Below are 72,089 nucleotides of genomic sequence, written 5' to 3'. Positions count from 1 at the left end.
GAAATATTCTTCTTTCGCTCTCTGTCCCTGAGTCACTCTGTTTCTGTGTGTGTGTTTCTGTGTCTGTGTGTGTGTGTTTCTGTGTGTGTGTGTGTGTGTTTCTGTGTGTGTGTGTTTCTGTGTGTGTGTTTCTGTGTGTGTGTGTTTCTGTGTGTGTGTGTGTGTGTTTCTGTGTGTGTGTGTGTTTCTGTGTGTGTGTGTGTTTCTTTGTGAGTGTGTTTCTGTGTGTGTGTGTGTGTCTGTGTGTTTCTATGTCTGTGTGTGTGTGTTTCTGTGTGTCTGTGTGTGTTTCTGTGTGTGTGTCTGTGTGTGTGTTTCTGTGTTTCTGTGTGTGTGTTTCTGTGTGTGTGTTTCTGTGTGTGTGTTTCTGTGTGTGTGTGTTTCTGTGTCTGTGTGTCTATGTCTGTTTCTCTCTCCTCAGTCAGACCCTTTGTAAAGCTCCACATACATCAGTTTACCATTTGAAGTCAGCTGCTTTTGGTTTCACCGCATCTGCAGAGGTTGCACTTCCTTATGCAGTCTGGTAAGAAACATGTATTCCGCAGTTGGCTCCAATGTTGCCGTGAAAATTTAGATGTTGTGCGTGCCCAGTTTTTTTAACGTGAGCTGTCCTTTGAAATCTTTGATGAACCTTTGAAGACGTGTGCTATTTATTGTGGAACAGGATCTGCGTGGGACCTTTGAGGCTGCTGCACGCAGATTTGCAGGAACATTGACTAACACTCTCCATCCCAATCTCTTCCTCTTTCTCTCTGGTACTCTCCCCCCATTGCAATCCTTCCCTCTCTCTCTTATTCTCCATATCTATCCCTGTTCTTTCTCACTGTTACTCTCTCCATCTGGATGGAGGAGGAGAAAGAGAGGCATATACAGAGGCAGCTTTACTCTGTATCAAACCCCACAGTGTACCTGCCCCCTAGTTCTAGACATCCCCACAAGGGGAACATCCTCCCAGCATCCGCCCTGTAAAGTCCCCTCAGAATCTTGTATGTTTCAATAAGATCACATCTCATTCTTCTGAACTCCAATGAGTATAGGCCCAACCTGTTCCACCATTCCTCAAAGATAACCCCTTCATCCCAGGAATCAGCCGAGTGAACCTTCTCTGAACTGATTCCAATGCATCCAGGCCTGACCATTTATCCACTTTCAAAGCTGCCAAACACCTTCATATTTCCCCTCTCACTCTGTTTATCCCATCCAATATTTCACACTCCTCCTCTTTAACTACAATCTCTGTATCGTTCCCACTCTTTTATAAAGACGGACACAGAGAATTCATTAAGAACCATGCCCACATCTCCCACCTCCCCAGGTAGGAAGAAGGAGGAGAGGCAATCTAAACTAAAGGATATAGTTATAAAGGGGCTAACATTCTCTGCCTCTTCCTTTGCTCTAATATAATCCTTGATTTCTATCATTAACAATGGTTGGAACAATTTACTGAGGTTCTGTCAAGGCTTACTCACATTCTTTATCTGTGTCTCTCTGTCCCAGAGAGATGGTGAAGAAACTATTGATGTGTTTCGTTCAGTTAAGTTTGATGTCAATGTTTCCCCAGGATGTTGACGCTGGGGGATTCAGCGATGGGATACTGCTTTGAATGCCAAGGGGAGGTGGTTGGATTCTCTCTTGTTGCAGATGGTCATTGTCTGGCACTTGTGTGACGTGAATGTTACTTGTCACTGGTCGGCCCAAAACTGAATGATGTCTGGGTCTTGGTGCATGTGGCTCTGGATTGCTTCATTATCTGAGGCAAAATATTCTGGATGCTTGAAATCTGGAAAGCTTCGAGCTGAATCATTAACTCTGTTTCTCTCTCCACAGATGCTGCCTGACCTGCTCAGTATTTCCAGCACATCCTGCTGGGATTTCATTATCTGAGGAGATGTGAATGGAACTGAACACTGTGCAATCAACAGTGAACATCCCTACTTCTGACCTTACGATGGAGGGCAGGTCATTGAGGAAGCAGCTGAAGATGGATGGGCCGAGGATACTAACCTGAGGACCTCCTGCAGTGATGTCCTGAGACTACGATGATTGACTTCCAACAACCACAACCATCTTCCTTTGTGCTCGGTATGAGTCCAACCAGCAGATTCCCACTGACTTCAGTTTTACTCGGGCTCCTCGATGTCACACTCGGTCAAACGCTGCCTTGATGTTAAGGTTAGTCTCTCTTCCCAGTAGCAGACAGGAGTGAATCGTTCCCTTTGACCCGTTGTACACTGAGCAAGCTGTGCTTCTTCACAGCATGATACAGGACTGTGCACGGCCGATTAATGTAGCCCATCAAACACTCCCAGAGCAGGTTCAGCACAGCTTAGGAATAGAGTATAGTTCCTTCAACATTCTCTCTCTGTCTTCCTCTCTCTGTCTCTCCCTCCTGCTATCTCTGACACTGGGAGAGAGACAGAGGGAGAGAGGGTTAGATATGCAGACAGAGAGAGTGCTGTGGAGAGGGACAAGGTTGGAGAGACAGAGAATGCAGGGTCGATTGAAAGAGAGAATGTAAGAGAAATTAATTTGATGTAATCCTTCACTGCTGTGTGCACAAACATTTAAGAAATAGGTATGGAGACAGAAACATCAGCAGAGATCTCTGTCTCTCTTCCTGTCTCTCCATCTGTCTTTCCCTCCCTGTCACTCCCTCTCTCTGCTTCTATCTCTGTCTCTGCCACTCTCTCTGTCTCTCACTCTCTGTCTCTCCATCTGTCTTTCCCTCCCTGTCACTCCCTCTCTCTCCTTCTATCTCTGTCTCTCTCCCTCTGTCCTCCATCTGTCTTTCCCTCTCTGTCACTACCTCTCTCTCCTTCTATCTCTGTCTCTTTATCTCTCTGTCCCTCCATCTGTCTTTCCCTCCCTGACACTCCCTCTCTCTCCTTCTATCTGTATCTCTGCCTCTATCTCTCACTTTCCTCCATCTGTCTTTCCCTCTCTGTCACTCCCTCTCTCTCCTTCCAACTCTGCCTCTCTCTCTCTGTCTCCCCATCAGTCTTTCCCTCTCTGTCCTTCTCTCTCTCTCTGTCTCTCCATCTGTCTTCACCCACCCCTCACTCCCTCTCTCATCTTCTATCTCTGTCTCTGCCTCTCACTCTGTCTTTCTCTCTGTCCCTCCATCTGTATTTCCCTCGCTGTCACTCACTCTCTCATTCTGTCCCTGTCTCTCTCTCTCTCTATTCCTCCATCCATCCTTCTATCCCTGTAAACCCATCTCTCTCCTAATATCTCTGTCTCTCTCTCTGTCTTTCCATCTGTTTTTCCCTCCCTGTCACGCCCCGTCTCTCCTTCTATCTCTGTCTCTCTCTCTCAGTCTTTCCATCTGTCTTTCCCTCCCTGTCAGTCCCTCTCTCTCCTTCTATCTCTCTCTCTCCCACTGTCTCTCCATCTGTCTTTCCCTCCCTATCACTCCCTCTCTCTCCTTCTTTCTCTGTCTCTCTCTCTATCCCTCCATCTGTCCTTCCCTCCCTGTCACTCCATCGCGCTCCTCTCTCTGTCTCTCACTCTGTCCCTCCATCTGTCTTTCCCTCCCTGTCATTCCCTCTGTCTCCTTCTCTCTCTATCTCTGTCTCTCCATCTGTCTTTCCCTCCCTGTCACTCCCTCTATCCTTCCATCTCTGCCTCTCTCTCTCTTGATCCCTCCATCTGTCCTTCCCTCTATGTCACTCCACTCTCTCCTTCTATCTCTCTCTCTGCCTCTCTGTCTGTCTCTCTCTCTGTCCCTCCGTCTGTCTTTCCCTCCCTGTCACTCCCTCTCTCTCCTTCTCTCTCTCTGTCTCTCTCTCTCTCTCTGTCCCTCCATCTGTCTTTCCCTCCCTGACACTCCCTCTCTCTCCTTCTATCTCTTTCTCTCTCGCTGTCTCTCCATTTGTCATTCCCTCCCTGTCACTCCATCTCTCTTCTTCTCTCTCTGCCCTCCATCTGTCTTTCCATCCCTGACACTCCCTCTCTCCCCTTCTCTCTTAGTCTGTCTCCCTGTCCCTCCATCTGTCTTTCCCTCTCTGTCTCTCCTTCTCTCTCCTTCTATCTCTGTCTCTCTCTCTCTATCCCTCCATCTGTCCTTCCATCTATGTCACTCCATCTCTCTCCTTCTCTCTCTGTCTCTCGCTCTGTCCCTCCATCTGTCTTTCCCTCCCAGACACTCCCTCTCTCAACTTCTATCTCTATCTCTCTCTCTCTGTCTCTCCATCTGTCTTTCGTTGTCTTTCTCTGTCTCTCCTTCTATCTCTGTCTCTCTCTCTCAGTCTTTCCATCTGTCTTTCCCTCCCTGTCTCCCCCTCTCTCTTCTTCTATCTCTGTCTCTCTCTCTCTCTATCTCTCCATCTGTCTTTCCCTCCCTGTCACTCCCCCTCTCTCTCCTACTCTCTCTGCCTCTCTCTCTGTCCCTCCATCAGTCTTTCCCTCCCAGACACTCCCTCTCTCAACTTCTATCTCTATCTCTCTCTCTCTGTCTCTCCATCTGTCTTTCCCTCTCTGTCTCTGTGTCTCTCCTTCTATCTCTGTCTCTCTCTCTCTGTCTCTCCATCTGTCTTTCCCTCCCTGGCACTCCCTCTTTCTCCTTCTATCTCTGTCTCTCTCTCTCTGTCCCTCCATCTGTCTTTCCCTCCCTGTAACTCCCTCTTTCTCCTTCTATCTCTGTCTCTCTCTCCCTGCCCCTCCATCTGTCTTTCCCTCTCTGTCACTCCCTCTCTGACCTTGTATCTGTTTCCCTCTCTCTCTCCCTCCATCTGTCCTTCCATCTATGTCACTCCTTCTCTCTCTGTCTCTCACTCTGTCCCCCATCTGTCTTTCCCTCCCTGTCACTCTCCCTCTCTCTCCTTCCCGCTCTTTCTCTCTCTCTGTCCCTCCATCAGTCTTTCCCTCCCAGACGCTCCCTCTCTCTCCTTCTATCTCTGTCTGTCTCTCTCTGTCTCTCCATCTGTCTTTCCCTCCCTGTCACTCCCTCTCTCTCCTTCTATCTCTGTCTCTCTCTCTCAGTCTTTCCATCTCTCTTTCCCTCACTGTCACTCCCTCTCTCTCCTTCCATCTCTGCCTTTCTCTCTCTCAGTCTTTCCATCTGTCTTTCCCTCCCTGTCACTCCCTCTCTCTCCTTCTATCTCTGTCTCTCTCTCTATGACTCTCAATCGGTCTTTTTCTCCCTGTCACTCCCTCTCTCTCCTTCTGTCTCTGTCTCTCTCTCTCTCAGTCTTTCCATCTGTCTTTCCCTCCCTGTCTCCCCCTCTCTCTCCTTCTATCTCTGTCTCTCCCTCTCTATCTCTCCATCTGTCTTTCCCTCCGTGTCACTCCCTATCTCTCCTTCTATTTCTGTCTCTCGCTCTCTATCTCTCCATCTGTCTTTCCCGCCCTGTCACTCCCTCTCTCTCCTTCTATCTCTGTCTCTCTCTCTCTGTCTGTCCATCTGTCTTTCCCTCCCTGTCACTCCCTCTTTCTCCTTCTATCTCTGACTCTCTCTCTCATTCTTTCCATCAGTCTTTCCCTCCCTGTCACCCCCTTTCTCTCCTTCCATCTCTGTCTCTCTCTCTCTCAGTCTCTCCATCTGTATTTCCCTACCTGCCACCCCCTTTCTCTCCTTCCATCTCTGCCTCTCTCTCTGTCTTTCCATCTGTCTTTCCCTCCCTTTCACTCCCTCTCTCTCCTTCTATCTCTGTCTCTCTCACTCTGTCTCGCCATTTGTCTTTCCCTCCCTGTCACTCCCTCTCTCTACTTCTATCTCTGTCTCTCTCTCTCTATCTCGCCATCTGTTTTTCCCTCCCTGTCACTCCCTCTCTCTCCTTCTATCTCTGTCTCTCTCCATTTGTCTTTCCCTCCCTGACACTCCCTCTCTCTCCTTCTATCTCTGTCTCTCTCTCTGTCTTTCCATCTGTCTTTCCCTCCCTGACACTCCCTCTCTCTCCTTCCATCTCTGCCTTTCTCTCTCTCAGTCTTTCCATCTGTCTTTCCCTCCCTGTCACTCCCTTTCTCTCCTTCTATCTCTGTCTCTCTCTCACTGTCTCTCCATCTGTCTTTCCCTCCCTGTCACTCCCTCTCTCTCCTTCTATCTCTGTCTCTCTCTCTCAGTCTTTCCATCTGTCTTTCCCTCCCTGTCAGTCCCTCTCTCTCCTTCTATCTGTCTCTCTCAGTCTTTCCATCTGTCTTTCCCTCCCTGACACTCCCTCTCTCTCCTTCCATCTCTGCCTTTCTCTCTCTCAGTCTTTCCATCTGTCTTTCCCTCCCTGTCACTCCCTCTCTCTCCTTCTATCTCTGTCTCTCTCTCTCTGTCTCTCCATCTGTCTTTCCCTCCCTGTCACTCCCTCTCTCTCCTTCCATCTCTGCCTCTCTCTCTCAGTCTTTCCATCTGTCTTTCCCTCCCTGTCACTCCCTCTCTCTCCTTCTATCTCTGTCTCTCGCTCTCTGTCTCTCCATCTGTCTTTCCCTCCCTGTGACTCCCTCTCTGTCCTTCCATCTCTGCCTCTCTCTCTCTCTGTCTCTCCATCTGTCTTTCCCTCTCTGTCTCTCCCTCTCTCTCCTTCTATCTCCGTCTCTCTCTCTCTGTCTCTCCATCTGTCTTTCCCTCCGTGTCACTCCCTCTCTCTCCTTCCATCTCTGTCTTTCCGACTGTTCCTCCATCTGTCTTTCCCTCTCTCTCCTATCGTTGTCTCTCTCTCTGTCTCCATTTTAAATATTCAGCAAGCTATTCCACTGTGGGAGCCATCACACCCTCATGATATTGTTTGTGGAAATTTCATGCTGGCTTATTGGTTAATTTTTAAACCTGTGATTGATAGATTCTTGTTAACCAAAGGTATTAAGAGATAAGGGGCAAAGGCAGGATATATGGTGTAAGATGGATCACAGATCAGCCATGATCTCATTGAATGCAGGAACAGAGTTGTGGGGATAAATTGCATCCTCCTCTTCCAATATCCCCTGTTAAATATCCTTCTTTCTCTGTCAGTCACCCTGTTAGTCTATGTCTCTCTGTTTCTCTCTTTCTGTCTCTCTCTCTGTCTCTATCGGACAGTGTAGAGTGAGACTCACTCTGTATCCACCCCATGATGTTCCTGCCCTCGGAGTGTGTGATGTGACAGTGTAGAGGGAAATTTACTCTGTCAAACCCAACATTGTGCTTGGCTTGGAAATGTTTAATGGGACAGTGTGGCTGGAGATTTACTGTGTATCCCTGGAATTTAGAAGGTTATGGGGTGATTTGATGAAAGTTTATAAAATAATAAGGGAAACTGATAGGGTGGACTGAGAGTAAATATTCCCACTGGCTGCGGAGTCAGGAACTTGGGGGATAGTCTGAAAATATAAAGAGTGGCCACTTTGACTTCATCCCATCATGTCGCATGTACATTCTCACATATAGCAGGTATAGCAGCACATATATAACAGGATAGCAGGTATAACTGTAGTCATAGTCTTCAGCTGAAAATCGATCAGTTACATTGTTATTTCAGTCCATATTTACAGTACACACGGTACCTTACTGTTGTAATCAAGTCATATAGTATCTAATCATCCCACTGGGGCAAAATGTCACTGGCTCAACATTCTCACCAAATACTAAAGCATTCCACAATGCAAGACTCACAAATTCAACACAAGTTTCCTTTTCTGAGTCTCGCTGGTCTGTTCTGATTCTCTGAGGGATTACTGATGCTTATCCTCCACATGAGCAGTCGTCCTAATCCCGTGTGCCTGTCCCACTACCAAACCCGGCAACCACTTACATTAAGGCAAGTGATACAGGAGCGTCTCAGCGACTGAGGCAGGTGAGTCTTGAGGCTGAGCCGGGCACAGTGAGTGACCCGGGTTAATCCTACACTCCAGGGAATGTTTAATCTGAACTGTACTCTGTATCTAACCCGTGCTGTACCTTCTCTGAGATTGTTCGATGGGGCAGTGCATACAAGGAGACTCTGATAGGGTAGACAGAGAATAACTATTCCCACTGGTTACGGAGTCAGGAATTTGTGGGCATCGTCTAAAAATCTAAACGTAGTCTCAAAACCTTTCAGGAGTGAAATGAAGAAACACTTCAACACACCAGGTGTGGTATCAGTTTGGAACTCTCTTCCACAATCAGCAATTGATGATGAGAAACTTGTAAATTTTTAAATCTGAGATTGATAGATTTTTGTTAACCAAAGGTATTAAGAGATAAGGGGCAAAGGTGGGATATGTGGTGTTAGTTAGATCACAGATCAGCCCTGTTCTCACTGAATGAAGGAACAGGATCGAGGGGTAAAATTGCCTCCTCATCTTCCTATGTCTGATGTCAAATATCCTTCTTTCTCTCTCAATCACTCTGTCAGTCTGTTTCTCTCTTTCTGTCTCTCACTGTGTCTACTTCGGACAGTGTAGAGTGAGATTCACTCTGTATCCACCCCATGATGTTCCTGTCCTGGGAGTGTTGGATGGGACAGTGTAGAAGGAGCATTACTCTGTATCTAATCCATGCTGTACCTGTCTGGGGAATGTTGATGGGAGAGTGGAAACAGAGAGGTCTGGGACCAGTGTCCTCATGGGGAGGACTTAATGGTGCCTCCTAATTGACCAGTTAGCAATATTGGTGCTCCAGGGATGAAAGGGACATTGGCTGAGTGGATACGACATTGGCTGAGTGGATACGACATTGGCTGAGAGAGTGGACAATGGTTGTTTCAGACTGGAGGGAGGTATACAGTGGAGGTTTATATTAGGACCACTGATCTTTTTGATATATACTAATGACTTGGACTTGAGTTTAAAGGGCATAACTTCAATGTTTGCCAATGTTTGTGACATCTGCAATGTAATAAACAGGGAAGGGACTAGTAGCAGACTTCAGGAGGAGAGAGGCAGTCTGGTGAAATGGAACACACAAGAACAAATGAACTAGGAGCAGGAGTAGGCCATTCGGCCCCTCGAGCCTGCTCTGCCATTCAATGGCTGATCTGATTGTGACCTCAACTCCACTTTCCTGTCTGCGTCCCATAACCCTTGACTCCCTAACTGATAAAAAAATCTATCGGACTCAGCCTTGAATATATTCAATGATCCAGCCTCCACTGGTCTCTGCGGAAGAGAATTCCACAGACTGACCCCCCTCTGAGAGAAACACATTTCTCCTCATCTCAGTTTTAAATGGGACGTCCCTAATTTTTAAACTGTGTCCCCTAGTTCTAGTCTCCCCAACAAGGGGAAACATCCTCTCAGCATCCACCCTGTCCAGTCCCCTCGGGACCTGAGATGTTTCACTCAGATCACCTCTCATTCCTCTAAACTCCAGTGGGTATAGACCCAACCTGTTGAACCTTTCCTCACAAGATAACCCCTTCATCCCAGGAATCAGCCCAGTGAACCTTCTCTGAACTACTTCGAATGCAATTATATAATTTCTTCAGTAAGGAGACCAAAAGTGTCCACAATCCTGCAGACGTCGTCTAACTTATGCCGTGTGCAGCTGTAACAACACTTCCCTACTTTGATATTCTATTCACCTTGCAATAAACAACAACATTCCATTTGCCTTCCTAATCAATCGCTGTAGCTACACGGTAACATTTTGTGATTCATGTACCAGGACACCCAGATCCCTCTGTACCGTACAGTTCTGCAGTCTCTCTCCATTTCAATAATATACTGATTTTTATTCTTCCTGCTAAAGTGGACAAGCTCACATTTTCCCATATTATACTCCATCTGCCAATTTTTTGCTCACTCACTCAACCAATGGAAATCTCTTTGCAGACAGTTTATGGCCTCTTGACAGCTTACTATCCAACCTATCATTGGACAGACACAGGTCTGGTTAACTTCAATGCTGAGAAATGTGAAGTGATGCATTTTGGAAGGAAGACTGAATTATATAAACTAAATGGTACAATGTTAGAATGGGTGACAAGACAGAGAGATCTGGGATTTCATCAATGTTACCTGTTCTACCCAAAAGCTCAATTTGGGGCTTGGAATCTGTGAGTTGAATTTAGCTTCATCCTGAAAAGTGTTGGCAAACGTGTTGGGAAATGTGTCAAAAGCTGTTTCCATTCAGACATTCCTGCATTGTGAAAGTGCGAGCTATCTTTGCAGAAACAGGAAATAGAGTTGTTTGAATGGACCTGCACGTTTTGGTTGATGCAATAAGGTGAGAATTTGAATTGTGTCCCTTCCAGATACACAGAATTGAAGGTATTTACAGAACACCACATGAAGTAGTTTACCAATGTCTGACAAACTTCAAAGACTTCAAACACATGGAAGAAGAGGAGAAGGGAACAATATACAAAACCTCAGTCAGTCAGACAACAGCAGTAGGAAAATGAATCTCATTTTTTGGGTTTTAATTTGAAGGCCTGAGCTGATGATTGAAAAAGTAGGAGTTCAAATCCCACACTGGGCTGTTGTGAATTTGAATTTTGTTTTTTCTAAAAATAAACATAAATCTGGAATTAAAAAACCTCAAGGATGGAATGATTCACTCCTGTCTACTCGTGCAAAGCCCGTGTGTGTCTCAGTTTTGCTGTATTTATTAACGATTTAAGATGATGTGGTAGAATGCAACATACCCAAGTTTACCAATGACACAAAAATAGGCAGCATTGTAAGCAGTGTAGCTGGAAGTAGAACATTGCAAAGAGATATCTGACGTGAATGGGCAAAACTGTGGCAGATAGATTTCCATGTCAGTAAAAAAGACTAGAACAGAGTACTTTATAAATGGTGAAAAGATAGAAACACTGGAGGTTCAAAGCGACTTGAGGGGTTTGTGTCCATTTGAGTGCAGTGTAGATTTACCAGAATAATAACTGGACTCCAAGGGTTAAATTACGAGGTGATATTACACAAACTAGGGATTTATTCCCTGGAATTTAGGAGGATCATGGTGATTTGATCAAAGTTGTTGAGATATTAAGGGGAACTGAAGGGGTAGCTTCTGAGAAACTATTTCGGCAGCTTTAGAATATAGGGACAGGAGTAGGCCATTCAGCCCATCGAGCCTGCTCTGCCATTCAATACGATCATGGCTGATCACCGACTTCAATGTGTTTTTCCCAGACTATCCTCATATCCCTTTATGTCATTGGTATTCAGCAATCTGTCAATCTCTGCTTCAAACATACTCAATGACTGAGCTTCCACAGCCCTCTGGGATAGAGAATTCCTAAGATTCACAACCCTCTGAGTAATGACATTTCTCCTCATCTCTGTCCCAAGTGGCTTCGCCCTTATTTTGTAATTGTGTCCCCTGGTTCTCGACTCCTCTACCAGGAGAAACATCTTACCTGCATCTACCCTGTCTATCTATAACGTTCCCCCAGGGTCCCCACACAGCCTGTCTCCCCGTCCCCCTGCTTCCAAAGTGTCTCAGGGTCTCCTGGCACTTTCTATCTCTCTGCTTCTGTCTCTATCCCTCACGATCTCTCTGTTCTCTCTCCATTTCTATCTCTCCCTATATCTCTGTTACTCTACCTCTGTTCCTCTCTCTCTGTCAATCGCTCTCTCCCACCATGTTGGTTATCGTTGGGGGTCGAGTTAAATCACAGACAAAATAAACACTTCACCAGTCTGCCCCGAAATAAATAGCAAAATCTGTGGATATTTTATGTCTGTATTCAGACAATATAGACAGGAGTGTATATTATATGATGGGATGCTGCTAATCGATTTACACTCGTACTGTCGGAAAAACAACTTAAAAAGAATTATTCACAAGTCTAGTCCAACTTAACGACAGATATGACCTGATAAGGTTATAAATGCCAAAAGTCTGGAGTTTTTTGGAGTACGTTAAGCTTTACTCTGTCTAGCTTTCAGAAATTAAACATTACACATGCACTGCAAGATTAAAGATTATACATAGGTTAGGTTACATAGAATTTTGGAAGGACTAACAAGGCTAGGGAATATCCAATGAATGGTCGGACCATAGGAAGTACAGAGTGTCAGAGGGATCTTGGTGTACTTGTCCAGAGATCACTGAAGGCTGCAGCGCAGGTAGACAAGGTGGTTAGGAAGGTATATGGGATACGTGCCTTTATTAGTTGAGGCATAGAATATAAGAGCAGGGAAGTTATGATGGATCTGTATAAAACACTGGTTAGGCCACAGCTGGAGTACTATGTCCAGTTCTGGGCACCACACTATAGGAAGGATGTGATTGCAATGGAGAGGATGCAAAGGAGATTGACCAGGATGTTGCCTGGGCTGGAGCATTTCAGCTATGAAGAGAGACTGAAAAGGCTGGAGTTGTTTTCCTTAGAGCAGAGAAGGCTGAGGGGAGACCTGATTGAGATATACAAAATTATGAGGGGCATTGTTAGGTTAGATAGGAAGAAACTTTTTCCCTTAGCGGAGGGGCCAATCAAGGATAGTAGTGGGAAGTTGTGTGTGGAATCGGAGGAGATAGGGGAAGTGTTAAATGAATATTTTGCGTCAGTATTTACAGTAGAGAAAGAAAATGTTGTTGAGAATACTGAGATTCAGGCTACGAGGCTAGTTGGGATTGAGGTTCACAAGGAGGAGGTGTTAGCAATTTTGCAAAGTGTGAAAATAGATAAGTCCCCTGGGCCAGATGGGATTTATCCTAGGATTCTCTGGGAAGCTAGGGAGGAGATTGCAGAGCCTTTGTCCTTGATCTTTATGTCGTCATTGTCGACAGGAATAGTGCCGGAACACTGGAGGATCGCAAATGTTGTCCCCTTGTTCAAGAAGGGGAGTAGAGACAGCCCTGGTAATTATAGACCTGTGAGCCTTACTTCGGTTGTGGGTAAAATGTTGGAAAAGGTTATAAGAGACAGGATTTATAATCATCTTGAAAAGAATAAGTTCATTAGAGATAGTCAGCACGGTTTTGTGACGGGTAGGTCGTGCCTCACAAACCTTATTGAGTTTTTGGAGAAGGTGACCAAACAGGTGGATGAGGGTAAAGCAGTGGATGTCGTGTATATGGATTACAGTAAGGCGTTTGATAAGGTTCCCCACGGTAGGCTATTGCAGAAAATACGGAAGTATGGGGTTGAAGGTGATTTAGAGCTTTGGATCAGAAATTGGCTAGCTGAAAGAAGACAGAGGGTGGTGGTTGATGGCAAATGTTCATCCTGGAGTTTAGTTACTAGTGGTGTACCGCAAGGATCTGTTTTGGGGCCACTGCTGTTTGTCATTTTTATAAATGACCTGGAAGAGGGTGTAGAAGGGTGGGTTAGTAAATTTGCAGATGACACTAAGGTCGGTGGAGTTGTGGATAGTGCCGAAGGATGTTGTAGGGTACAGAGAGACATAGATAGGCTGCAGAGCTGTGCTGAGAGATGGCAAATGGAGTTTAATGCGGAAAAGCGTGAGGTGATTCACTTTGGAAGGAGTAACAGGAATGCAGAGTACTGGGCTAATGGGAAGACTCTTGGTAGTGTAGATGAACAGAGAGATCTTGGTGTCCAGGTGCATAAATCCCTGAAGGTTGCTAACCAGGTTAATAGGGCTGTTAAGAAGGCATATGGTGTGTTAGCTTTTATTAGTAGGGGGGTCGAGTTTCGGAGGCACGAGGTCATGCTGCAGCTGTACAAAATTCTGGTGAGACCGCACCTGGATTATTGCATGCAGTTCTGGTCACCGCATTATAGGAAGGATGTGGAAGCTATGGAAAGGGTGCAGAGGAGATTTACTAGGATGTTGCCTGGTATGGAGGGAAGGTCTTACGAGGAAAGGCTGAGGGACTTGAGGTTGTTTTCGTTGGAGAGAAGGAGGAGGAGAGGTGACTTAATAGAGACATATAAGATAATCAGAGGGTTAGATAGGGTGGATAGTGAGCGTCTTTTTCCTCGGATGGTGATGGCAAACACGAGGGGACATAGCTTCAAGTTGAGGGGTGATAGATATAGGAAAGATGTGAGAGGTAGTTTCTTTACTCAGAGAGTAGTAGGGGCGTGGAACGCACTGCCTGCAACAGTAGTAGATTCGCCAACATTAAGGGCATTTAAGTGGTCATTGGATCGACATATGGATGAAAATGGAATAGTGTAGGTCAGATGGTTTCACAGGTTGGCGCAACATCGAGGGCCGAAGGGCCTGTACTGCGCTGTAATGTTCTAATTCTAATTCTAATTCTAATAACCAGGGGGCATAGATTGAAGGTAAGGGGCAGGAGATTTAGAGGGGATTTGAGGAAATGATTTTTCACCCAGAGGGTGTTTGGAATCTGGAACGCTCTGCCTGAATGGGTGGTAGAGGCAGGGACCCTCACAACATTTAAGAAGTATTCAGATGAGCACTTGAAATGCCGTAGCAGACAAGGCTACGGGCCAAGTTCTGGAAAATGGGACGAGAATAGGGAGGTGCTTGATGATGGGCACAGACACGATGAGCCGAACGGCCTGTTTCTGTGCTGTATAACTCTATGACTCTAACTGTCGTCATAGAATTCAGCTGAAAATTGATCAGTTACATTGTTATTTCAGTCCATATTTACAGTACACACGGTACCTTACTGTTGTAATAAAGTCATATCGTATCTGTTCATCCCACTGGGGCAAAATGTCACTGGCTCAACATTCTAACCAAATACTAAAGCATTCCACAATGCAAGACTCACAAATTCAACACAAGTTTCCTTTTCTGAGTCTCGCTGGTCTGTTCTGATTCTCTGAGGGATTACTGATGCTTATCCTCCACATGAGCAGTCGTCCTAGTCCCGTGTGCCTGTCCTGCTCCCAAACCCGGCATCCACTTACATTAACGCAAGTGATACAGGAGCGTCTCAGTGACTGAGGCAGGTGAGTCTTGAGGCTGAGCCGGGGACAGTGAGTGACCCAGGTTAATCTGACACTCCAGGGACAGTTTAAACGGAGCTTTACTCTGGATCTAACCCGTGCTGAACCTTCTCTGAGAGTGTTTGATGGGGCAGTGCAGATGAGGAGAGTTATTCCTTACCCATTTTAAATATAGAGAAGTGAATGTCCAAGAGATTGTTTTAAATGTGATGAGGGTTTCTGCCTCTACCATCCTTCAGAGTCATAGAGAGATGCAGCACTTGTACAGGCCCTTCGGCCCGCACAGTCTGTGCCGGCCATCAACCACTCATTTTATAATAATCCTTTCAGGCAGTGAGTTCCAGACACCCAATGAAACTATTGATGTGTTTCGTTCAGTTAAGTTTGATGTCAATGTTACCCCAATATGTTGACGCTGGGGGATTCAGCGATGGGATAATGCTTTGAATGCCAGGGGGAGGTGGTTGGATTCTCTCTTGTTGCAGATGGTCATTGCCTGGCACTTGTGTGACGTAAATGTTACTTGCCACTGGTCGGCCCAAGCCTGAATGTTGTCTGGGTCTTGGTGCATGTGGCTATGGATTGCTTCATTATCTGAGGCAAAATACTGTGGGTGCTGGAAATCTGTAAAGCATCGAGCTGAATCACTAACTCTGTTTCTCTCTCCATAGATGCAGCTTGACCTGCTCAGTGTTTCCAGTATTTTCTCACGGGATCTCAGCTGAAGATGGTTGAGCCTCGGACACTACCCTGAGGAACTCCTGCAGTGATGTCCTGGGACTGAGATGATTGACCTCCAACAGCCACTACCATCTTCCTTTGTGCTCGGTATGACTCCAACCAGCGGATTCCCACTGACTTCAGTTTTACTCGGGCTCCTCGATGCCACACTCGGTCAAACGCTTCCTTGATGTTAAGGTCAGTCTCTCTTCCCAGTAGCAGACAGGAGTGAATCATTCCCTTTGACTCGTTGTATACTGAACAAGCTGTGCTTCTTCACAGCCTGATACCGGACTGTTCACAGCCGATTAATGTAGCCCATCAAACAGTCCCAGAGCAGGTTCAGCACAGCTTAGGAACAGAGTACAGTTCCTTCAAAATTCTCACTCTGTCATCATCTCTCAGTCTCTCCCTCCTGCTATCTCTGACACGAGGAGAGAGACAGAGGGAGAGAGGGTTAGATATGCAGAAAGAGGGAGTGCTGTGGAGAGGGACAAGGTTGGAGAGAGAAAGATTGCGGGGTCGATTGAAAGGGAGAATGTAAGCGAAATTAATTTGATGTAATCCTTCACTGCTGTGTGCACAAATATTTAAGAGATAGGTATGGAGACAGAAACATTGGGAGATATCTCTGTCTCTCTCACTTTCTCTCCATTTATCTATCTCTCTCTGTCTCTCTCTCTTTCTGTCCCTCCATCTGTCTTTCCCTCCCTGACACTCCCTCTCTCTCCTTCTATCTCTGTCTCTCTCTCTATCCCTACATATGTCTTTCCTTCTCTGTCTCTCCCTGTCTCTCCTTCTATCTCTGTCTCTCTCTCTGTCCCTCCATCTTTCTTTCCCTCGCTGTCACTCCCTCTCTCTCCTTCCATATCTGCCTCTCTCTCTCTTTGTCCCCCCATCTTTCTTTCCCTCGCTTCACTCCCTCTCTCTCCTTCCATATCTGCCTCTCTCTCTCTCTGTCGCTCCATCTGTCTTTCCCTCCCTGACACTCCCTCTCTCTCCTTCCATCTCTGCCTCTCTCTCTCTCTCTCTCTCCATCTGTCTTTCCCTCCCTGTCACTCCCTGTCTCTCCTTCTATCTCTGTCTCTCTGTCTCTGTCTCTCCATCTGTCTTTCCATCCCTGACACTCCCTCTCTGTCCTTCAATCTCTGTCTCTCTCTCTATCCCTCCATCTGTCTTTCCTTCTCTGTCTCTCCCGCTCTCTCCTTCTATCTCTGTCTCTCTCTCTGTCCCTGCATCTTTCTTTCTCTCCCTGACACTCCCTGTCTCTCCTTCTATCTCTGTCTCTCTGTCTCTGCATCTGTCTTTCCCTCCCTGACACTCATTCTCTGTCTTTCCCTCTCTGTTTCTCCCTCTCTCTCCTTCTATCTCTGTCTCTCTCTCTGTCCCTCCATCTGTCTTTCCCTCCCTGACACTCCCTCTCTCTCCTTCTATATCTGTCTCTCTCTCTATCCCTACATATGTCTTTCCTTCTCTGTCTCTCCCTGTCTCTCCTTCTATCTCTGTCTCTCTCTCTGTCCCTCCATCTTTCTTTCCCTCGCTGTCACTCCCTCTCTCTCCTTCCATATCTGCCTCTCTCTCTCTCTGTCCCCCCATCTTTCTTTCCCTCGCTGTCACTCCCTCTCTCTCCTTCAATATCTGCCTCTCTCTCTCTCTGTCGCTCCATCTGTCTTTCCCTCCCTGACACTCCCTCTCTCTCCTTCCATCTCTGCCTCTCGCTCTCTCTCTCTCTCCATCTGTCTTTCCCTCCCTGTCACACCCTGTCTCTCCTTCTATCTCTGTCTCTCTGTCTCTGTCTCTCCATCTGTCTTTCCCTCCCAGACACTCCCTCTCTGTCCTTCAATCTCTGTCTCTCTCTCTATCCCTCCATCTGTCTTTCCTTCTCTGTCTCTCCCGCTCTCTCCCTCTATCTCTGTCTCTCTCTCTGTCCCTCCATATTTCTTTCTGTCCCTGACACTCCCTGTCTCTCTTTCTATCTATGTCTCTCTGTCTCTGCATCTGTCTTTCCCTCCCTGACACTCATTCTCTGTCTTTCCTTCTCTGTTTCTCCCTCTCTCTCCTTCTATCTCTGTCTCTCTCTCTGTCCCTCCATCTTTCTTTCCCTCGCTGTCACTCCATCCCTCTCCTTCCATATCTGCCTCTCTCTCTCACTCTCTGTCCCTCCATCTGTCTTTCCCTCCCTGACACTCCCTGTCTCTCCTTCTATCTCTGTCTCTCTCTCTGTCCCTCCATCTGTCTTTCCCTCTCTGTTTCTCCCTCTCTCTCCTTCCATATCTGCCTCTCTCTCTCTCTCTCTGTCCCTCCATCTGTCTTTCCCTCCCTGTCACTCACTGTCTCTCCTTCTATCTCTGTCTCTCTCTCAGTCCTTCCATCTGTCTTTCCCTCCCTGTCACTCCCTCTCTCTCCTTCTCTCTCTGTCTTTCTCTCTGTCCTTCCATCTGTCTTTCCCTCTCTGTCTCTCCCTCTCTCTCCTTCTATCTCTGTGTCTCTCACTGTCTCTCTCTCTATCTCTCCATCTGTCTTTCCCTCCCTGTCTCTCCCTCTCTCTTCTTCTCTCTCTGTCTATGCCTCTCTCTCTGTCTCTCTCTCTGTCTCTCTCTCTGTCTCTCTCTCTGTCCCTCCATCTGTCTTTCCCTCTCTGTCACTCCCTCTCTGTCCTTCTCTCTCTGTTTCTCTCACTATCCCTCCATCTCTCCTTCCCTCCGTCACTCCATCTCTCTCCTTCTCTCACTGTCTCTCACTCTGTCCCTCGATCTGTCTTTCCCTCCCTGTCACTCCCTCTCTCTCCTTCTCTCTCTGTCTCTCACTCTGTCCCTCCATCTGTCTTTTCCTCCCTGACACTCCCTCTCTCTCCTTCCATCTCTGCTTCTCTCTCTCTCTGTCTCTCCAACTGCCTTTGCCTCTGTTTCACTCCCTCTCTCTCCTTCTCTCTCTGTCTCTGCCTCTCTCTCTGTCTCTCTGTCACTCCCTCTCTCTCCTTCTATCTCTGTCTCTCTCTCTCTATCCCTCTACCCCTCCATCTGTCCTTCCCTCCCTGTCACTCCATCTCTCTCCTTCTATCTCTGTCTCTCTCTCTGTCCCTCCATATGTCTTTCCCGCTCTGTCTCTGCCTCTCTCTCCTTTTATCTCTGTCTCTCTGTCTCTGTCTCTCCATCTCTCTTTCCCTCCCTGACACTCCCTCTCTCTCCTTCCATCTCTGCTTCTCTCTCTCTCTGTCTCTCCAACTGCCTTTGCCTCTGTTTCTCTCCCACTCTCTCCTTCTCTCTCTGTCTCTGCCTCTTTCTCTGTCTCTCTGTCACTCCCTCTCTCTCCTTCTATCTCTGTCTCTCCATCTGTCTTTCCCTCTCTGTCTCTCCCTCTCAATCCTATCTCTGTGTCTCTCTCTGTCTCTCCATCTGTCTTTCCCTCCCTGTCTCTCCCTCTCAATCCTATCTCAGTGTTTCTCTCTGTCTCTCACTCTGTCCCACCATCTGTCTTTCCCTCTCTGTCTCTCCCTCTCAATCCTATCTCTGTGTCTCTCTCCGTCTCTCTCTCTGTCTCTCCATCTGTCTTTCCCTCCCTGTCTCTCCCTCTCTCTCCTTCTCTCTCTGTCTCTGCCTCTCTCTCTGTCTCTCTCTCTGTCCCTCCATCTGTCTTTCCCTCTCTGTCACTCCCTCCCTCTCCTTCGATCTTTGTCTATCTCTCTGCTATCACTGACAGCAGAAGAGAGAAAGAGGGATGGAGGTTTAGATATGAAGGCATAGAGAGGGCTGCAGAGAGGGACAAACTTGGAGAGAGAAAGAGATTGTTGAGTTGGATGAAGAGGATAATGTAAGATATATTAATTTGATTTAATCCTTCACTGCTGTGGACACAAACATATTTGAGATAGGTATGTAGAGAAAAATAACATTGGGAGAGGGAGGAATGGAGATGAAGTTGGGGCCTAGGCGGACACTTTTGATGATCCAGAAGAAAAAGCCTCCATTTTAAATATTCAGCAAGCTATTCCACTGTGGGAACCATCACACCCTCATGATATTGTTTGTGGAAATTTCATGCAGGCTTATTGGTTAATTTTTAAACCTGTGATTGATAGATTCTTGTTAACCAAAGGCATTAAGAGACAAGGGGCAAAGGCAGGATCTATGGTGTAAGTTACATCACAGATCAGCCAAGATCTCATTCAATGCAGGAACAGAGTTGTGGGCTTAAATTGCATCCTCCTCTTCCAATATCCCCTGTTAAATATCCTTCTTTCTCTGTCAGTCATCCTGTTAGTCTATGTCTCTCTCTTTCTCTTTATCTCTCTCACTCTCTCTCTCTCTCTCTGTTTCGGACAGTGTCTAGTGAGATTCACTCTGTATCCACCCCATGATGTTCCTGCCCTGGGAGTGTGTGATGTGACAGTGTAGAGGGAAATTTACTCTGTCAAACCCAACATTGTGCTTGGCTTGGAAATGTTTAATGGGACAGTGTAGCTGGAGCTTTACTGTGTATCCCTGGAATTTAGAAGGTTATGGGGTGATTTGATGAAGGTTTACAAAATAATAAGGAAAACTGATAGGGTGGACTGAGAGTAAATATTCCCACTGGCTGTGGAGTCAGGAACTTGGGGCATAGTCTGAAAATATAAAGAGTGGCCACTTTGACTTCATCCCATCGTGTCGTATGTACATTCTCACATATAGCAGGTATAGCAGCACATATATAACAGGATAGCAGGTATAACTGTAGTCATAGTATTCAGCTGAAAATTGATCAGTTACATTGTTATTTCAGTCCATATTTACAGTACACACGATACCTTACTGTTGTAATCAAGTCATATAGTATCTATTCATCCCACTGGGGCAAAATGTCACTGGCTCAACATTCTCACCAAATACTAAAACATTCCACAATGCAAGACTCACAAATTCAACACAAGTTTCCTTTTCTGAGTCTCGCTGGTCTGTTCTGATTCTCTGAGGGATTACTGATGCTTATCCTCCACATGAGCAGTCGTCCTAATCCCGTGTGCCTGTCCCGCTCCCAAACACGGCATCCGCTTACATTAATGCAAGTGATACAGGAGCGTCTCAGCGACTGAGGCAGGTGAGTCTTGAGGCTGAGCAGGGGACAGAGAGTGACCCGGGTTAATCCGACACTCCAGGGAATGTTTAAACTGAACTGTACTCTGTATCTAACCCGTGCTGTACCTTCTCTGAGATTGTTCGATGGGGCAGTGCAGACAAGGAGACTCTGATAGGGTAGACAGAGAATAACTATTCCCACTGGCTGCGGAGTCAGGAACTTGTGGGCCGAGTCTAAAAATCTAAACGTAGTCTCAAAACCATTCAGGAGTGAATTGAAGAAACACTTCAACACACCAGGTGTGGTATCAGTTTGGAACTCTCTTCCACAATCAGCAATTGATGCTGAGACACTTGTTAATTTTTAAATCTGAGTTTGATAGATTTTTGTTAACCAAAGGTATTAAGGGACAAAGATAGGTACATGGAGTTAGATCACACATCAGCCATGAGCTCATTGAATGACAGAACAGGGTTGAGGGGCCAAATGGCCTCCTCCTCTTCCTCTGTCCTACGACAAATATCCTGCTATCACTCTCTGTGTCTTGGTCTCTGTCTCCCTCTTTGTCTCTCTTTCTGTCTGTCTGTCTGTCTCTCTCTCTCCTCTCATCTGTGGAAATCCACACACATCAGTCAGCCATTTTAGGTTCATTTTCAGTGGCCATTTTATGTTACCACAACACTAGGACATTTATCGCTGTCGATCCCAAACCATCTCTCTTTGTAGTCTATTTGTGTTCTCCTCACACATTGTCGCACCTAACCTAGTATCTCTCTCCTTTGCTCCGTCTCACTCACACACTCTCCCCCATCTCTCTCCCCCCATTTCTCTCTCCCCCCATTTCTCTCTCCCCCCACCCCCTGCAATCTCTCTTTAAGTGTCCTGCCCCTCCATCTGTCTTTCCCTCTCTGTCACTCCCTCTCTGACCTTGTATCTCTGTTTCACTCTCTCTATCCCTCCATCTGTCCTTCCATCTATGTCACTGCATCTCTCTCCTTTTCTCTCTGTCTCTCACTCTGTCCCTCCATCTATCTTTCCCTCCCTGTCACTGCCTCTCCCTCCTTCCATCTCTGCCTCTCTCTCTCTCAGTCTTTCCATCTGTATTTCCCTCCCTGTCACTCCCTCTCTCTCCTTCTATCTCTGTCTCTCACTCTCTGTCTCTCCATCTGTCCTTCCCTCCCTGTTACTCCATCTCTCTCCTCTCTCTGTCTCTCACTCTGTCCCTCCATCTGTCTTTCCCTCCCTGTCACTCCATCTCTCTCCTTCTATCTCTGTCTCTCTCTCTCTGTCTCTCCAACTGCCTTTCCCTCTCTGGTTGACTAACAGGAAGCAGAGAGTGGGGATAAATGAGTGCTATTCTGGTTGGCAATCAGTCACGAGTGGTGTGCCTCAGGGATCGGTGTTGGGACCGTAATTATTTACAATTTATATCGATGATTTGGAGTTGGGGACCACGTGTAGGGTGTTAAAGTTTGCAGATGACACTAAGATGAGTGGCAGAGCAAAGTGTGCAGATGACTGTGAAACTTTGCAGAGGAACATAGATACATTGAGTGAGTGGGCAAAGGTCTGGCAGATGGAATACAATGTTAATAAATGTGAAGTTATTCATTTCGGTAGGAGTAACAGTAAAAAGGATTATTACTTGAATGGTAAAAAGTTGCAGCATGCTGTTATGCAGAGGGACCTGGGTGTCCTTGTGCATGAATCGCAAAAGGTTGGTCTGCAGGTACAGCAAGTAATTAGGAAGGCAAATGGAATTTTGTTCTTCATTGCTAAAGGGATTGAGTTTAAAAGCAGAGAGGTTATTTTGCAGCTGTATAAAGGTACTGGTGAGGCCGCACCTGGAGTACTGTGTGCAGTTTTGGTCTCCTTACTTGAGAAAGGATGTACTGGCACTGGAGAGGGTGCAGAGGAGGTTCACTAGGTTGATTCCAGAGTTGAGGGGGTTGGCTTATGAGGAGAGACTGAGTAGATTGGGATTATATTCATTGGAGTTCAGAAGAATGAGGGGGGATCTTATAGAAACTGAAATTGAAATATTCTAGAAATTGAAATATTCTTCTGTCACTCTCTGTCCCTTGGGCAGTCCGTTTGTGTGTGTGTCTGTGCATGTCGGTCTCTGTCTCTGTGTGTCTGTGTGTCTGTGCATGTCGGTCTGTGTGTGTGGTTCTGTGTGTGTATGTCTCTGTGTGTGTGGTTCTGTGTGTGTTTCTCTGTGTGTGGGTGTGTGTCTGGCTGTCTGTGTCTATCCCTGTTTCTCTCTCCTCTCTCAGAACCTCAGTAAAACTCCACATACATCAATTTGCTATTTTAATTTGGCTGCTTTTGGTGATACCACAACTGCAGAGGGTGCACTTCCTTCTGCAGGCTGGTAGGAAACCCATATCCCGCTCTTGAACGGCATATTCTGTCTGCTTTGTATACTAAATTGATGAATCCCTAATAATTGATCAAATCTGACATTGATTACTGTTTGAAAGTCTCCAGGTTTACTTTCCTCCCAGGGCTGATTAAAAGTTCGAGTTTACCTCAGTGTTTTGGAAATATCAAACCCTGATCCCACACCCAGTAAAGTATTTTACATGATGGGACGCTGCAAATGTTGTTATACTCAGTGCGCACGGTACCTTCATGTTGTAATAAGATGTTATAATCTTTATTCAGATAACTCTCATGCCACAGGGGCAAAATTTCACTGGGTCAACATTCTGACCAAACACTAAAACATTACAGAAAGCGAGGCTCACAAATTCAACACAAGTTTCCTTTTCTGTGTCTCGCTGGTCTGTTCTGATTTTCTGTTGGGTGACATCAGCCTAGATTTTGTGTTCAGACCTGAACCCACAAACGTATAACTCAGAGGCAGGATTATTACCCACTGAGCTACAGCTGGCTCCAATGTTCCCAGAAAATTTAGTTGTTGTGCACGGCAAGTTTTTTTTGACCCATGTGCAGTCCCTTTAAATTTTTAAGAATCTTCGAAGACGTGTGTTATTTATCACGGAACAGGACCTGCGTGGCACCTTCCAGGCTGCTGCACACAGCTTTGCAGGAACACTGACCGACACTCTCCATCCCAATCTCTTCCTCTCTGGTAATCTCTCCCCATTGCTATCCTTCCCTCTCTCTGTTATTCTCTCTCTATATCTATCCCTGTCTTTCTCACTGTTACTCTCTCCATCTAGATGGAGGAGGAGAAAGAGAGGCATATATAGAGGCAGCTTTACTCGGTATCTAACCCCACACTGTACCTGTCCTGCGAGTGTTTTTTAGAACAGAGAGGACAGAGATTTGCTCTGTAGATAACCCCATTCTGTACTTGGCTTGGCAGCATTTGAAGGGACAGTTTGGACGGAGCTTTACTCTGTATCCCTGGAATTTTGAAGTGTAAGGGGTGTTTAGTTTAGTTTAGTTTAGAGATTCAGCACTGAAGCAGGCCCTTCGGCCTGTGCCGACCATCAACCACACATTAATACGAATCCTACACTAATTCCATATTCCTACCACATCCCCACCTGTCCCCATATTTCCCTACCACCTACCTATACTGGGGGCAATTACTAATGGCCAATTTACCGATCAACCTGCAAGTCTTTGGCATGTGGGAGGAAACCGGAGCACCCGGAGGAAACCCACGCAGACACAGGGAGAACTTGCAAACTCCACACAGGCAGTACCCAGAATTGAACCCGGGTCGCTGGAGCTGTGAGGCTGCGGTACTAACCACTGCGCCACTGTGCTGGGTGAATTGATCAAAGTTTACAAGACAATACTGGAAAATGATGGGGTAGATAGAGAGAAACTCTTCTCACTGGTTGGAGGAGTTTCGGACGAGGGGCACAGTCGAAAAATCGAACATTAGTCGAAGACCCTTTCAAGGGTGAAATTTATTAACACTTCTACACACAAAGGATGGTGGAATTTTGGAATTGTCTTCCACAAATGACCCCTTCATATCTCTGCAATCTCCTCCAGCTCCACAATCCACCAATATCTGCCATCCTCCAATTCTGACCTCTTGAACATCCCCAATTTGAATCGTTCCACCATTGGTGGCCGTGCCTTCAAGCTGCCAAGGCCCTAACTCTGGAATTCCTTTCCCAAACCTCTCCATCTCACTAACTCTTTCCTCTTTGAGGATTCTCCCTCAAATCAACCTCTGACCAAGTTTTTGGTCATCTGGTCTAATATCTCCTGAAGTGACTCGGTGTCAAATTTTTATTTTCTTCATTCATTTGTTGGATGTGTGCGTTAGTGGCCAGGACAGCATTTATTGCCCATTCATAATTGCCCTTGAGAAGGTGGTGTTGATCCTCCTTCTTGAACCGCTGCAGTCCATGTGGGGTAGGTACACCCACAGTGCTGTTAGGAAGGGAGATCCAGGATTTTGACCCAGTCACAGTGAAGGAGCAGCGATATAGTTCCAAGTCAGGATGGTGTGTGACTTAAGGGAAACTTGCAGGTGGTGGTGTTCCCATACGTGTTTCCTGTTTGTTTGCTCTCTCTCCCCCTCCTTCTTTCTAGACCTCCCTGTCCTCCTGTCCCTCTGTGTTATGAGAACCTGAGAACAGAAGGAAGTGGGTGCAGGAACAGAGAGACCTGGGGATGTCTGTGCACAAATTGAAGGTGGCAGAGCTGGTTGAGAAAGTGGTTAAAAGGCATATGGGATCCTCGGCTTTGTAAATAGAGGCTTAGAGTATAAAAGCAAGGAGTTTATGATGAAGCTTTATAAAACACTGCTTCATCCTCAACTAGTATTGTGTCCAATTCTGGACACCGTACTTTCGGAAGGATGTGGGGACTTTAGAGGATACAGAAAAGATTCACGAGCAAGGTTCCAGAGATGAGGGACTTCAGTTACGTGGATAGATTGGAGAAACTGGTGTTGTTCTCCATAGAGAAGAGAAACTTGAGATGAGATTTGATAGAGGTGTTCAAAATCATGAGGGGTCCTGACGGAGTAGATGTAGGAGTAGGAATGCAGCACATAGGACATTCCAGACCCATTTCTGTTCAGTGTTTACTTAAACAAGCGAATTGACCATTTAATATTTTTAACTTACTTAACCCTTGTGTTCCCACAAAGATCAAGCTAGTAAATTCAACAGTGGCCACTTTGACTTCATCCTATCGTGTCTTATGTACATTCTCACAGGATTGCAGGTATAACTGTAGTCATAAAATTCAGCTGAAAATTGATCAGTTACATTGTTATTTCAGTCCATATTTACGGTACACACGGTACCTTACTGTTGTAATAAAGTCATATAGTGTCTATTCATCCCACTGGGGCAAAATGTCACTGGCTCAACATTCTCACCAAATACTAAAGCATTCCACAATGCAAGACTCTGAAATTCAACACAAGTTTCCTTTTCTGAGTCTCGCTGGTCTGTTCTGATTCTCTGAGGGATTACTGATGCTTATCCTCCACATGAGCAGTCGTCCTAATCCCGTGTGCCTGTCCTGCTCCCAAACCCGGCATCCGCTTATGTTAAGGCAAGTGATACAGGAGCGTCTCAGTGACTGAGGCAGGTGAGTCTTGAGGCTGAGCCGGGCACAGTGAGTGACCCGGGTTAATCCGACACTCCAGGGAATGTTTAATCGGAGTTTTGCTCTGTATCGAAGATATGCTGTACCTTCTCTGAGTGTGTTCGATGAGGCAGTGTAGACCAGGAGAGTTATTCCTTACCCATTTTAAACATGGAGAAGTCAATATCCAAGAGACTGTTTTAAATGTGATGAGGGTTTCTGCCTCTACCACCCTTTCAGGCAGTGAGTTCCAGACACCCACCAGCCACTGGGTGAAGAAACTATTGATGTGTTTCGTTCAGTTAAATTTGAAGTCAATGTTTCCCCAGGATGCTGACGCTGGGTGATTCAGCGATGGGATAATGCTTTGAATGCCAAGGGGAAGTAGTTGGATTCTCTCTTGTTGCAGATGGTCATTGCCTGGCACTTGTGTGACATGAATGTTACTTGTCACTGGTCGGCCAAACCTGAATGTTGTCCGGGTCTCGGTGACTGTGGCTCTGGATTGCTTCATTATCTGAGGCAAAATACTGTGGATGCTGGAAATCTGGAAAGCATCGAGCTGAATCATTAACTCTGTTTCTCTCTCCACAGATGCTGCTTGACCTGCTCAGTATTTCAAGCACTTCCTGCTGGGATCTCAGCTGAAGATGGTTGGGCCTCGGACACTACCCTGATAAACTCCTGCAGTGAAGGCCTGGGACTGAGATGATTGACTTCCAACAACCAAAACCATCTTCCTTTGTGCTCGGTATGATTCCAACCAGTGGAGAGATTTCCCCTGATTCCCACTGACTTCAGTTTTACTCGGGCTCCTCGATGTCACACTCGGTCAAACGCTGCCTTGATGTTAAGGTCAGTCTCTCTTCCCAGTCGCCGACAGGAGTGAATCGTTCCCTTTGACCCGTTGTACACAGAACAAGCTGTGCTTCTTCACAGCCTGATACAGGACTGTACACGGCCGATTAATGTAGCCCATCAAACACTCCCAGAGCAGGTTCAGCACAGCTTAGGAACAGAGTACAGTTCCTTCAACATTCTCTCTCTGTCTCTCCCTCCTGCGATCGCTGACATTAGGAGAGAGACAGAGGGAGGGAGGGTTAGATATGAAGGCAGAGAGAGTGCTGTAGAGAGGGACAAATTTGGAGAGTGCGAGATTGTTGAGGTGGATGAAAAGGATAATGTAAGATATATTAATTTGATTTAATCCTTGACTGCTGTGGACACAAACATATTAGAGATAGAGATGGAGAGAAAAAAACATCGGGAGAGGGGGAAATGTAGATGAAGTTGGGGCCCAGGCGGATACTTTTGATGATCCAGAAGGAATAGCCTCCATTTTAAACATCTGGCAAGCTATTCCACTGTGGGAGCCATCACACCCAAACAGACATATACACACACACACACACACAGAAACACCCACACAATGATATTGTTTGTGCAAATTTCATGCTGGTTTATTGGTTAATTTTTAAATCTGTGATTGATAGATTCTTGTTAACCAAAGGTATTAAGAGATAAGGGGCAAAGGCAGGATATATGGTGTAAGTTACATCACAGATCAGCCAAAATCTCATTTAATGCCGAAACAGGGCTGTGGGGTTGAATTGCATCTTCCTCTTCCAATATCCCCTGTGAAGTATCCTTCTATCTCTTTTAGTCACCCTGTCAGTCCTTGTCACTCTGTTTCTCTTTTTCTGTCTCTCTCTCTCTCTGTCTCTATCAGACAGTGTAGAGTGAGATTCACTCTGTATCCACCCCATGATGTTCCTGCCCTGGGAGTGTGTGATGGGACAGTGTAGAGGGAAATTTACTCTGTGTCAAACCCAACATTGTGCTTGGCTTGGGAATATTTAATGGGACAGTGTAGCTGGAGATTTACTGTGTATCCCTGGAATTTTGAAGGCTCATGTGTGATTTGATGATTGTTTTCAAGATAATAAGGGAAACTGATAGGGTGGACAGAGAGTAACAATTCTCACTGGCTGCAGAGTCTAGAACATGGGGGCATAGTCTAAAAATATAAACCTAGTCTAAAAACCTTTCAGGAGTGAAATGAAGAAACACTTCAACACACCAGGTGTGGTATCAGTTTGGAACTCTCTTCCACAATCAGCAATTGATGCTGAGACACTTGTTAATTTTTAAATCTGAGTTTGATAGATTTTTGTTAAGGGGCAAAGATAGGTACATGGAGTTAGATCACACATCAGCCATGAGCTCATTGAATGACAGAATAGTGTTGAGGGGCCAAAGGGCTCCTCCTCTTCCTCTGTCCTCCGACAAATATCCTGCTATCACTCTCTGTGTCTTGGTCTCTGTCTCCCTCTTTGTCTCTCTTTCTGTCTGTCTGTATGTCTCTCTCTCTCTCCTCTCATCTGTGGAAATCCACACACATCAGTCAGCCATTTTAGGTTCATTTTCAGTGGCCATTTTATGTTACCACAACACGAGGACATTTATCGCTGTCGATCCCAATCAAATCTCTCTTTGTAGTCTATTTGTGTTCTCCTCACACATTGTCCCACCTAACCTAGTATCTCTCTCCTTTGCTCCGTCTCACTCACACACTCACCCCATCTCTCTCCCCCCCATTTCTCTCTCCCCCCTTTTCTCTCTCCCCCCACCCCCTGCAATCTCTCTTAAAGTGTCCTGTTATCACATCCTTTATTATAGATTCGAGCATTTTCCCAATGACTGATTTGTGCCTCCCTCACACCATCTCTCCCTCTCTCTCTGTCTCTCTCTAGCTCTCTGTCTGCCTCTCTATGTCTGCCTCTCTGTGTCTCCTTCTCTCTCTGTGCCTCTCTCACTCTCTATCTGTCTCTCCCCCAGCTCTCTCTCTCTGTCTCTCCCTCTCTCTCTTTCTCAACCTCTGTCCATGTCTCAATTTGTGCCTCACTCACACCATCGCTCCCTCTCTCTCTGTCTCTCTCTATCTCTCTCTCTGCCTCTCTCTCTCTCTCTCTGCCTCTCTCTCTTCAGCCTCTCCCTCTCTATCTCTCCCTCTCTCTCTCTCGCTGCCTCTGTCCACGTCTCAGTTTGTGTCTCCCCCACACTATCTCTCCCTCCCTCTCTCTCTCCCTCTCTCCCTCCCTCTCTGTCTCTGTCTCAGAGTAACAGCTCAGATGATTAACCTCTTTCTCCATGTGTTATGAACACGGGACTTTGTCTAGGATGTTGCCAGGACTGGAGAATTGTAGCTATGAGGATAGGCAGGGGTCATTGTCCTTGGAACAGAGAAGGCTGAGGGGAGATCTGATTGAAATGTACAAAATTTTGAGGGTCCTGGATGGAGTGGAGGTGAAGGGCAGAGAAACATAGCAGAACGTTCAGTGACGAGGGGGCATAGATTTAAAGTGATTGGTCGAAAGATTAGAGGGGAGTTGAGGAAAATCTTTTTCACCCAGAGGGTCGCGATGGTCTGGAACTCACTGCCTGAAAGGGTACTTGAGGCAGAGACCCTCAACTCATTCAGAAGGAGTCTGGATAGGCACCTGAAGTGCGGTAAGCTGCAGAGCTCGGACCAAATGCTGGAAGGTGGGATTAGAATAGGTTGATCGTTTTTCGGCTGGCACAGAGAGAATGGGCCAAGTGGCCACTTTCTGTGCCTTAAAATTTCTATGTTGCCCTCGCCAACTCTATTTTTCCCTCTGTTACTCTCTGAATCCCAGTCTCTCCCTCTCTGTTACTCTCTGAATTCCAGTCTCTCCCTCTCTGTTACCCTCTGAATCCCAGTCTCTCCCTCTCTGTTACTCTCTGAATTCCAGTCTCTCCCTCTCTGTTACCCTCTGAATACCAGTCTATCCATCTCCGTTACCCTCTGAATCCCAGACTCTCCCTCTCTTTTACCCTCTGAATCCCAGTCTCTCCCTCTCTGTTACCCTCTGAATCCCAGACTCTCCCTCTCTGTTACCCTCTGAATTCCAGTCTCTCCCTCTCTGTTATCCTCTGAATTCCAGTCACTCCCTCTCTGTTACCCTCTGAATCCCAGTCTCTCCCTCTCTGTTTCCCTCTGAATCCCAGACTCTCCCTCTCTGTTACCATCTGAATCCCAGTCTCTCCCTCTCTCTTACCCTCTGAGTCCCAGTCTCTCCCTCTCTCTTACCCTCATAGTCCCAGTCTCTCCCTCTCCGTTACCCTCTGAATCCCAGTCTCTCCCTCTCTGTTACCTGACCAGAGCTTTATAAATGTTCAGCACACCCTCTCGGCTTTTGTACTCACTGTATACAGTGTAAATTGTGGTATTCCCCAGGGGTTTTGATTAGGACCACTGATCTTATTGATATATAAAATACTTAGACTTGGGTTTACAGGGCATAACTTCAACATTGTGCCATTTGCAATGTAATAAACAGTGAAGGGAATAGGAGTAGACTTCAGGAGGATAGAGGCAGTCTGGTGAAATGGTCAGACACATAGCAGGTTAACTTCAATGCTGAGAAATGTAAAATGATGCATTTAGGAAGGAAGGCTGAGGAGAAGTGATATAAACTAAATGGTACAATGTTAAAATGGGTGCAGGGACAGAGAGATCTGGGATTTCATTTCTGTCACTTTTTACATCTAAAAGATTCAATTTGGGGCTTGCAATCTCTAAGTTGAATTTAGCTTTATCCTGAAAAGTGTTAGCAAACGTGTTGGGAAATGTGTCAAAAGCTGTTTCCATTCAGACATTCCTTCATTGTGGAAGTGCGAGCTATCTTTGCAGAGACAGGAAATAGAGTTGTTTGAATGGACCTGCAGGTTTTAGTTGATGCAATAAGGTGAGAATTTGAATTGTGTCCCTTGCAGATAAACAGAATTGAAGGTTTTTACACAACACCACATGAAGTAGTTTACCAATGTCTGACAAACTTCAAAGACTTCAAACACATGGAAGAAGAGGAGAAGGGAACAATATACAAAACCTCAGTCAGTCACACAACAGAAGTAGGAAAATGAATCTCTTTTTATGGGTTTTAATTTGAAGGCCTGAGCTGATGATTGAAAAAGAAGGAGTTCAAATCCCACACAGGGCTGTTGTGAATTTGAATTCTATTTTTTCTTTAAAAAAACATAAATCTGGAGTTAAAAAGCCTCTAGGTTGGAATGATTCACTCCTGTCTACTAGTGCAAAGCCTGTGTGTGTGTCAGTTTGCTGTATTTATTAATGATTTAAGACGATGTGGTAGAATGCAACATACCCAAGTTTACCAATGACACAAAAATAGGCAGCATTGTAAGCAGTGTAACCGGAAGCATCAAATTACAAAGAGATATTAATATCTTAAATAAATGGGCAAAACTGTGGTAGTTAGATTTTCATGTCAGTATAAAAGACGAGAACAGAGTACTTTATAAATGGTGAAAAGATAGAAATACTGGAGGTTCAAAGAGACTTTGGGGGGTCCATGTCCATTTGAGTGCAGTGTAGATTTACCAGAATGATAACTGGACTCCAAGGGTTAAATTACGAGGTGACATTACACAAACTAGGGACTTGTTGCCTGGAATTTTGGAGAATCAAGGTAATTTGTTCAAAGATGTAGAGATATTAAGGGGAACTGATGGGATAGTTTGGGAGAAACTATTTCAGCAGCTTGGGAACATTGGAACAGGAGTAGGCCATTCAGCCCATCGAGCCTGCTCCGCCATTCAATACGATCATGGCTGATCATCCACTTCAATGCCTTTTTCCCAGACTGAGCTTCCACAGCCCACTGGAGTAGAGAATTCCAAAGATTCACAACACTCTGAGCAAAAATCCGCCACTCCAGGCTAAAGGTGGTAGTAGTTTGGAACGTGTCTTCTGCACGCAAACATTGATGCAAAATCAATTGTCGTTTTTAAATCGAAGGTTGATCTCATCAAATTCCTTTTGAAAATTGAAATATTCTTCTTTCGCTCTCTGTCGCTGAGTCACTCTGTTTCTGTGTGTGTGTGTGTGTGTGTTTCTGTGTGTGTGTGTTTCTGTGTGTGTGTGTTTCTGTGTGTGTGTGTGTGTTTCTGTGTGTGAGTGTGTGTTTCTGTGTGTGTGTGTTTCTGTGTGCGTGTTTCTGTGTGTGTGTGTGTGTTTCTGTGTGTGTGTTTCTGTGTGTGTGTGTGTTTCTGTGTGTGTGTTTCTGTGTGTGTGTGTGTGTGTGTTTCTGTGTGTGTTTCTGAGTGTGTGTGTGTGTGTCAATGTTTGTTTCTCTCTCCTCTCTCAGACCCTTTGTAAAGCTCCACATACATCAGTTTGCCATTTGAAGTCAGCTGCTTTTGGTTTCACCGCATCTGCAGAGGTTGCACTTCCTTATGCAGGCTGGTATAAAACATGTATTCCGCAGTTGGCTCCAATGTTGCCGTGAAAATTTAGATGTTGTGCGTGCCCAGTTTTTTTAACGTGAGCTGTCCCTTGAAATCTTTGAAGAATCTTTGAAGACGTGTGCTATTTATTGTGGAACAGGATCTGCGTGGGACCTTTGAGGCTGCTGCACGCAGATTTGCAGGAACATTGACCAACACTCTCCATCCCAATCTCTTCCTCTTTCTCTCTGGTACTCTCTCCCCATTGCAATCCTTCCCTCTCTCTCTTATTCTCCATATCTATCCCTGTTCTTTCTCACTGTTACTCTCTCCATCTGGATGGAGGAGGAGAAAGAGAGGCATATACAGAGGCAGCTTTACTCTGTATCAAACCCCACAGTGTACCTGCCCCCTAGATCTAGACTTCCCCACAAGGGGAACATCCTCCCAGCATCCGCCCTGTAAAGTCCCCTCAGAATCTTGTATGTTTCAATAAGATCACCTCTCATTCTTCTGAACTCCAATGAGTATAGGCCCAACCTGTTCCACCATTCCTCAAAGATAACCCCTTCATCCCAGGAATCAGCCGAGTGAACCTTCTCTGAACTGATTCCAATGCATCCAGGCCTGACCATTTATCCACTTTCAAAGCTGCCAAACACCTTCATATTTCCCCTCTCATCTGTTTATCCCATCCAATATTTCACACTCCTCCTCTTTAACTACAATCTCTTCATCGTTCTCCCTCTTTTATAAAGACGGACACAGAGAATTCATTGAGAACCATGCCCACATCTCCCACCTCCACAGGGAGGAAGAAGGAGGAGAGGCAATCTAAACTAAAGGATATAGTAGTAAAGGGGCTAACATTCTCTGCCTCTTCCTTTGCTCTAATATAATCCTTGATTTCTATCATTAACAATGGTTGGAACAATTTACTGAGGTTCTGTCAAGGCTTACTCACATTCTTTATCTGTGTCTCTCTGTCCCAGAGAGATGGTGAAGAAACTATTGATGTGTTTCGTTCAGTTAAGCTTGATGTCAATGTTTCCTCAGGATGTTGATGCTGGGGGATTCAGCGATGGGATAATGCTTTGAATGCCAAGGGGAGGTGGTTGGATTATCTCTTGTTGCAGATGGTCATTGTCTGGCACTTGTGTGACATGAATTTTACTTGTCACTGGTTGGCCCAAACCTGAATGTTGTCCGGGTCTTGGTGCATGTGGCTCTGGATTGCTTCATTATCTGAGGCAAAATACTGTGGATGCTGGAAATCTGGAAAGCATCGAGCTGAATCACTAACTCTGTTTCTCTCTCCACAGATGCTGCCTGACCTACTCAGTATTTCCAGCACTTCCTGCTGGGATTTCATTATCTGAGGAGGTGTGCATGGAACTGAACACTGTGCAATCAACAGTGAACATCCCTACTTCTGACCTTACGATGGAGGGCAGGTCATTGAGGAAGCAGCTGAAGATGGATGGGACGAGGACACTAACCTGAGGAACTCCTGCAGTGATGTCCTGAGACTACGATGATTGACTTCCAACAACCACAACCATCTTCCTTTGTGCTCGGTATGAGTCCGACCAGCGGATTCCAACTGACTTCAGTTTTACTCGGGCTCCTCGATGTCACACTTGGTCAAACGCTGCCTTGATGTTAAGGTCAGTCTCTCTTCCCAGTAGCAGACAGGAGTCAAACATCCCCTTTGACCCGTTGTACACTGAACAAGCTGTGATTCTTCACAGCCTGATACAGGACTGTGCACGGCCAATTAATGTAGCCCATCAAACACTCCCAGAGCGGCTTCAGCACAGCTTAGGAATAGAGTATAGTTCCTTCAACATTCTCTCTCTGTCTTCCTCTCGCTGTCTCTCCCTCCTGCTATCTCTGACACTAGGAGAGAGACAGAGGGAGAGAGGGTTAGATATGGAGACAGAGAGTGCTGTGGAGAGGGACAAGTTTGGAGAGAGAGAGAGATTGCGGGGTCGATTGAAAGGGAGAATATAAGAGAAATTAATTTGATGTTATCCTTCACTGCTGTGTGCACAAACATTTCAGAGATAGGTATGGAGACAGAAACATCGGGAGAGATCTCTGTCTCTCTCTCTGTCTCTCCATCTGTCTTTCCCTCCCTGTCAATCCCTCTCTCTGCTTCTATCTCTGTCTCTCTAACTCTCTGTCCCTCCATCAGTCTTTCCCTCCCTGACACTCCCTCTCTCTCCTTCTATCTGTATCACTGCCTCTCTCTCTCGCTGTCCTCCATCTGTCTTTCCCTCTCTGTCACTCCCTCTCTCTCCTTCTTTCTCTGTCTCTCTCTCTCTATCCCTCCATCTGTCCGACCTCCCTGTCACTCCATCTCTCTCCTTCCAACTATGCCTCTCTCTCTCTCTGTCACCATCTGTCTTTCCCTCTCTGTCTCTCCTTCTCTCTCTCTGTCTCTCCATCTGTCCTCACCCACCCCTCACTCCCTCTCTCTCCTTCTATCTCTGTCTCTGCCTCTCACTCTGTCTTTCTCTCTGTCCCTCCATCTGTATTTCCCTCTCTGTCACTCACACTCTCCTTCTGTCCCTGTCTCTCTCTCTCTCTATCCCTCCTTCCATCCTTCCCTCCCTGTCAATCCATCTCTCTCTTCTGTCTCTGTCTCTCACTCTGTCCCTCCATCTGTCTCTCCCTTCCTGACACTCCCTCTCTCTCCTTCTATCTCTGTCTCTGCCACTCTCTCTCTCTCTCTCTCTGTCCCTCCAGCTCTCTCCCCATCCCCCAGTCACTCCCTCTCTCTCCTTCTGTCTCTCTCTCTGCCTCTCTCTCTGCCTCTCTCTCTCTCTCTCTCTCTGTCCCTCCATCTGTCTTTCCCTTTCTGTCACTCCCTCTCTCTTCTATCTCTGTCTCTCCCTCCTGCTATCACTGACACTAGGAGAGCGACAGAGGGAGCGAGGGTAAGATATGAAGGCATAGAGAGAGCTGTAGAGAGGGACAAACTTGGAGAGAGAGAGATTGTTGAGGTGGATGAAGAGGATAATGTAAGATATATGAATTTGATTTAATCCTTCACTGCTGTGCACACAAACCTATTTGAGATAGGGATGGAGAGAAAGAAAACATCGGGAGGGGGAGAAATGGAGATAAAGTTGGAGCCCAGGCGGACACTTTTGATGATCCAGAAGGAATAGCCTCCATTTTAAACATCCAGCAAGCTATTCCACTGTGGGAGCCATCACTCCCTCATGATATTTTTTGTGGAAATTTCATGCTGGATTATTGGTTAATTTTTAAACCTGTGATTGATAGATTCTTGTTAACCAAAGGTTAAAGAGATAAGGGGCAAAGGCAGGATATATGGTGTCAGTTACATCACAGATCAGCCTTGACTCATTGAATGCAGGAACAGAGTTGTGGGGTTAAATTGCATCCTCCTCTTCCAATATCCCCTGTTAAATATCCTTATTTCTCTGTCAGTCACCCTGTTAGTCTATGTCTCTCTGTTTCTCTCTTTCTCGCTCTCTCTCTCTCTCTCTCTGTTTCGGACAGTGTCTAGTGAGATTCACTCTGTATCCACCCCATGATGTTCCTGCCCTCGGAGTGTATGATGTGACAGTGTAGAGGCAAATTTACTCTGTGTCAAACCCAACATTGTGCTTGGCTTGGGAATGTTTAATGGGACAGTGCAGCTGGAGCTTTACTGTGTATCCCTGGAATTTACAAGGTTATGGGGTGAATTGATGAAGGTTTACAAAATAATAAGGGAAACTGATAGGGTGGACTGAGAGTAAATATTCCCACTGGCTGCGGAGTCAGGAACTTGGGGCATAGTCTGAAAATATAAACAGTGGCCACTTTGATTTCATCCCATCGTGTCGTATGTACATTCTCACATACAGCAGGGAGAGCAGCACATATACAACAGGATAGCAGGTATAACTGTAGTCATAGTATTCAGCTGAAAATTGATCACTTACATTGTTATTTCAGTCCATATTTACAGTACACACGGTACCTTACTGTTGTAATAAAGTCATATAGTGTCTATTCATCCCACTGGGGCAAAATGTCACTGGCTCAACATTCTCACCAAATACTAAAGCATTCCACAATGCAAGACTCACAAATTCAACACAAGTTTCCTTTTCTGAGTCTCGCTGGTCTGTTCTGATTCTCTGAGGGATTACTGATGCTTATCCTCCACATGAGCAGTCGTCCTAATCCCGTGTGCCTGTCCTGCTCCCAAACCCGGCATCCACTTACATTAAGGCAAGTGATACAGGAGAGTCTCAGTGACTGAGGCAGGTGAGTCTTGAGGCTGAGCCGGGGACAGAGAGTGACCCGGGTTAATCTGACACTCCAGGGACAGTTTAAACGGAGCTTTACTCTATATCTAATCCGTGCTGTACCTTCTCTGAGAGTGTTTGATGGGGCAGTGCAGACGAGGGGAGTTATTCCTTACCCATTTTAAATATAGAGAAGTGAATATCCAAGAGATTGTTTTCAATGTGATGAGGGTTTCTGCCTCTACCATCCTTTAGAGTCATAGAGAGATACAGCACTTATACAGGCCCTTCGGCCCGCCCAGTCTGTCCCAGCCATCAACCACCCATTTTACACTAATCCTTTCAGGCAGTGAGTTCCAGACACCCACCAGCCACGGGGTCAAGAAACTATTGATGTGTTTCGTTCAGTTAAGTTTGATGTCAATGTTTCCCCAGGATGTTGACGCTGGGTGATTCAGCGATGGGATAATGCTTTGAATGCCAAGGGGAGGTGGTTGGATTCTCTCTTGTTGCAGATGGTCATTGCCTGGCACTTGTGTGACGTGAATGTTACTTCCCACTGGTCGGCCCAAACCTGAATGTTGTCCGGGTCTTGGTGCATGTGGCTCTGGATTGCTTCATTATCTGAGGCAAAATACTGTGGATGCTGGAAATCTGGAAAGCATCGAGCTGAATCACTAACTCTGTTTTTCTCTCCACAGATGATGCTTGACCTGCTCAGTATTTCCAGCATTCTCTCCTGTGATCTCAGCTGAAGATGGTTGAGCCTCGGACACTACCCTGAGGAAATCCTGCAGTGATGTCCTGGGACTGAGATGATTGACCTCCAACAACCACAAGCATCTTCCTTTGTGCTCGGTGTGAGTCCAACCAGCGGATTCCCACTGACTTAAGTTTTACTCGGGCTCCTCGATGTCACACTCGGTCAAACGCTGCCTTGATGTTAAGGTCTGTCTCTCTTCCCAGTAGCAGACAGGAGTGAATCGTTCCCTTTGACCCATTGTACACTGAACAAGCTGTGTTTCTTCACAGCATGATACAGGACTGTACACGGCCGATTAATGTAGCCCATCAAACACTCCCAGAGTAGGTTCAGCACAGCTTAGGAACAGAGTATAGTTCCTTCAACATTCTCTATCTGTCTTCCTCTCTCTGTCTCTCCCTCCTGCTATCTCTGACATGAGGAGAGAGACAGAGGGAGAGAGGGTTAGATATGCAGACAGAGAGAGTGTTGTGGAGAGGGAACAAGGTTGGAGAGAGAGAGATTGCGGGGTCGATTGAAAGGGAGAATGCAAGAGAAAATAATTTGATGTAATCGTTCACTGCTGTGTGCACAAACATTTAAGTTGATGAGGTAGAATGCAACATACTCAAGTTTACCAATGACACAAAAATAGGCAGCATTGTAAGCAGTGTAACCGGAAGCATCAAATTACAAAGAGATATTAATATCTTAAATAAATGGGCAAAACTGTGGTAGTTCGATTTCCATGTCAGTAAAAAAGACTAGAACAGAGTACTTTATAAATGGTGTAAAGCTAGAAACACTGGAGGTTGAAAGAGACTTTGGGGGGTCCATGTCCATTTGAGTGCAGTGTAGATTTACCAGAATGATAACTGGAGTCCAAGGGTTAAATTACGAGGTGATATTACACAAACTAGGTATTTATTGCCTGGAATTTAGGAGGATCAAGGTAATTTGTTCCAAAAATGTAGAGATATTAAGGGGAACTGATGGCATAGTTTGGGAAAAATTATTTTAGCAGCTTGGGAACATCGGAACAGGAGTAGGCCATTCAGCCCATCGAACCTGCTCCGCCATTCAATACGATCATGGCTGATCATCCACTTCAATGCCTTTTTCCCAGACTGAGCTTCCACAGCCCACTGGGGGAGAGAATTCCAAAGATTCACAACACTCTGAGTAAAAATCCGCCACTCCAGGCTAAAGGTGGTAGTAGTTTGGAACGTGTCTTCTGCACGCACACATTGATGCAAAATCAATTGTCATTTTTAAATCGAAGGTTGATCTCATCAAATTCCTTTTGAAAATTGAAATATTTTTCTTTCGCGCTCTGTCCCTGAGTCACTCTGTTTCTGTGTCTGTGTGTGTGTGTGTGCATATACAGAGGCAGCTTTACTCTGTATCAAACTCCACTGTGTACCTGCCCCCGAGTTCTAGACTTCCCCACAAGGGGAACATCCTCCCAGCATCCGCCCTGTAAAGTCCCCTCAGAATCTTGTATGTTTCAATAAGATCACCTCTAATTCTTCTGAACTCCAATGTGTATAGGCCCAACCTGTTCCACCATTCCTCAAAGATAACCCCTTCATCCCAGGAACCAGCCGAGTGAACCTTTTCTGAACTGATTCCAATGCATCCAGGCCTGACCATTTATCCACTTTCAAAGCTGCCAAACACCTCCATAGTTCCCCTCTCACTCTGTTTATCCCATCCAATATTTCACACTCCTCCTCTTTAACTACAATCTCTGTATCGTTCCCACTCTTTTATAAAGATGGACACAGAGAATTCATTAAGAACCATGCCCACATCTCCCACCTCCACAGGTAGGAAGAAGGAGGAGAGGCAATCTAAACTAAAGGATATAGTTATAAAGGGGCTAACATTCTCTGCCTCTTCCTTTGCTCTAATATAATCCTTGATTTCTATCATTAACAATGGTTGGAACAATTTACTGAGGTTCTGTCAAGGCTTACTCACATTCTTTATCTGTGTCTCTCTGTCCCAGAGAGATGGTGAAAAAAACTATTGATGTGTTTCGTTCAGTTAAGCTTGATGTCAATGTTTCCCCAGGATGTTGATGCTGGGGGATTCAGCGATGGGATAATGCTTTGAATGCCAAGGGGAGGTGGTTGGATTATCTCTTGTTGCAGATGGTCATTGTCTGGCACTTGTGTGATGTGAATGTTACTTGTCACTGGTCAGCCCAAACCTGAATGTTGTCAGGGTCTCGGTGCATGTGGCTCTGGATTGCTTCATTATCTGAGGCAAAATATTGTGGATGCTGGAAATCTGGAAAGCATCGAACTGAATCACTAACTCTGTTTCTCTCTCCACAGATGCTGCTTGACCTGCTCAGTATTTCCAGCATTCTCTCCTGGGATCTCAGCTGAAGATGGTTGGGCTGAGGACACTACCCTGATAAACTCCTGCAGTGATGTCCTGGGACTGAGATGATTGACCACAACCACAGCCATCTTCCTTTGTGCTCGGTATGATTCCAATCAGTGGAGAGTTTTCCCCCGATTCCCACTGACTTCAGTTTTAATCGGGCTAGTCGATGTCACACTCGGTCAAACACTGCCTTGATGTTAAGGTCAGTCTCTCTTCCCATTAGCAGACAGGAGTGAATCGTTCCCTTTGACCCGTTGTACACTGAACAAGCTGTGTTTCTTCACAGCCTGATACAGGACTGTACATGGCCCATTAATGTAGCCCATCAAACACTCCCCGAGCAGGTTCAGCACAGCTTAGGAACAGAGTACAGTTCCTTCAACATTCTCTCTCTGTCTCTCCCTCCTGCTATCTCTGACACTAGGAGAGAGACAGAGGGAGAGAGGGTTAGATATGAAGGCAGAGAGAGTGCTGTAGAGAGGGACAAAATTGGAGAGTGCGAGATTGTTGAGGTGGATGAAGAGGATAATGTAAGATATATTAATTTGATTTAATCCTTCACTGCTGTCTACACAAATATATAAGAGATAGGGATGGAGAGAAAAAAGATCTGTCATTCTCTCTCTCTCTCTTTCTCTCTCTTCCGCTCTCTCTGTCTCCCTCTCTCTCTCTATATCTCTGCCTCACGGTCTCCCTCTGTCTGTCTGTCTGTCTCTCTCTCTCCTTCTCCTTCTCTCACTTTGCCGCTCCCTGTCCCTCTCTCTGTTTCACCTTCTCTGTCTCTGTTTCTCTCACATGTTCTCCCTCCCTCTGCCTCTCTCTCTGTCTCTCCACCTTTCTCTTTCTCTGCCTCTGTCTCAGAGTCATTGCAGTGCTTCAGGAGGCCATTCGGGCCATCTTGTCTGCACTGGTTTACCGAGAGTGCAATTCTCTCAGTTCTATTACCCCGCCTTCTCTTCATAACCCTGCACATTCTTCCTTTTGATGTCACTGTCGAATTCCCTTTTGAATGCTTCAATTAAACTTGCCTCCACCACGTTCTAAGGCAGCGCATTCCAGACATTAACCACTCACTGCATGAAAAAGTTTTTCTCCATGTCACTTTTACTTCTCTTACCAAATATTTTCTGTCTGTGTCATCTTGTTCTCGATCCTTTCACAAGTGGGAACAGTTTCTCCCTATCTACTCTGTCCAGATCCCTCATGATTTTGAATACCTCTATCAAATCCCCTCTCAGCCTTCTCTTGTCCAAGGAAAACAGTCCTAACTTCTCCAATCTATCTTCATAACTGAAATTCCTCATCCCTGGAACCATTCTCGTGAATCTCTTCTGTACTCTCTCCAATGCCCTCACATCTTTCCTAAAGTGTGGCACTCAAAAATGGACGCAATACTCGTGCTGAGGATGAACTAGTATCTTATACAAATTCTACATAACCTCCTTGCTCTTGTGCTCTATGCCCCTATTAATAAATCCCAGGATAATGTATGCTTAATTAACCGATCTCGCAACCTGTCCTACCACTTTCAATAACTTCTGCACATATACACCCAGGTCCCTCTGCTCCTAATCCCCCTTTGGAATTGTTCCTTTTTTCTATATTGTCACTCCATGTTCTTCCTACCAAAATGAATCACTTCACATTTCTATGCATTGAACTTCATCTGCCACCTGCCTGCCCATTCCACCAACTTGTCTATGTCCTTTTGAAGTTCATCACTATTGTCATCACAGTTCACAATGCTTCCAAGTTTCGTATCATCTGCAAACTTTGAAATTGTATCCTGTCCACCGAGGTCTCGGTCATTAATATCTCTCAAGAAACTCAAGGGTCCCAACACTGACCCCTGGGGAACTCCACTACAAACCTTCCTCCAGCCTGAAAAACATCCATTAATCACTACTCTTTGTTTCCTGTCACCCAGCCAATTCCGTATCCATGTTGCGACCGTCGTACTTATTCTATGAGCTACAGGTTTGCTCACACGTCTGTTGTGTGGCACCGTATCAAACGCATTTTGAAACTCCATGTACACCACATCAACAACATTGCCCTCATCAACCCTTTCAGTTACCTCCTCAAAAAACTCCAGCCAGTTCGTTAAACATGATTTTCCCTTAAGAAATCCATGCTGCTTTTCCTTAATTATCTCGCTTTTGTCCATGTGACTATTGATGTTGATCTAAATTGTTTTTTCTAAATGTTTTCCACCACCGAAGTTAAAATAACTGACCTAAAGTTGCTGCTGTAGTCTCCCCACTCTCTGTCTCTGTCTCTCTCGATGTTTCTATCTTTACTCTCTCTCTTTCTCTCTTTGTCCTGTCTCTCTCTCTTGATCTCCCCGTCTCTCTCTGTCCCTCCCTCTGTCCTTCCCTCTTTCCCACCCTCTATCTCTCTCGCTCTGCCTCGCTCTCTCTTGGTCTCTCCTTCTTTCGCTGTCCCTCTCTCTGCCAATCCCTATCTCTCCCCTCTCTCTTTTTGTCTCGGTCTCTCCCTCTACCCCTGTCTCCCCCAATCTCTGTCTCTCCCAATCGTTCTCTCTCTCTCTGTTTCTCCATCTCCATCTGTCCCTCTGTCTGTCTTTCCCTCTCCCTCTGTCCCTCCATATCTCTCCCTCTACCACTCCCTCTATCTGTCTCTCTGCCACCTTCTCTCTGTCTGAATGTCCCTCCCCTCTGTCTCCCCTGTCTCTATCTCCCCTATTTCTGTCTTTCACTCCTTCTCTGTCTCTGTTTCTCCCTCTCCCTCTTTCTCTGTCACCCCTATCGATCTGTCTGTGTCTCCCTCTCTCTCTGTCTCTCCCTCTTCCTCTGCCTCTCTCTCTCTGTCTCCCTCTTCTCATCTCTCCCTTCCTCTCTGTCCCAGGACAGCAATGCTTTCAGGCATTTCTTGGTTAATTTTGAACCAGCAACTCTTTCCTTTAGCATCACAGAAAATTTAAGGCCCAAAAAGAGGCCACTTGGCCCATCGTGTCCGTGCCGACCGAAAAACGATCCACCTATTCTAATCCCACCTGCCTCCATTTGGTCCGTTTCCTGCAGATTACGGCACTTGAGGTGCATATCCAGACTCCTTAAAATGAGTTGAGGTTTTCTTCCTCAACTACCCTTTCAGGCTGTGTGTTCCAGATTCCCACCACCCTCTGGGTGAAAACCTTTTTCCTTACATCTCCTCTAATCTTTCTACCAATCACTTTATGACTATGCCCCATCGTCACTGAGCTCTCTGCTAAGGTGAATAGACCCTTCACCTCCACTCTATCCAAGCCCCGCACATTTCAATCAGATCTCCCCTCAACCTTTTCTGTTCCAAGGAGAACAGCCCTAGCCGATCCAATCTTTCCTCATAGCAGCATTTTTCCAGTTCCAGCAACATCCTCGTAAATCTCCTCTGTACCCTCTCGAGTGCAATTGCATCCTTTCTGTAATGAGGTGACCAGAACTGCACACAGTACTCAAGTTGTGGTCTAACCAATGGGTGATACAGTTTCAGCGTAACCTCCCTGCTCTTCTATTCTATAGCTGCTTTGTTGGGAACGTCACTGCAGTGTGAAAATATCAAACACTGAACCAACACTCACCCGTAAAACACTCACACTAAACTCCCAATACAGGATTGGGCAAACAATGAGGATTGTTACGGACTGTTACATCTTGTCTCATCCTCTATCTGTCTCTCCCTCTCATGTCTGTCTCTCTCCATCTCCATCTCTCCCTCTATCTCCTTCTCCCTCTTTCTCTGCCTCAGTCCCTGACTGTGCCTGTCCCCGTCTCAAACCATCTCTCCCTCTATCTCTCCTTGGACAGAAGTGTTTTAATCCATTTATTGGTTAATTTTGAACCTGCAATTCTTGCCCTTGCTGGGTACGTCACTGCAGTTTTAAAACATCAAACACTGATCAGCACTCACCCCCTAAACCCTCACACTAAACCCCCAAAACAAGACTGCAGATAATGGGGATTGTTGCTGAGGTTCTGTCAAGGTCCCCTCACACCCTGTCTTCCTTTTCCCCTGCTTCTAAAGTTTGTCAATTTGTGATAACATATTTTCAACAACAATAAATGTCCCTGCAGTTTGAAAAAATGAAACACTGATCCAACACTTGCCTCCAGAACACTCACACTAAACCCCTGATGTTTCCTTTCAAATGTATTTCTTGCGCACAACCAGTTTAAGTTTTTAATTATATCTTTTTTCAAACATTATTAGATCTAAATTTTCTCCCATAATCTCACCCTGTCACACACTCTGTCTGTCTCCCCCTCAGTCTCTGTTTCAACCACTGTCTTTCTCTCTCCTTCTCTCTGTTTGTCTCTCTTCCTCTGTATCTGTCTCTCACTTTGTCTTTCTCCCTCGAACTCACTCTCTCTCCCCCCAATGTCTCTGTCCCACACTGCCTGTGTCTGTCTCCCTCCATCTCCCCTTCCCCCTCTCCCTGGACAGCAATGCTTCGAGCCATTCCCTGGTTAATTTTGAATCTGTAACACTTGCCCTTGTTGGGAATGTCACTGCAGTTTGAAAATATCAAACACTGAGCCAACACTCAGTTCTAAAACACTCGCACTAAATCCTCAATACTGGACTGGTCAGACAATGGCGATTGCTACTGGGGTTCTGTCAAGCTCTCACTTAACTATCTCTTCTGTCTCTCACTGTCTTTTATTTCGTCTATCTCTCCATTTCTCCATTTGTTTACAATTCCCGCTCTCCTTTGTCTTTAATCGCCCTCCACTTTACACGAAGAGAGGGAGCTCCGTCCACTTTGTATGTCGAGAGGGAGCTCCCTCCACTTTGTATGTCGAGAGGGAGCTCCCTCCACTTTATACGTAGAGGGGGAGCTCCCTCCACTTTCTACGTAGAGGGGGAGCTCCCTCCACTTTATACATCGAGAATGTGCTCCCTCCACATAATAACTAGAGAGGGAGCTCCCTCTATTTTATGCAGCTGCCATGGTGGGATTTGAACCCCTGTCCTCAGACCATTAGGTTGGGCCTCTGGATTGCATGACCAGTGATATTATCACTTTGCGGCTGCCTCCTTCATGAGTATCTACAGTGTTTGTCCAGTAATATCACTCACAGTAGCTTTTAGGCTGTAACCCTGAACATGGTCTCGAATCAGATCCTCAAAGTTCACATTTTAAATGGAAAAAGGCAGGAACAGTTTGAAACGGGATTGATTTTGTCCCTGGATTCAGTGTCCACTGCAGACAGATCAGTTACATTTACAATAGAAATGCCAGGAGTAACCAAGGTCAATACAATAATATGGAAAATGTAATTAACGCCCCTCATAATTGTAGCATCCGTCCAGTATGAGTACAGATTTCAGGTTTATTTCAGAGAGAGGTCTTACTCAGAAAATCTCATTGACATTGAAATGATTGTGTTTTATCCACCACATTATTTACATCAGAGTCAAAGCTGCTGATGTAATGTGTTTGTTCAGGAGAGTGTAACTAATAGCAATGATCAGGGGGATAACCATGTCAGTGGAGATTTATCCCCTGTATAAATCAGGACCATTGGAATGGATCAGCTCAGAGTGCCCGGTAGAGCTGTGGATTCAAGGCTAACAGAAGACTCTGCTTCTCACAGAAATGGAATATCCAGTAATGTATCAGATAGAAGACATTTACTATCCAGTACTTGCAGCAATTGGAGTTCCTGGTAAGCCAGTATCTCAGCTATTAATGGTGTAAATCAATGTTAACTGTGCTGCTGGGTATTATTTCTCACTGTGTGTGTTACACAACCGCCTGTTATTTTCCAGCAATTTACAGATGGAATCTCCTCATTGTCTACTCTTCCATTCTTGCAGGCGTTGTATCATGTCTTTAATGGTATTGGTTTCGGGAGCCTTCTTACTGGATTATTCTGTGCAGCGAATGCTTTTGAATGAGGTGTTTTAGTTAAGATCCAAAATCAAACAATCAGGAGTTTTTAACAGTTTGATGATGTGGACCAAATCCGTCCTGGACTATTTATATGAATCTTTATATTTTGGTGATCAATAATGGGACATCTCACAGTCTCAGTGTCACAAGCGGAAAGTACAATGTCCTCCTTCCCCAATAACATGGCTCAGTTTAACTGGGATTTAAATGTCTTTATTGATTATCAATGTTATCAAATATTATTTCATTCTGTGTGTGTCTGACGCTGCTTCAGAAGTCTGGATACTGAACTGAGTTTGCTGCTGTCCCTTTTACTTCTCCTTCTCTGCTTCACTGTGGACCTTCACTGTCACTGGACTACATTGTAAAATAGAAAGTATTGATGTGATGTTTTATTGGTTTTCACTCTGTCAGTTGGTATCAACAGTTTATTTTCCATTTATCTGTAGATTATCAGCTGCAGTGCTGATGTTGGTGTTTTATTAATTAAACAATCCCACATTCCAACAGATTACTTTATAATTCCAGGAGAAGGGATTTCAATGATTGTGAGGTTTGTCTGGAAGTAGCTTTCGATCCTGTTTATTCCATGTATTGTAGATGAAGTGAAGAGTGTAGGTGAACAGGTGGAGTCTTGAGTGCTCTGTAGATACATTAAATTATTCACAGAGGTTTCACCATTGAACAAACTGACTCTGAGAATAGAATCATTGAACCTGGGGCTGGTGAACAGAACAGAGACGCAGAATGTTAGGAATAAATCATATGTGAAAAGTAGCATTAGCTAACAGTTTGAAGGGTGTGAGTACTCCGGAGAGATAGGGAAGGAGAAAAAGAGCAGGGAGAATGAAACAGAGGGAAAGAGATAGGCAGAAGTAAAGAGAAAGTGAAAGAAGCAGAAGTGTGAATAATTAACTATCATAAAGTGCTGGAATGTCCAGAACAATTAGTGAGAGAAACTGTGAGTTGAAGTTGTCTGTTGTCAGATTGTGTTCATTTTCCTGTTGGACTTGATCCTCTGTGTTGATTTCTGTCAGGTCCTCATTTTGTTTTGTAGAAAGTTCCTATTCCTTACTTAGTGACTGAATAAACAGAATAGAATCAGTTCATCACTGATGGTAATTCATTATTTAAATACTGTACTTAGAAATCTCTGTGACCACTGAATTCAATAACGAGTGAGGCTGATATCAGAAATATATTTAAATGTATATTTAATAGCCTGTACAAACTAAATATATTGACTATATTGTAGAAACAATGAACTGTTCTCCAACACCAATAACCACAGGGATTATTGTTTGAATGTATGAATTGAGTTGTATTACTGGGATCTATAGATTAGATTTCCTCTAACACTCTGCTGCAGTCTCTCCCTGTGAATCTCAGCCTCTCCTCTCACTGTATTGAATCCTCAGTCTCATCATCAATTGCTTCAGTTTATCCACTTTCCCAAACCATCTGCTCCAGTCTCCCCTCCTGCTCCAACCTGTTCTTTCTCTGGAATTTAGAAGCTTACGGGATTATTTGATGAATGTTTTCAAGATAATAAGGGAAACTGAAAGGGTGGGCAGAGAGTAACAATTCCCACTGGCTGCGGAGTCAGGAACATGGAGGCATAGTCTAAAAATCTAAACGTAGTCTAAAAACCTTTCAGGAATGAAATGAAGAAACACTTCAACACACCAGGTGTGGTATCAGTTTGGAACTCTCTTCCACAAACGGCAATTGATGCTGAGACACTTGTTAGAGTTTAAATCTGAGATTGATAGATTTTTGTTAACCAAAGGTATTAAGGGGCAAAGATAGGTACATGGAGTTACATCACACATCAGCCATGAGCTCATTGAATGACAGAAGAGGGTTGAGGAGCCAAATGGCCTCCTCCTCTTCCTCTGTCCAATGACAAGTATCTTGCTTTCACTCTCTGTGTCTTGGCCTGCGTCTCTCTCTTTGTCTCTCTTTCTGTCTGTCTGTCAGTCTCTCCCTCATCTCTCAAACATCTGTGGAAATCCACAAACATTAGTCAGTCATTTTAGGTTGGTTCTCGGTGGCCATTTTATGTTACCACAACACTGGGACATTTATTCCAAAGACCGACTCCTCACCCATGTGAGGGTAGTGCTCAAATTGTGACAGAGCCGCAGACATGGAGACACTGAGACACACCGTACTAGAAATGAATCAATCATTCTCTTGTGCCCAATAATTCTCCCTCCACTGTGATTATGCTGCGTGGCCTGTAATTACTCAGCCTATTACTTTCAACCTTGTTCATCAACAGTACAACATACGCAGTCCTCCAGTCCTCTGGCAGCAAAACTATAACCAGAGAGGATTGAAAAATGCTGGTCAGGGCCTCTTCTATTTCCACCCTTGCACCTCTAAACAGTCTGAGCCTGGTGAATTTTCAGCTTTCAAAGATGCTGAACCCCTGAATATTTCCTCTCTCACTGTTTACCCCGTTCAATATTTCAAACCCCTCCTCATTGACTACAATATCTGTGACGTCCCCTATTTTGTGAAGGCAGTCGTCTTCTATTCATGAAGAACCATTCCCGCATCTTCCGCCTCCACGGTTCGGAAAAAGGAGGAGAGACGATATAAAGTAAAGGATAGAATTCCAAAGGAGGTGCAGGAACAGACACATCTGGGGAGTATTTTTGCACCAATCACTGAAGGTGGCAGGGCATGTTCAGAAAGTGGTTAAACGGCAAAAGGGATCGTGAGATTATAAATAGAGACATTGAATACAAAAGCAAGAAAATATAACCTTTGTAAAACGCTAGTTTGCCTTCAACTGGAGCATTGTCCAATTCTGGACCCCGTACTTTAGCAAGAATGTGGTGGCATTCGAGAGGGTGCAAAAAAGATTCACAAGAATGGTTCCAGGGATGAGGGAGTTCAGTTACGTGAATAGATTGGAGAAGGTGGGATTGTTCTCTGTGTCTCTCTCTGTCTTCCTCTCTCTCTCTCTCCCTCCTGCTATCTGTGAAACGAAGAGGGAGACAGAGGGAGAGAGGCTGAGATATGCAGATAGAGAGAGTGCTGTTGAGAGGGACCAAGGTTGGAGACAGAGAGATTGTTGGGGTGGATTGAAAGGGAGAATGTAAGATATATTCATTTGATGTAATCCTTCATTGCTGTGTACACAAACATAGAAGGGTAGAAATGTAGAGTGAAATATTGGTGGAGTGGGAGAAATGTGGATGAAGTTGGGGCCCAGGCGGCCAGTTTTGATAATCAGGAAGGAAAACGCTCCATTGTATACATCCAGCAAGGTATTCCACCATGGAAGCCATCACACCCTCATGATATTAGTGTGGAAATCTTGTAATCTATGTCCATGGTTATTGCCCCCTCTGTTAAGGGAAATGGTCCTTCCTATCCACTCTATCTCGGCCCGTCATTATTTTATACACCTCAATTAAATCTTCCCTTCAACCTTCTCTGTTCCAAAGAAAGCAATTCCAGCCTATCCAATCTTTACTCATAGTTAAAATTCTCCATTCCTGACAACATCCTGTGTAAATCTCCTCTGCACCCTCTCTAGTATGATCACATCCTTCCTGTAATGTGGTGACCAGAACTGTACACATTACTCTAGCTGTGGTCTAACTAGTGTTTTATACAGTTCTAGCATAACCTCCCTGCTCTTATATTCTCTACATCGGCCAATAAAGGAAAGTATTCCGAAAGCCTTCTTAACCACCTTATCCACCTGTCCTGTTACACTCAGGAATCAGTGGACAGTCACTCCAAGGCCCCTCTGTTCACAGTCTGAGAGATTGTTCAGTTAGATTGAAAGAGCAAATGTAAACCATAATAATTTTATGTAACCCTTCACTGCAGTATACACAGACATACGAGCGAGATGCATGGAGTTTGAAACATCGGGGTCGAGGGAGAAAAATAGATGGAGATGGTAACAAATTGGAAAGGAGTGATAGGGACTGAGAGAGAGGTAATCTCTGGTAAACTCTCTTGCTGGTAATCTCTCTCCATCTCTATCTCTCTCTTCCCCTCTCTTCTACTCTCTGAAACCCTATTTCTTCTCTTTGTTACTCACTTTCCAAGTCTATCTGTCAACTTTTCTCCCTCTATCTCTGTCTCCGTCTGTACACTATCTCAATCTCTCCCTCTTGCATTCAGGATGGGAAGAGGGAGAAAGAGAAGCAGAGAAAGGGTGTTGCAGGCAGTGAGAGATGAGGAGAAAGAGACAGAGGAACAGTGAGTCTGGCATTGGTAGATGGATCTTTACTCTGTATCTGCCCCCGTGCGTACTGCCCTGTGAGTATTCAATGGGGACAGTCGCAGACGGGGGGGACAGTCTGAAAATCAAAAATGAGTCGAAAGCCCTTTCAAAGATGAAACTCAGAAACACTTCTACATACAAAGGGTGGGAGAAGTTTGGAACTGTCTTCCACAAATGACCCCTCCCTATCTCTGCAATCACCTCCAGCTCCGCAATCCACCAAAATCTGTGATCCTCTAATTCTGGCCTCTTGAGCATCCTCAATTTGAATGGTCCACCATTGGTGTCTGTGCCTTCAAGCTGCCAGGACCCTAACTCTGGAATTCCTTTCCTAAACCTCTCCGTCTCACTAACTCTCTTTCCTCTTTGAAGGTGCTCCCTCAGAGCAACCTCTTTGACCAGGTTTTTGTTCGTCTAGTGTAATATCCCCTGAAGTGACTCGATGACAACTTTTTATTTGCCTTATTTATTTGTTGGATGTGTGCGTTACTGGCCAGGCCAGCATTTATTACCCATTCCTAATTGCCCTTGAGAAGGTGGTGTTGAGCCTCCTTCTTGAACCGCTGCAGTCCATGTGGGGCAGGTACACCCACAGTGCTGTTAGGAAGGGAGATCCAGGATTTTGACCCAGTAACACTGAAGGAATGGTGATATAGTTTCAAGTTAGGATGGTGGGTGACTTTAGTTGTTGTGTGGACAGTATTTTCAGTGCGCCGTCCATTTAAAATTTAATTATGTATTTTTTTCATTTGGTTAGATGTAAAGTTTCTCCTACAATCTGACTGCCTCCCCGTATCTCCTCACTCTTTCTGCCCGTCTCTCCCTCCTTCTCTAAATCCACTGCTTTACTCTATATCTAAAATCACACTGTACCTGCCCTGGGAGGTCTCATTATGGTGCTTAAGCAATGAGTTATACACTTCCAGCATAACCTCCCTGCTCTTATATACTTTAACAGCCTTGTTGGGAATGGCACTGCAGTTTGAAAATATGAAACACTGATCCAACATTCACCCCTAAAACACTCAAACGAACCTCCAAAAACAGGACTGGGCAGATAATGAGGATTGTTAATGATTGTTACAACTTGTCTCATCCTCTCTCTGTCTCTCCCTCTCATGTCAGTTTCTTCCCATCTTTCTCTCTCTCTCTCTTTCTCCCTCGTCCTCTCCCTCTTTCTCTGCTACTTTCCATGACTCTGTCTCTAACACCATCTCTCTCTCCTTGGACAGAAATGTTTTTATCCATTTCTTGGTTAATTTTGAACCTGTAAATCTTGCCCTTGCTGGGAGCGTCACTGCAGTTTGAAAATATCAAACACTGATCAACACTCGCCCCCTAAACTCTCACACTAAACCCCCAATACAGGACTGTGCACATAATGGGGATTGTTCCTGAGGTTCTGTCAAGCTCCCCTCACACACTGTATCCCATTTCCCCTGCTTCTAAAGTTTGTCAGTGTTTAGTAATATTTTTTCAATAATATTAAATGTCACTTCAGTTTGCAAATATCAATCACTGATCCACCAATTGCCCCCAAAACACTCACACAAAACCCCTGATCTTTCCTTTCAGAATTAGCTCTTACACGCAGCCAGTTTTACTTTTTAATTCTATCTTTTTTCAACATTATTAGATGTAAGGTTTTTCCAGTAACCTCGCTCTCCCTCTCTCTCTCTGTGAGTCTCTCCCTCTGTCTCTGTTTCTCCCTCTGTTTGTCTCTCTTCCTCTCTCTCTATCTGTCCCTTTCTCCCTCTGCATCTGTCTGTCTCCCTCTGCATCTGCTTGCCTCCCTTTCTGTCTCTCTCCCTCTGTCTCTGTTTCTCCTTTTCTCTCTATCAATCTAGCTCTGTCTCTCTCTCTCTCTTTCTCTGTCCCACTCTTTCTGTTTCTCCGTCTGCCTGTGTCTCACTCCCTCCATCTCTCCGTCCCTCTGTGCATGGACAGCAAAGCTTTGAGCCATTTGTTTGGTTAATTTTGAAACTTTAACGCTTGCTTTTGTTGGGAATGTCAATGCAGTTTGAAAATATCAAACACTCATCTAACACTCATCCCTAAAACCCTCACATTAAACCCAAAATACTGGACTGGGCAGACAATGGGGATTGTTATTGGGGTTCCGTTAAGGTCTCATTTCGCTATCTCTTCTGTCTCACACTGTCTTCCACTTTGTCCCTCTCTCTCCATTTCCCCATTTGTTTTCGTTTCCCTCTTCTCCTCTTTCCTTCATCGCCCCCAACATTATAAATGGAGAGGGTGCACCTCCCACTTTATAAATAAAGATGGAGCTCCCTCCACTTTATGCATAGAATGGGAGCTCCCTCCACTTTATACATAGAGAGGGCGCTCCCTCCACTTTATACATAGAGAGGGAGATCCCTCCACTTTATACATAAAGAGGGAGCTGCCTCCACTTTATACGCAGAGGCGGAGATCCCTCTACTTTATACACAGAAAGGGAGCTCCCTCTGTTTTATATAGCTGACATGGTGGGATTTGAACCCCTGCCCCCAAGCCATCAGGTTGGGCCTCTGGATTCCGTGAGCAGTAATATTATCACTACCCTGCTGCCTCCCAAATGGATGCGTACAGTGTCTGTTCCGTGATATCACTCACAGTAGTTTCTGGGCTGTTACCCTGAACATGGTCCTGAATCAGAGACTCAAAGTTCACGTTTTAACTGGGAAAAGGCAGGAACAGAGTGAAACGGGATTGCTTTTGTCCCTGGATTCAGTGTCCACTGCAGACAGATCAGTTACATTTACAATAGAAAAGCCAGGAGTGAACAAGGTCAATACAATAATGTGGAAAATGTAAATGATGCCTCTCATAATTGCCATCCATCCAGTCTGAGTACAGATTTCAGGTTTATTCCCGCGAGAGGTCTTACTCAGAAAATGTCATTGACATTGAATTGATTGTGTTTTATCCACTACATTATTTACATCAGAGTCAAAGCTGCTGATGTAATGTGTTTGTTCAGGTGCGTGTAACTAATAGCAATGATCAGGGGTATAACCGTGTCAGTGGAGACTTATCCCCTGTATAAATCAGGACCCATTGGAATGGATCAGCTCAGAGTGCCTGGTGGAGCTGTGGATTCCAGGCTAATCGAAGTCCCTGCTTCTCACAGAAATGAGATATCCAGTAATGCATCATATAGAAGACATTTACTATCCTGTACTTGCAGCAATTGGAGTTGCTGGTAAGCCAGTATCTCAGCTGTTAATGGTGTAAATCGATGTTAACTGAGCTGCTGTACTGGGTATTATTTCCCTCTGTGTGTGTTACACAGCTGCCTGTTCTTTTCCAGCAATTTACTGATGGAATCTCCTCATTGTCTACACTTTCATTCTTGCAGGAACTGTATTATGTATTTAATGGTATTGTTTTAAGTAACTGTGGCATTATTACTGGATTATTCTGTGTATTGAATGTATTGGAATGAGATGTTTCAGTGAGGATCAATAATCAGACCATTAGGAGTTTTTAACAGTTTCATGATGTGGATCTCACCGGTCCTGGAATATTTTAATGATTTTTTTTCAGTGATTGATAATGAGACATCTCACGGTCTCAGTGTCGCAAGGGGACAGAACAATGTCCTCCCTCCCCAATAACATGGCTCAGTTTAACTGGGATTTCAATGTATTTATTGATTATCACAGTTATCAAATATTATTTCATTCTGTGTGTGTCTGACACTGCTTCAGAAGTCTGGCGACTGAACTGAATTTGCTGCTGACACTTTCACTTCTCCTTCTCTGCTTCACTGTGGACCTTCACTGTCACTGGACTACATTGCAAAATAGAAAGTATTGATGTGATGTTTTACTGGTTTTCACTCTGTCAGTTGGAATCAAGAGACTTTCCATTTATCTGTAGATTATCAGCTGCAGCGCTGATGTTGGTGTTTTATTAATTAAACAATCCCACATTCTAACAGATTCCTTTATAATTCCAGGAGAAGGAATTTCAATGATTGTGAGGTTTGTCTGGAAGTAGCTTTCGATCCTGTTTATTCCGTGTATTGGAGATGAAGTGAAGAGTGTAGGTGAACAGGTGGAGGCATGGGTGTTCTGTAGATACATTAAATTATTCACAGAGGTTTCACCATTGAACAAACTGACTCTGAGAATAGAATCATTGAACCTGGGGCTGGTGAACAGAACACAGACACAGAATGTTAGGAATAAATCATATGTGAAAAGTAGCATTAAGTAACAATTTACAGGGTGTGAGTACTCCAGAGAGAAAGGGAAGGAGAAAAGGAGCAGGGAGACCGAAACCGACGGGAAAGGAAAAGCAGAAGTAAAGAGAAAGAGAAAGAAGCAACAGTGTAAATAATTCACTATCATAAAGTGCTGGAATGTCCAGAACAATTAGTGAGAGAAACTGTGAGTGGAAGTTGTCTGTTGTCAGATTGTGTTCATTTTCCTGTTGGACTTGATCCTCTGTGTTGATTTCTGTCAGGTCCTCATTTTGTTTTGTGGAAAGTTCCTATTCCTTACTGAGTGACTGAATAAACAGAATAGAATCAGTTCATCACTGATGGTAATTCATTATTTAAATACTGCACTTTCAAATCTCTGTGACTACTGAATTCAATAAAGAGCGAGTCTGATATCAGAAATATATTTAAATTTATATTTAATAGCCTGTCCAAACTAAATATATTGAGTATATTGTATAAACAATGAACTGCTCTCCAACACCCACAACCACAGGGATTATTGTTTGAATGTATGAATTGAGTTGTATTACTGGGATCTATAGATTAGATTTCCTGTAACACTCTGCTGCAGTCTCTCCCTGTGAATCTCAGCCTCTCCTCTCACTGTATTGAATCCTCAGTCTCCTCATCCATTGCTTCAGTATATCCACTTTCCCAAACCATCTGCTCCAGTCACCCCTCCTGCTCCAACATGTACTTTTCCTTCTCTCCCTCCCAATCTCACTCACTGTCTCCACCTCCAGCTGCCACGTCCAACCTGATAGGGATACAGTAATATGGGAGCAGGAGCAGGCCATTCAGCCCTCAGAGCCTGCTCTGCCATTCTAGATCTTTGTTGATACTCCAACACAGCGCTGCAGTTGTCCCATTTGATAACAGTCCCTGTCGGTTCCCTGAACCCAGAGCAACAAACCAGCTACACATCCCGCTCTCCCCAAACCTTCCCAACCAACAGTCTGGAGACACATTCCCAATTAACCCATTGGATTCCATCTCTGTAAAACCCCTTCTCATTCCCCACTGACACTGCATCCTCACTCAGCACTTCCAGTAGATCCGGTGCTGACTTTATTCACTTTCTGCATCAATTTCCCAATTCATTATTAATAACTGTGTTTACAAACATTCCACTCTGAAAAAGCACTGCCCGGGTCAATGAATCAGTTATCACTGCTCGATGCAGCAACAAAGCTGGAAATTTCAGCCCAGATCCTGTCAAACTGCTGCTTTGTCTCCAGGTCTGATCAATAATTTCTCTGCTTCCTTTTCTCTCTCTCTTCCAGTTAACTTGGTGGCGATTGTGATCCTGTCCCGAGGAAAGTGCGGTCTCTCCAAATGTATCAGTGTCTACCTGGTGGGAATGGCAGTGTCTGATCTCCTGGTCGTTATCACTAATCCAATATTGGGTGCAATTGTTCCAATTTATTTCCCATATTCATTCCTGTACATTACTCCTGTGTGTTCTCTCATTACCGTTCTGCTTTCTGCATCCACAGTTGTTTCTGTCTGGCTCACAGTCACTTTCACCTTTGATCGATTTGTGGCCATTTGTTGTGAGAAGCTGAAAACAAAATATTGCAGAGAGAAAACGGCGGCTGTGGTTGTGGGAACAGTGAGTGTGCTGGGCTGTTTAGAGTCTCTCCCCTGGTACTTTACACTGGAACAATATTACATTATTGCTAATGTTCCCATGGGTTGTGTTACTAAACTGAGCTTCTTCACTTCCCCCATATAGGGGGCATTTGAATTGTTTGACCTCATTTTAACCCCTTGTGTACCGGTCTTTCTGATTTTGCTGCTCAATGTTCTGACTTTCAGACGGATTTTATTCTCCAGTAAAGTCCGCAGGGGATTCCGGCGCCACAGCAATGCAGAGAATCACAAGGACCCAGAGATGGAGAATCGCAGGAAATCAATTATTTTACTCTTCAGTATATCTGGCAGTTTTATCCTGTTTTGGGTGACCCGGGTTGTGTTTCACATTTATATTCGAATTACAGATAATTATTATTATTCTTCCTCCACTGACCCTCTCTTTATCACAAATCAAACATCAAAGATGCTGCAGATTCTCAATTCCTGCACCAACACATGTATTTACATTGTGACCCAGACTAAATTCAGACAGGAGCTGAAGAAGGGGGTGAAATACCCTCTCAATCTCATTGTTAAATTAGTGAAATCATAGAAAGAGCTGAAGGGTTTCAAACACTGGAACTAAATCCCATTCCCCCTCCTCCTCCCCCCCAGACCCCCAGCTCCACCTCCCACCCTCCACCCGCCTCTGTGATTATTTGACCGGCGCCATCTTTAGTCCTGGCAGCTGCCTGAGCGTGGGCAGATCCTGACGTTTAACTGGAACATTTGTACGTTTGCGCATGTGCCAGTACAGCGCCACCTAGTGGTTGCAATGCCAACAAACGCAGCCAGTGGACAAAGCTGCAAATCGCAGTGATTGTGAGGTGGTGAGAGAGGGGCAGTAACTGCAGTGAGACAGGGACACCAGCAGATGGAGATGGTGAGAGTGGGCCAGTAGCTGCAGTAAGACAGGGACACCAGCAGATGGAGATGGTGAGAGGGGGCCAGTAACGGCAGTGAGGCAGGTATACCAGCAGATGGAGATGTTGAGAGGGGGACAGTAACTGCAGTGAGGCAGGGACACCAGCAGATAGAGATGTTGAGAGGCGAAAGTAACAGCAGTGAGGCAGGGACACCAGCAGATGGGGATGGTGAGGGGACACAGTAACTGCAATGAGATAAGGACAACAGCAGATGGCGATGGTGAGAGGGGGCAGTAACTGCAGTGAGGCAGGGACACCAGCAGATGGGGATGGTGAGGGGACACAGTAACTGCAATGAGATAAGGACAACAGCAGATGGCGATGGTGAGAGGGGGCAGTAACTGCAGTGAGGCAGGGACACCAGCAGATGGAGATGATGAGAGGGGGGACAGTAACTGCAATGAGACAGGGACACCAGCAGATGGAGATGCTGAGTCATTGCTGATGGGAGATTCTCAGTTCCTGTGACTTTGAAAGTTTCCACAAGTTTGATTAATTTACTTTATGAAAACTTGAAATGCTGAATAAAATAATTTGAATACAATTTGTGTTAAATGGTTATTTTCCTACTATGTAAGCATTTGTAACATTGAAATGGAAAATTATTTTGAGTGATTAAAGGTAATGCATAAATAAAGCAGCAGCAGCAAATTGAACTCACGCAATCATTTGCAAAGAAAATCTCTCTAAGCTGTGTTGAGTTCTTCATCACTAACTTTATGACATATATCTCTCTCTCTCACACACAATTCTCTTTTTATGCTGGTATCTTCTCTCCTATAACTCAGAGTAATTGAAGTTTGAATGCAATCAATTTCTCCAGGACGGCTGCTGCAGAGGATCTGGAACCTTCTTAATTTGGACAAGTGATGAACAAAAATCCCTCTGAATCCCCCAGGAACGCATCGGACAGAAACAGTCAGGAAGCAAAGGGAAACAAGTGACACTTTATTGCAGCAGTATAAACTCTTTGTCAGAATGTGGAGGTCTTTATTGCTGAACTTTATATAAACTGGAGGTGAAAAGTGGAAGATCTTTCATACAATTTGTGTTAAATGGCCAATTCCCAGTTTGTAAAACCTTGTAACATTAAAGTGGTAAATGTCAAGAAAGATTTGTTTTCCAATGAGTAAAGGGTAATACATAAATACAGCAGCATTAAATAAAGTACAAAGAATCATTGACAAATATAGCTGTAAATATGGATCACAACTGTTGTGTGAAATGTCACCAGTTGTAAAAGTTCCTTTGGCTGCATCATTAACTTGGCTGTAGTTTCTGGCTTTGCCACACAGTGGAATTGACAATCCGAATAAAAACTGCCTGTTTATACTGCAGTCAAACAGGCCTCTCCAGCAAAAACTCATTGCCAGAATTTCAAGGTAACTGCAGTGAGACATTTTCAGTAATTTTCTGAGCTTTCTGTAAACTGGAGGTGAATAGTGAAAGACATTTATTACAATTAGTGTTAAATGGTCATTATCCAAACCGGCCTCTCCATGTTTTAAATTACAGCAGCTTTTCTGCTCAGTTAATGAGGGTTTGGGGGAAGGAGAGAGAGAGAGAGAGTCAGACAGACAGGTTTCTATCTGGAATGGTCCATTTGGGATATGTCTGGAATATCCCTCTCTCCCCCATTCCCTGTTTACACAGAGACTCACCTTGGACTGTCCCATACCTGGGAGGGAGCGTCCAGATGGAGGAAGCTGAGAGCTGGTTGGATGAGCTGTATTTTGGGTGGACTGGATGTTTTGAGTGACAGGTTCTGGGATATATTAGGACAACATCAGCCTCCATTCTTTCTTTCCATGCAGCTGGTTTGTGAAGGTGAGTTTCTGTGTCTCAGTCTCTGTACCCAGGTGAATTGGAACTGATTACAGTGTGTGTGTGAGTGAGAGAGTCCAGTCTGAATTCCTCTCTCTGTCCCAGTCCTGACCCTTTACTCCAATTCCCACCCCAATGCTTCTGTCCAGGATCTTTTCCCCATGGAGGAGCAGATGGAGGGAAGGTGTTAGAGTCCAACGATGGAGCACAGACGTTGTGGGATGATGAGTACCACATCTTTATTATTTCTCTCCCTCAATCGCAGTCTCTTCCCCTCAGTCTCTGTCTCTCTGAGTGTGTTTCTCTCTCTTGCTCTCCCTCTCTTCCTTTGCCTCTTTCTGACTTTCTCTCCCTCTCACTTTCCCTGCTTTCTCTCCCTCTTTCTCTGCTTTCTCTGCCTTTCTCTCTCCATTTCTCTGCTTTCTCTCTCTTGCTTTGCCCCTTTCCGACTTTCTCTCTCTCTTTCTTTCACTTTCTCCATTTTCTCTCTCTTTCTCTCTCTCTCTCTGCTTTCTCACTCTTTCTTTGCCACTTTCCAAGTTTCTCCCACTCTCTGCCTTTCCCGACTTTCTCTCTCTCTTTTGCCACTTTCCGTCTTTCTCCCTCTCTTTCACTTTCTCTGCTTTCTCTCTCTTTCTCTTTGTCGCTTTCCAACTTTCTCCCTCTCTCTCTCTCTCTCTCCCTTATTTCTCTCTCACTTCTGCCCCTTTCCGACTTTCTCTCTCTCCCTCTCTCTCTCTCTTTCTCTGCTTTCTTTCTTTCTCTCTCTCTCTTTGTCTGCTTTCTCTCTCTTTTTTGCCGTTTTGCAACTTTGTCCCTCTCTTTCTCTTTGCCTCTTACCTCTCTCTTTTCTGCCCCTTTCCGACTTTCTCTGTCTCTCTCCTTCACTTTCTCTGCTTTCGCGGTCTCTCTCTCTCTTTCACTTTCCGTCTTTCTTTGTCTCCCCCCCACCACATGGCAAATATGTCTCTTCCCTCCGCAAAATATCCCCCGCCCCCGCTAAACCACCCCCACCAATTATTTCCCTTTGCAAATTAAACTCCCACCCCCCTGAAAAGATACCCCACAATATTTTTCCACTGCAACATTTCCCCCACCGTGTAAATTCTTCCCTGCAAACAGACCCCTCCCCATCTAATACCCCTCATTTGTACTGATTCCCATCTAATACCCCTCCTGCGAACGGACCCCCATCTAATACCCCTCCTGTGAACAGACCCACATCTAAAAACCCTCCTGCGAACAGACCCCCATCTAATACCCTCCTGTGAACAGACCCACATCTAAAAACCCTCCTGCGAACAGACCCCCATCTAAAAACCCTCCTGCGAACAGACCCCCATCTAAAAACCCTCCTGTGAACAGACCCCCACCTAAAAACCCTCCTGTGAACAGACCCCCATCTGATACCCCTCCTGTGAACAGACCCCCATCTGATACCCCTCCTGTGAACAGACCCCCATCTGATACCCCTCCTGTGAACAGACCCCCATCTGATACCCCTCCTGTGAAAAGATCCCCATCTAATAACCCTCCTGTGAACGGACACCCATCTAATACCCCTCCTGTGAACAGACCCCCATCTAATCCCCATCCTGTGAACAGACCCCCATCTAATACCCATCCTGTGAACAGACCCCCATCTAATATCCCTCCTGTGAACAGACCCCCATCTAATACCCCTCCTGTGAACGGACACACATCTAATACCCCTCCTGTGAACAGACTCCCCTCTAATACCCCTCCTGTGAACAGACTTCCCTCTAATACCCTCCTGTGAACAGAATATCATCTAATAGCCCTCCTGTAAACAGACTCCCCTCTAATACCCCTCCTGTGAACAGAATATCATCTAATACCCCTCCTGTGAACAGACTCCCCTCTCATATCCCTCCTGTGAACAGACCTCCCTCTAATACCCCTCCTGTGAACAGACCTCCCTCTAATACCCCTCCTGTAAATGGACTTCCCTCTAATATCCTCCTGTGAACAGACTTCCCTCTAATACCCCTCCTGTGAACAGAACCCCATCTAATACCCCTGCTGTGAACAGACTTCCCTCTAATACCCCTCCTGTGAACAGACTTCCCTCTAATACCCTCCTGTGAACAGACTCGCCTCTAATACCCCTGCTGTGAACAGACTCCCCTCTAATACCCCTGCTGTGAACAAACTCCCCTCTAATAACCCTCCTGTGAACAGAATACCATCTAATATCCCTCCGGTAAACAGACTCCCCTCTAATACCCCTCCTGTGAACAGAATTCCCTCTAATACCCTCCTGTGAACAGAATATCATCTAATACCCCTGCTGTGAACAGACTCCCCTCTAATACCCCTGCTGTGAACAAACTCCCCTCTAATAACCCTCCTGTGAACAGAATATCATCTAATACCCCTCCTGTGAACAGACCACCCTCTAATACCCCTCCTGTGAACAGACCTCCCTCCAATACCCCTCCTGTGAATGGACTTCCCTCTAATACCCTCCTTTGAACAGACTTCCCTCTAATACCCCTCCTGTGAACAGAACCCCATCTAATACCCCTGCTGTGAACAGACTGCCATCTAATACCCCTCCTGTGAACAGACACCCATCTAATATCCCTCCTGTGAACAGACTCCCATCTAATACCCCTCCTGTGAACAGACTCCCCTCTAATACCCCTCCTGTGAACAGACTGCCATCTAATAACCCTCCTGTGAACAGACACCCCTCTAATAACCCTCCTGTGAACAGACACCCCTCTAATACCCCTCATGTGAACTGACTCCCATCTAATACCCCTCCTGTGAACTGACTCCCATTTAATACCCCTCCTGTGAACAGACCCCCATCTAATACCCCTCCTGCGAATACATCTCCATCTATTAACCTTTCTGTGAACAGACTCCCCTCTAATATCCCTCCTGTGAACAGACTCCCCTCTAATATCCCTCCTGTGAACAGACTCCCCTCTAATATCCCTCCTGTGAACAGACTCCCCTCTAATATCCCTCCTGTGAACAGACTCCCCTCTAATATCCCTCCTGTGAACAGACTGCCCTCTAATATCCCTCCTGTGAACATACTCCCCTCTAATATCCCTCCTGTGAACAGACTCCCATCCCTGGTTTACCCCACTAGTTACTGCCTGCTACTCGGGAAAAAAAGCCGTTTATTCCTACTTGCTGTTTCCTGTCTGTCAACCAATTCTCAGTCCATGCCAGTATATTACCCCCAATCCCATGTGCTTTAATTTTACACACTAGCCTCTTATGTGGCACCTTATCGATAGCCTTCTGAAAATCGAAATACATGTCTGGATAGCACGTTTAGCGAGGTGGTCACACCGCAGGTAATGGCAACACAGGTAGAAAATGGATGGGTGACCACCAGGCGGAGTAGTAGACGCAGGCAGGTAGTAAAGGAGTCCCATGTGGCCATCCCCCTCTCAAACAAATATACCGATTTGGATGCTGTTGGGGGGATGGCGTCCCAGGGGAAAGCAGCAACAGCCAGGCCCGTGGCACCAAGGATGGCTCTGCTGGGGAAAGGAGTGCAAGAGCTATAGTGATAGGGGATTCTACCGTAAGGGGTACAGATAGACGTTCCTGTGGCCGCAAACGTGACTCCAGGATGGTATGTTGCCTCCCTGGTGCTAGGATCAAGGATGTCACGGAGCAGCTGCAGACATTCTGAAGGGGGAGGGGGAGCAGCCAGAGGTAGTGGTACACATTTATACCAACGACATAGGTACAAAAAAGGGGTGAGGTCCTGTAACAAGAATTTAGGGAGCTAGGAAGCAGATTAAAAAGCTGGATCTCTAAGGTTGTAATCTCTGGAATACTCCCGGTGCCACGTGCCAGTGAGTAGATGAATTGGAGGATAGAGCAGATGAATGCGTGGCTGAGGAGATTGTACAGGAGGGAGGGCTTTGGTTTCCTGGATCATTGGGTTTGTTTCTGGCAAAGGTGGGACATGTACAAGTTAGACGGGTTGCACCTGAATTGGAATGGGACCAACATCTTTGCTGGTTGGTTTGCTAGTGCTGTTGGGGGGCGGGGGTTCAAACTAATTTGGCAGGAGAATGGGATACAGAGCGGAGGTACAGTAGGGGGTAATATAAAACAGGAAGTGAGTCTGTCCTGTCTGGAAGGTAGAGCAAATGTAGACCTGGTAAAGCACAAGTGAAAAATGCAAGGTTGGATTGCATCTATTTCAATGCAAGGAGTCTGACTAGTAAGGCAGATGAATTGAGGGCGTTGATTAGCACATGGGATTATGATATTATTGCTATCACAGAGACATGGTTGAGGGAGGGGCAGGACTTTCAGCTCAATATTCCAGGGTATAGAATCTTCAGGCGCAACAGAGGTGGGGATAAAAGAGGAGGTGGCATTGCACTGTTGATCAAGGAGTCAATTACTGCAGTAAGGAGGGATGATATCTTAGAAGGTTCCTCAAATTAGGCCATTTGGGTAGAAATTAAAAACAAAAAGGGGGTAATCACTTGGCTGGGTGTGTACTACAGGCCTCCAAACAGTCAGGAAGAGATAGAGGAGCAGATATGTAGGCAAGTCTCGGAGAGGTGTAAGAATAATAGGGTAATACTAGTAGGGGATTTCAACTTCCCCAATATCAACTGGGATAGTCTTAGTGCAAAAGGCTTAAAGGGGACAGAATTCTGAAAATGCATACAGGAGAGCTTTTTGAACCAGTATGCAGAAAGTCCTAGAAGAGAAGGGGCAGTACTGGACCTAATCCTAGGGAATGAAGCTGGACAAGTGGTAGAAGTATCAGTGGGGGAGCATTTCGGGGATAGTGACTATAACTCTGTAAGATTTAAGGTAGTTATTGAAAAAGACAAAGACGGACCTGAAATAAAGGTACTGAATTGGGGGAAGGCCGATTTCAATATGATGAAACAGGATCTGGCCAAAGTGGACTGGGAGCAGCTCCTTGTAGGAAAGTCTACATCAGACCAGTGGGAGTCATTCAAAGAGGAAATTGTGAGCGCTAAGAGCCAACATGTACCCGTTAAGGTGAAGGGTAGGACTAGCAGGCGCAGGGAAGCCTGGATATCAAGGTATATAGAGGATTGGATCTGGGAAAAAAGGAGGCTTACGGCAGATCCCAAACGCTGAAAACAGCGGAGGCACCAGAGGAGTACAGAAAGTGTCGGCTGGCACTTAAACAAGTAATTGTGAGAGCGAAGAGGGGACATGAAGAAACATTGGCGGGCAAGATAAAGGAAAATCCTAAGGTGTTTTATAAGTATATTAAGGGTAAGCTCTCCTGTGTACAGTGAAGGAGTGGGGCCCATTAGGGACCAAAGTGGCAATCTGTGTGTGGAGTAGGAGGACATAGGTGAGGTTTTAAATGATTGCATTTCACAGGTGTTCACTATGGAGATGGACAATGTAGGTGTTGAGATCAGGGAGGGGGATTGTGATATACTTGAAAATATTAGCATTGAAAGGGAGGAAGTATTAGCTGATATTCGAGGGCTTAAAAGTGGATAATTCTTCAGGCCCGGATGAGATGTATCCCAGGCTATTATGTGAGGCAAGGGAGGAGATAACAGGGGCTTTGACACAAATTTTGAAATCCTCCATGGCCACAGGAGAGATCCCAGAGGACTGGAGAGCAGCAAATGTGGTACTATTATTTAAGAAGGGTGGCAGGGATGAACCAATTAATTACAGGCCAGTGAGCCTAACATCACTGTTAGGGAAAATATTGGAAAGAATTCAGAGCGACAGGATTAATCTCCACCTGGAGCCGTAGGGATTAATCAGGAATAGTCAGCATGGCTTTGTCAGGAGGAGATCATGTTTAACTAACTTGATTGAATTTTTCGAGAAGGTGACTAGATGTGTCGATGAGGGTAAAGCAGCTGATGTAGTCTGCATGGATTTCAGTAAGGCTTTTGATAAGGTCCCGCATGGAAGATTGGTTAAGAAGGTAAGAGCCCATGGGATTCAGAGCAATTTGGCAAACTGGATCCAAAATTTGCTTAGTGGCAAGAGGCAGAGGGTAATAGACGAGGGCTGCTTTTGTGAGTAGAAGCCTGTGACCAGTGGTGTACCACAGGGATCAGTGCTGGGACACTTGCTATTTATAGTGTACAATAATTATTTAGACGTGAATATAGGAGGTATGATCAGTAAGTTCGCAGATGACATGAACATTGTTGGGTGTTGTAAATAGTGAGGAGGAAAGCCTTAGATTACAGGGAGACATTGATGGGCTGGTAAAATGGGTAGAGCACTGCAAATAGAATGTAATCCTGAAAAGTGTGAGGTAATGCATTTTGGGAGGACTAACAAGGCAAGGGAATATACAATGGATGGTAGGACCCTAGGAAGTACAGAAGGTCAGAGGGACCTTGGTGTACTTGTCCACAGATCGACCTGCGACACAGGTAGATAAGGGTTAGGAAGGCATATGGGATACCTGAGCTTCCGGTTGCTTGCCATTTCAACACTCCCCCCTGCTCTCATGCTCACATCTCTGTCCTGGTATTGCTGCAGTGTTCCAGTGAACATCAACGCAAGCTCGAGGAACAGCATCTCATCTACCGATTAGGCACACTACAGCCTGACGGACTGAACATTGAGTTCAATAATTTCAGAGCATGAAAGCCCCCCATTTTACTTTCATTTTTAGTTATTTTTTCTTCCTTTTTTTTACATTCTTTTTTACGTTTTTTACAATCTTTTTTTGCATTTATTTCATTTCATCTTGGTTTGTTCAGTTTGCTTACCCACTGTTTTTTTCAGGTTTTTTTTCAGGTTTGCACTTGCTGCTGTTCAATATTTAGTGTATTCACACCTAATCTGTACGAATGCTTTGTCTTTCAACACACCATTAACATATTGTTTGCCTTTGCTCCGTGACCTTTTGGTCAGCTATGTGGCCTGGTCCAATCTGCACCTTGTCCTTTGTTATCTCTTGCCCCACTCCCACCTCACTTGCTTATAATCTGTGACTTTTCCAATATTTGTCAGTTTCGAAGAAGGGTCACTGACCCGAAACGTTAACTCTGCTTCTCTTTCCACAGATGCTGCCAGACCTGCTGAGTGATTCCAGCATTTCTTGTTTTTGTTTCAGATTTCCAGCATCCGCAGTACTTTGCTTTTATTATATGGGATACTTTCCTTTATTAGCTGAAGCATAGAATATAAGGGCAGAGAAGTTATGATGGAGCTGAAAAAAACGCTAGTTAGGCCACAGCTGGAGTTCTGTGTACAGTTCTGGGCACCATGCTATAGGAAGGATGCGATTGCACTGGAGAGGGTGCAGTGGAGATTCACCAGGATGTTACCTGGGCTGGAGCATTTCAGCTATGAACAGAGACTGTGAAGGCTCGGGTTGTTTTCCTTGGAGCAGAGAAGTCTGATGGGTGACATGATAGAGGTGTAGAAGATTATGAGGGGCATTGATAGGTTAGATGGGAAGAAATATATGTTCTATGTTCTATGTAACCCTTGTTTTCCCTTATTGGAGGGGTCAATAACCAGGGGGCATAGATTTAAGGTAAGAGGCAGGAGGTTTAGGGGGGATTTGAGGAAAAAAAAATCATCACCCAGCGGGTGGTTGGAATCTGGAACGGACTGTCTGAAAAGGTGGAGGATGAAGGAAACCTCACAACATTTAAGAAGTACTTAGATGAGCACTTGAAACGCCATTTCATGCAGGACTACGGGCCGAGTCCAAGAATATAGGATTAGAATAGTTGGGTGCTGGATGGCCGGCACAGACACAATGTGCCGATGGGCCTGTTTCTGTGTTGTTTAACTCTATGACTCTACGACCACATCCACTGGTTCTACCAGTTACGTCCTCAAAAAACTCCAGCAGATTTGTTAAGCATAATTTCCCTTTCACAAATCCATGCTGATGTTGCCCAATCCAGTTTATGCTTTCCAGGTGTTCTGCTATCACATTCTTTATAATAGACTCTGACACTTTCCCTACTACTGATGTCAGGTGAACTGGTCTGTAATTCCCTGTTTTTTCTCTCCCTCCTTTTTTAAATAGTAGGGTTACATTTGCCACCATCCAATCTGTAGGATATGTTCCAGAGTCTATAGAATTTTAGAAGATGACCACCAATCCATCCACTATTTCCAGGGCGAGTTCCTTCCGTACTCTGGGATGGAGATTATCAGACCCTAGGCATTTGTCAGCCTTTAACCCCATTAATTTCCATAGCACAATTTTTTTACTAATACTGATATTCTTCAGTTTTTCCCTCTCATTAGACCCTTGGTTCCCTAGCATTTCTGGGAGGCTATTTGTATTCTCCTTTGTAAAGACAGAACCAAACTATGTGTTTAAATGTTCTGCCATTACTTTGTTCCCCATTATAATTTCCCCCGTTTCTGACTGCAGGGGACCTTCATTTGTCTTCACTAATCTTTTTCTCTTCACATATTCATAGAAGCTTTTACAGTCAGTTTTTTATATTCCCTGCAAGTTTACTCTCATACTCTATTTTCCCCCGCTTAATCAACCTCTTTGTCCTCCTTTGCTGAATTCTAAACTGCTCCCAATCCTCAGACTTGCTGCTTTCTCTGGCAATTTTATATGCTTCCTCTTTAGATCTAATATTATCCCTAATTTCTTTTGTAAGCTACAGTTGAGCTACCTTTCCGGTTTTATTTTTGTGCCAGACAGAAATGAATAATTTTTGTAATTCATGCACACGTTCTTTAAATATTATCCATTGCCTATCCACTGTCAACCCTTTTAGTAAAGTTCCCCAATCTAACATAGCCAACTTGCGCCTCATCCCTTCATCGTTTCCTTTATTTAGATTCAGAACCCTAGTTTCGGATTCAACTGCTCCCCTCTCGATCTTAATGAAAAATTCTATCATATTATGGTCGCTCCCCCAATGGACCCCGCAAAACAAGATTGTTAATCCTTTCTCAATGTACAATACCCAGTCTAGGATAGCCTGTTCTCTAGTTGTTTTCGCAATGTATTGGTCTAAAAAAAACATTTTGCACACACTCCAGCAAATCCTCCTCCACAGTATTATTGTTAATTTGGATTAACCAATCTATATGTAAATTAAAGTCACCCGTGATTACAATTATATGCTTATTGCATGCGTCTCTAATTTCCAGTTTAATACCATCCCTTACATCTCCACTGCAATTTGGGGACCAATAGACAACCCCCACGAATGTTTTCTGCCCCTTGGTGTTTCTCAGTTCCACCCATACAGATTCCACATCATGATTTTCCGAGCCAATATCCTTCCTCACTATTGCATTGATTTCTTCCTTTATGAACAAAGCTAACCCACCTCCTTTAACCTTTTGTCAATCCTCCCTAAATATTGAATAACCCTGGATGTTCAGTTCCTATCCTTGGTCACCATGCAGCCAAGTCTCTGTAATCGCAACTATATCATAACCGTTTATATCTATTTACACTGTTAATTCATCTACCTTATTACGAATGCTCCACGCATTCAGCCACAATGCCTTTACAGACTTGCCTTTTTAAGATTGTTAGTCATCTTAGCTTTATTTTGCTCTATGGTCCCACTTGTTTCATGCCCTTGTTTTCTCTGCCTTCCACTTTTGCTTCTTACCTTTCTGTCTTTAATTTCTATCCTTGTTTCGCCCTCCTCTGTCTCCCTGCTCAGATTCCCATCCCCCTGCCATTCCAGTTTAAGCCATCCCCAACAGCATAGACAAACACCCCCCGCCCTCACAGCCACCCCCACCCACCGCGCCCCCCAACCCCCAAGAGTAAATTGGTCCTGGTCCTGCCTAGAGGCAACCCGTCCAGTTTGTACTGGTCCCACCTTCCCCAGTACCAGTCCCAATGTCCCAGGAATCTGAATCCCTCCACCCCTACACCATTTCTCCAGCCACGTATTCATCTGATATATCCTCCTATTTCTGTTCTTGCTAGCACGTGGCACTGGTAGGAATTGATCAGCTTGACTGGGGCCTGTTCTTGTTGCCCAGGTTTAGTGCAGAGCCTGTGAGTGGGGCCAGCATTGTTATATTATCAAATTGCAGTAATGATCCTCTCTGATAGGGTGAGAGGAAGAGGGTGGGCAGCGGTTTAAGAGACACAGGATATGGAGCTCTCCAGTGTGTAGTTACTGCCCAGCTCCCAGCCGATGGAGTCAATCCTCTCAGACACACCCTTCCACAAGGTCTGATGTACAAAAATTAATCCTGGGACCCTAATGTTGAAAAAGAAATGTTTCCTGGAGGAATTTAAAGAGGGAGTTTCGCCCTTTCTGGGGACTGAGGGGGAATCTGGTTCTTATCACATCACGAATTGTGGGATCCTGCTGTGCATCAAATGCTCTGCAGAATTTCCTGCATTGCAACAATGAGCACACTTTAAAATTCAGCTTCCTGAGGGTCTGAGTGTGGATTTCTCTGTGTTTTCTCTCCATCTCCCTCTGCTTTTCACTCCCCCACACTTTCTCTTTTTTAACCATTAATCAATAGGTGCCACAATGCGACATGCAGTAATTTTAAACGGTGACAGAGACACTTCAGAGGACGTTTCAATCCAGATTAAATCCGAGATCGAGACAAAAAAAACAGATTGGCTGGGGGTGGTGGAGAGAAACTTAATGAGAGAAACAGGAGGGAGAGTGACGCAGGAGAGTGAGGGAAATATGGAGGGAATCAAAGGGGGAGAGTGGGCAGCCTGCTGTTATCACACTGCTGCTGTGGGATCTTGCTGTGCACAAATAGCCTACAGTGTTTCCAATATTGCAATAGTGATGACCACTTTAACACTCAATTCATTGATTGACAAATGCTCCCGATTCATTTCAATTCATTTTAATTGTGTTCTCAGTTTAGATTTCTCTCTCTGTCTCTCTCCGTCTTTAATTCCCTCTGTTTCTCTATTTAATCCTTTAATCGTTAACAGCATACAGAGCAATGTGATTTGCTGTTGTTTTAAATATTGAGACAGAAATATCTCATAGCTCATTTCAATCAAGATTACATATAAGATAGAGGGAACAAAACAGAGATATGGACAGAAAGAGAGAGACACGGGGTGAATGAGATAGGAACAGAGAGAGATACAGAGACAGGGAGAGAGACACAGAAACAGGGAGAGATATACAGAGACAGGCACACACAAACACATACACATACACAGAGGTGGAGGTTGCTGTCTCTGTCCTTTTAGCCTCAGGTTTATAAATCATTTGTCTGTATTTGGATGTTGCTGAGAGTTTGTCTGTGTAACTGAGCGGAATTCCTGGGCTCTTGCTGTGCTATTTTGTTCAAAAATGTTTGCCTTTTAATCAGTTTGACTGGTGCCTGCTCTTGCCACCAGGGTTTGATGTAGTCTGAGTGGGGTCAGCACTGTTATATATTAATAACATCCCTAAGAATAGATTATCTGCAGAAGATCATACAACTGCACGTGGGAACTTGCTGTGCACAGCTTGCCTGCAGAATTACTGCATTACAACATTGACTGCATTTTAGAAGTGAATTCATTGTGTGTAAATCTCTCGTGAAGGCCTGAAATTAAAGTCCTGATCTTGACGCTGGTATTATTCCTGAATAATGCTTGTGTTTTGGGCAGTGCCGTGAACTTGAGGGTTAAATAAAATGTGCTGCAGCCATTTGAATTGAGAGTGAGGTTCTGAGAATGGATTTCTCTCTCTCTCTCCATCTTTCTTTGTGAATGAGAGTGACAGGAGGGAGAGAGAGGCAGGAGAGTGAGGGAAACATGAAGGGAATCAGAGGGGGTGAGGGGGCAGACGGCTGTTATCACACTGCTGCTTGTTGCATCATGCTGTGCAGAAATGGCTTACAGCATTTCCAACATTGCTACAGTGATACCACTTTAAAAATTAAATCATTGATTGTCAAATGCTTCTGTGAATCAGCAATTAAATGCACAAAATGTGCAGGTTTGTAAAGACTTGTTATCATTCCCGAATAATGCTGGTGTTTCTGGCTGTTGGCTGAATTTGACAGTGAAATGTATCACCTGGGGGCCATTTGAATTCAGATTTTCAGGGATCGGAATGTGTAATTCTCTGTCTATCCATCTATGGGAGAGGGGATGGGGGTCACCAGTGTTTGCGTGATTTGACAGTGAGGCAGAAACAGATGAAGAGACACAAAGAGGTTTTGCGAGGAACAGCCTTGATAGAATGGGGCGTGGAGCGGACTTTCAGCTGAGCGGTCAATTTCAGTAAGTTACAAGTTAATCCCTTTTTTGTTTCGGAGGACCGGGGACTGCTGGGTAGGGGAAAACTATTTATTTGGGCAGTTTTAAAATCTTTGTCCTTTGCGAGGAACAGCCTTGATAGAACGGGGTGCGGAGCGGACTTTCAGCTGAGCGGTCAATTTCAGTAAGTTACAAGTTAATCCCTTTTTTGTTTCAGAGGACCGGGGACTGCTGGGTAGGGGAAAACTATTTATTTGGGCAGTTTTAAAATCTTTGTCTTTTGCGAGGAACAGCCTTGATAGAACGGGGTGCGGAGCGGACTTTCAGCTGAGCGGTCAATTTCAGTAAGTTACAAGTTAATCCCTTTTTTGTTTCGGAGGACCGGGGACTGCTGGGTAGGGGAAAACTATTTATTTGGGCAGTTTTAAAATCTTTGTCTTTTGCGAGGAACAGCCTTGATAGAACGGGGTGCGGAGCGGACTTTCAGCTGAGCGGTTAATTTCAGTAAGTTACAAGTTAATCCCTTTTTTGTTTCGGAGGACCGGGGACTGCTGGGTAGGGGAAAACTATTTATTTGGGCAGTTTTAAAATCTTTGTCTTTTGCGAGGAACAGCCTTGATAGAACGGGGTGCGGAGCGGACTTTCAGCTGAGCGGTCAATTTCAGTAAGTTACAAGTTAATCCCTTTTTTGTTTCGGAGGACCGGGGACTGCTGGGTTGGGGAAAACTATTTATTTGTGCAGTGGCTGTACCCGAGACACTACACGTGTAGTGTCTCCCACCCACCCTCCTCCTCTAACCAAAAAAAAAAGGACTCTAGTGTGTTGATAAGGTAAGCTTTTTATTTAAAAAGTTCAGTCCGTCGGATTGCTAAGCGAACAAGTTTTGACTTTTTTTTTTCGTTTGGTTTTTCAGTAGATTTATTGGGAATCTAGAATAGTGGGAATGGAGGTAAAGGCAGTTGTATGTTCCTCCTGCAGAATGTGGGAGGTAGGGGTCGCCAAGAGTGTCCCTGCTGACTGCATCTGCGGGAAGTGCACCCAACTCCAGCTCCTCGCAGACCGCGTTAGGGAACTGGAGCTGGAGCTGGATGAACTTCGGATCATTCGGGAGGCGGAGGGGATTATTGACAGGAGTTATAGGGAGGCAGTCACACCTCAGGTAAAAGAAGTAGGTAGATGGGTTACCGTCAGGGGAAGGAAAGGGAACCAGCAGGCAGTGCAGGGATCCCCTGTGGCCGTTTCCCTCAACAACAGGTATACCGTTTTGGATACTGTTGTGGGGGACGACTTACCAGGGGTAAGCAATGGGGTGCAGGTCTCTGGCACAGAGTCTGTCCCTGTTGCTCAGAAGGGAAAAGGGAAGAGGAGCAGAGCATTAGTCATTGGGGACTCCATAGTTAGGGGAACAGATAGGAGGTTCTGTG

Source organism: Heterodontus francisci, chromosome 22, assembly GCF_036365525.1.
Source record: "Heterodontus francisci isolate sHetFra1 chromosome 22, sHetFra1.hap1, whole genome shotgun sequence".
Classification (NCBI taxonomy): Eukaryota; Metazoa; Chordata; class Chondrichthyes; order Heterodontiformes; family Heterodontidae; genus Heterodontus; species Heterodontus francisci.
The sequence above is the reverse complement of the archived record's forward strand: the minus strand, read 5'-3'. Positions refer to the sequence as shown.